This window comes from Panthera uncia, chromosome F2 (assembly GCF_023721935.1).
Source record: "Panthera uncia isolate 11264 chromosome F2, Puncia_PCG_1.0, whole genome shotgun sequence".
Taxonomy (NCBI): domain Eukaryota; kingdom Metazoa; phylum Chordata; class Mammalia; order Carnivora; family Felidae; genus Panthera; species Panthera uncia.
In genome coordinates, this window is record NC_064812.1 from 68275556 (window position 1) to 68347644 (window position 72089).

Consider the following 72089-nt stretch of genomic DNA (forward strand, 5'->3'; position numbering starts at 1 on the left):
CAAAGAACCATTTGAGGGGTACCTAGTCAGCACATAAATTTGCTGGTTTTATATCTTACCAATAGAAACCAATCCAGGCAAATATATTACTAAGCCTCTTCTGGAGAACAGCTGCTTCCTCCAAATAAATGGTAGGCTTCCAGCCAATTATTTGGATCATGTTCCTTAAGAAAAACAAAATTCTCTCACCTTCTCCTCCAGACTGAGCCTCCTTGTTATGACTTACAAATATGGCTGCACATCCAAATGGCCTGTCCCACCAAAATGTACTAAATAATATTAATAATAAAGCTGAGTGTGGCTTCTGGGAATCTGTATAATTGAAAATTTCTTTTTGTAAGTGTATCATTCAATAAATAGAATTTGGGTAACTGAGAAACTCCGAGGGAAAAAAAGTGAGTTGAGTCCATACCTGACATATTGAAACAGGATGAAGTCAAATGGTCTTCATATAACCACAAATGAACAAGAGATGAACTTTGCGCTAATTCCTCTACCATCTAAGAATTGAAACAGCTGTAACCTATGAAAAGATTGATTCAGCAATGTAAAATATTCTAAACATTGTTATAAAAACTGTTGAGATAGATGATAGATATATAGATAGAGAGAATAAGAAAGTCAAAGGATAACAAACTGACAAACTGAGGGGGAAAGGTTAATTTATATGACACCTAAAAATCTGGTCTCCCAACTGTAAAGTATTCCAACAAATTAATAAGAATATATGTGGGCGCTTGGGTGGGTCAGTCAGTTAAGCACCTGACTTCCGCTCAAGTCTTGCTCTCGGGGTTCGTGAGTTCGGACCCCATGTCCAGAGGGAGCCTGCCTCAGATTCTGTCTCCCTCTCTCTCTGCTCCTCCCCCACTTGCATCCTGTGTATCTTTCTCTCAAAAATAAATAAACATTAAAAAAAATAATACATAGCTTACAAGACAAGACTAGGAAATGGCTCATAAACAAAACATATGAATATTTTTATTTTTCAGAAAAAAACCCATAAATTAAAACTACACTGAAATGTCTTTTCACAGTTCAGAATGGAAAAAATCCCTAAGTTTGATAATGCACTCTTATTCAACAAGGTGTGGAGAACCACCTTGTTTACTCATGGAGAGTGTAAATTACATGTCTGTGGAGGACAAAGTAGCAATGTCATCAAAATTGCAAGCAGTCCTGTCATTTGACCTAACTGCTCTCTTCTTTTTTATAGACACACTCATATGTTCAATTATAGACACACTTTCATGCATATGAAGAGACATATGTTCAATTATTTTGCAACATTGTTTGTTATAGTAAAACACTTAAAAATAACCCAAATGTCTATCAAAAGGGGTCTGTTTTATTAAATTATGGATTATCCACTCATTGGAGTGCTTGGTTGCCATAAAATAAGACCTAGAAGTTTCTTTCAGTACTGACATTTGTAGGTATCTGAGGAAACAAATGAAAGTACAGCACTGTCTGAGCATAATTGTACGATTTGATTTTTTTTTTTTTAATCAAAGGGTGGGGACCACTGGTTTTTCTAGCTAGCTGATCTCCCAGTCTCATAAGTCACTATAATGCCTGCCAAAAATGTTTATCCAATATTCCCTATCTAAACTGAAACCCCTTGGGGTTCCTGGGTCATTCAGTCGGTTGAGCATCTGACTTTGGCTCAGGTCATGATCTCACAGTTCATGAGTTCGAGCTCCACGTCAGGCTCACTACTGTCATGAAGCCTGCTTTGGGTCCTCTGTCCTCTTCTCTCTCTGTCCCTCCCCCTCTTGTACTCTCTCTCTCTAAAAAATACATAAAACATTTTTAAAATTTTTAAAAAAAATAAATTGAAACGCCTCTAATGAAGCCACATAAAAGCACCAACAAACAGAGTGCCTGATTCCAGACAAGACCAGAGTAAGCTTCCATCATTTCTCAGGTTTTCTCTAGATAAAACTGAGTCTCTGTTGATGTTGTCCAAAGAAGTTCTGCATTATTATCATCATCTTCCCCATACTTTAAGTGAAACTGTTTCCTAAAATTGGAAAAGGAGAAAATAGGTGAGCCTGAGAAATGCCCACACATTAGAGACTGATAAAGCAAATCGAGAGACAGGACGCTAGCAAAACAGATTCTAATTGACGAGATTTGGGTTTGGATCTGAAACGTGGCATTTCAAATAAGCTCTCAGCTGATGTTGATGCTCTACCTCATGGATCATATTTTGAGTAAGTGTTGTTATCAACACAAATATACTCTTTAATGTGTCCATTAAGCTCCTTGGTATTTTATTGTGCTATCTTTGGTGAATTAATATATAAACAACTGGAGAAATAAACTTGAGTGTCTGTTTGCCCGGGAACATATTGGTTTTTTTTTTCTTTTAAAACTAATGGATTATAAATTCCAACTATCCAAAACTTTTTATTCCCACAGGTTTTCAGGAATTCATATGTGTACACATGCCTGTGTGAGTATTAGCTTCTATGTGCATAAAATCATTCTGGATGCTCTGGAAGTGTAAGAATTTTACCACTGAGTAGAATGGGGAGCATAAATAATGTTCATTAGTTCAACAGTTCAACAGTGCTCAGACTTCATTATATTTCCTTTTGTGTCTTTCGAATTTGAATCAGATAAATACATTACTTATTATTAAATAATTTTTTAATTCCCTTCCTAAAACCGGTGACCTCTTGAAGCCGAATGGAAAGAAAGGAGAATTTATGCAGGTCTAAACACACAGAAAGCTTTTCCAGGAAAGACTTGCTGCCGAACTCCCTCGACCAGCTTAGAATAGCTTAAATCTACACACAGAAGCAAATAAATGCACAATGATTGTATCATCAGTGAATGAGAGACTTCCATTCTCCTGATAGCGTTTTAAAAAATATTCATTAAGATTATACATAAACATGATTTTAAAACCACTTCATATAGTAGAGCATGATAAAAAGAAATAGTACCCAATTCACCACCTGTCCACCTAGGAGGGATCCACAGGAAAAACCATTTTTAATAATTTTCCTGTAATTATGTCTATGCTGACAAATAGCATGTTTATACACCTATTTATAAATTCAGGAGTTTTATGCATTAACCATACACTCCTTGCCATAATGGATGAAGATTAAGCTCACGGTTCACCCCCAACCTTCTCCTATCATCCACTTAAAATAGTTTTATCACGACTTTTTAGGCTTTTCATAACTGTAAATAATATGTTTTTCATTTATTTCTTATCCTATCAACTGATAGTTATCTCTTGACTTGTCACTCTGTATTATGAGAACATTCTTGTCTTTTCCCTGCATTTTAGTTCTCTCTCCACTTTTGGTCCTCTCAAACAGTCATCTGTTAAGGTGATAATATTTACATTCTATTTTTAATCACAAGTGCATACGTCACATTTTATCCTAAAAGGCTTATCCTGGGGCACCTGGGTGGCTCAGTCGGTTGAGCATGTCCAATTTGGACTCAGGTCGTGATCTCGCGGTTTGTGAGTTCTAGTCCCGTGTCAGGCTCTGTGCTGACAGCTCACAGCCTGGAGCCTGCTTCGGATTCTGTGTCTCCTGCTCTTTCAGCCCCTCCCCCGCCGTGCTCTGTCTCTGTCTCTCAAAAATGAAAAAATGTAAAAACAAATAAAAAATAAAAAAAGGCTTATCTTACATGTTGAAAACACAAGGCAATATGTATGTAATTATGACCATAAAACTATTGTTCACTATACCCAAATAGTATAATAGTATAACATGATTCTTTTATTTCTTATATAGCTTTTTACTTTTCCTAGAGGTCCTAATTATCCTTTTATTTTCTTTCCATTATTTAACTTTTTCATAATTTTAAGACTTCGGGATTTTCCCTAATATATTCATTTTTCCTCTCTAATATCAAGCCATATTTCCCCACCGTCTTTTCCTTCCCAGAGCATTCCATTTTTACTGCCATTTGTATGGCAGTCTAGGCTTGTTAACCCAATTATCTTCCTAACTTCCCCTTCTTTGCTGTCCTGGGTTGTATTCCGCCACTGTAGGGCTCCTTTGACTGGAGGAGAAGTTCTCGGCCAACATATCCCTGCAGCAACCACAATGAGACACTCTTCAGCTCAACAAGGGCATCTTGAGGAAAAGGATTAATAGCAAAAGTCTAAATACCATCCTCCACACTCCTCTTTTGCATGCCTCCAGAGTAGCAATCTGCCTTTTCGAGAAGTTCCCCAAGCTGGTGATTCAAATAAGGCAATTTGGAAGTTGATTTTAATTTAGTTTTTTTAATTCATGCCCATTATGATTCACTCCGTGTCATATTGAAATGTTGCACTTTATTTTTCTTTCAAGAACTATTTGACAGACACCAAATAGAATCTCTTTTTTTAAGAGCAAAGCATGCTTAATTGTCAAAGGAATTAAAAATATCATCCATGGACCAATGACTAAGATTTTCCTACATTTTACTAAGGTGCTCTGATTCAGTTTCCTTAATAATGACCTATTCTTTTAGAGTCTAACTCTTGTGAGCCTATGAGATAGGGTAGGGAAGGAGGTCTATGATTACTCACAACTTGATTAACGTTTTTCTTGACGAAGTATTGTGTCACGCTTATGTACAGCCCCGATTCTATTTAAATATCTGTGTGACAAATATTCTGCAGAGGAAAAAGAGTGGAACTTGAGTAATGTGACTAATTCAGCAGACATAATTTGTTAATGCCATTCGTGCTGATTCTTAATGGAAAGCGTAAAAGATGGACAGTCTAACATTTCTTATGAAGGTTCAGTTTACATCAAATCCTAACGTTTTACACAGAGGTAAGTATCTTGAAGTCATTTAATGTGCGAATGGCTTCTTTTATTCATTTCCATTTTTAAAATCTGACCTGGGAAGTTTAGTTTGTTCATGGTCCTGTGTTGTACTTTTGGTCAGTGAATATTTAATAAATGTTTAGTATTTAGAGTTCCCTCCTATTTACCTGGCACAGTGCTAGGTTCTTGAGGGAATCAGAATAAAATAATTAAAGACCAATATCTCACTCTGAGTATCTGGTAATATAGATAGAGACAGAAGAAATGTGAATATGAAACAAAAAAGTATTCAAAACAGTCAATCAAGAGCTACATTGTGTGGCACAAAGAATTGGGTGGCATTTAAAGACATCTGAAGAAAAGGGAAATAAGAATCGGAGAACCCATGGAAGGCTTAGTGAACAGAGATGGGATTGTATTGTTTACCTGTGGATTATTTTGATGCAAACATTTCAAGCCAATTTGTTGACTGTGCAACAGAAAATTTTCTACTAAATCTGGAACATTATTTAACTTCTTGGGTATGTTTTCTTTCTCTCTGTATGATGGAATAAGATAGAAAGATTAATGCTTGCTTTTGAAAGTTGACTCTGAATGTCAACATGTGTGTGTGTTTGACTTTGAATAGACCCTCTCTTTTTTTTTTAATAGAGAGTGCAAGTGAGGGAGAAGGACAGAGAGAGAGAGAGAGAGAGAGAGAGAGAGAGAATCTCTGCACTGAGCGTGGATCCCGACACAGGGCTCAATCGCACGACCCTCAGATCCTAACCTGAGCTGATATCGAGAGTTGGATGCTTAACTGATGAAGCCATCCAGGTGCCCAGATTAGAAGCTATCATTCTAACTAAAATTCATGTTGAGTAAAATCATTTATTCTTTGCAAGTAACTTCAACTCAAAGGGCATTATCATTTTAGAAGATGTGTTCATACCATTTTATGACCAACCTTAATGCAGTGGAGAAAACATCACCTCAAGTCAGTCTGGGTAAGTTTATTTTTAAACACAAATCCCATGGCCAAGAATTTATGATAGAGGAATATTTCACTTAAGGAAAGAGATATTTCCTAAAAACCTGGAAAACTGAAAAGCAGAAATATTAATTTAAACCATAAGAAACTGCCAGTTGTATAGGTCAGAATATGAGTAATTTTATATGGTTCACCATAGAGCATGAGACTCTTTTCCATCTGGTTCTTCTGGTAGCCACTACCTATAGACTTGTTCCCCCACACCCAAACTAAACTTATAAAGGAAAGGCTACTTTTCTTTCTAAAATCAAAATATTTAAAGTTAGAGGTAGATAAATCATCTCCAGGACAGTTAAAACAGATAACTGACCTTTCCTTAATTCCGTGAAGGTTCTTGGAAGATTCCTTGGTGGATCTCTTACCTCAGCTAAAAATAACTAGCATAACAATATGTGCATTTGGTTTTCAATAAACTGAATTATACTGCTTATTCTAGAACCCTTTTAGACTTTCATATAGGAAATAAGGAAAAGAGGAGAGAAATGCTTATCAGCCTTGACCCAGAGCTCGTAAGACAAAGAGAAACAATATACTGAGGTCTATTCAAGCTTTGCCCTCTCCACATATCATTGCAACCAAGATGCCAATTAACACTGAACGTGACAGTGGCTTTTGTGACGTGGACAGCTGGCCACTCAAAGATACACAAGGACCACCTGCTCATATAACATAGGCCACCAAACAGGCACAGATGGTGACAACATTTGAATGTTATTACTATAGTGGCTTTCACCTCAGATCTATTTGAACTGGACATTAGGAGGCAGGGCTGTAAAATTCACATTTGATTTGTAGAACAATGTAGTCAAAGAATCATTCCTGGGCTTTGGTGGCTCAGCAAAAGTTCTACATCATGTGGCATCTAGGAGAAATTGGCTTAACCAAGATATACTATACCTGCTGAGATGCCCTTATGGAAAGCTTGGAGAGGAAAGATGTAGAAAAATCAACTACAGGAAAAGACTCAAATGAGGTGATGGAGTTAAGGGCTGGTAAAAAAGTGAAAAATAGTCGTCAGAAGAGGAAGTGCCAAAGCAGCAAGAGGAGCCAAGACATGCACATTTTTGGCTACATATCCCAAGCCCTTGAAAATTGCTCCTGGCTCTACAGATACTTAGGGGAAAAAAAATATCTTAAAAACTTTAGAGAGGCTTATTGCACACACACACACACACACACACACACACACACACACACACAATGGTACAAATACAAATTTATCAACAACTGTGCACCAAGAGGTTGAGAGAACATTCCGGAGTTTAAATCACTTCCCCAAGCTGAGAGGAATGTTCTGTTACATTGGCTGATGCCCCAATCATGGCAGAAGAGTTATAAAGTAGCTTAGCTAACAATTCTGAAAACAGTTTCTACTTTGAACAAAGAGCCATCTATGGTTCTATTTCATGGGGAGGAATGGACCTGAGATTACACTTCCAAATCCCTGGTAAAGAAAATACATTGTCTGAGGAACTAGGGATCATATGTAAATTGCCTAGCAAATTACACAAAAATCAAAAGACCACACAGATTTCACTAATGGTATTTATTCTGCATTATAGACTGAGGTAGTGTTGACTAATCTGTAAAAAAAAATCCGATTTCCTTTCCCTAACAACTTAGATGAACCTTGTTGAAACAGCAGCCAGATGTCCAATATGATTTCCTGAATTTCAAAATGCAACCAACTTAGCAGGTGGTCCTAAGTCTCTAAATCAAACTGTTAGGGCTTTGGGGTGGGGGTGGGGAGGGGTCCTAGCTTAGGAAAATGGGATCAGTATGCAAAAGAATCTGAAAAAAAGCTAGAAAAAAAGAAAAAAAAAGAGCAAAGAAAAATATTAGTAAAATTTGACAAATGTATTTCTCAGTATTATGTCAAACATGTTTACTGAGCTGCACAATTAATAAAAAATATTCTGTACTAGAGTCCCTAATTATTATTCCACACAGGACAGAACACCTCTTCATTATCCCTTTTTGAATTGATTGTGTACATCAAACAGTCGAGATATAAATAAAATATGCCTGCATGCATAATACCCTCACATTAAAGCTGGAGGCAATTAACCTATGATTTCTCATTAATTAAATTAAAATAACCTTCTAAAAAATGTCTAAAATCAAAACAGATTTCTTTTAGTGTAGATTTTCCTGAAAATGATGCAGAGAGGTTGTTTACTAAATTTACCACACCAATAAAAAAAAAAAAAAAAAGCTATTTCTTTTTTCATCCCAAACCGGTCTTTGGTTTTTCTCCTGAGGTTCCAATCCCATTTTGCTAAATCCGATTACAATGTTTTTTGTTTTTGTTTTTGTTTTTCTGTGTCTTTAAAAATATCTGTTTAAATCAAGACTTCTTTTCCATTAAATTGTCCAAGCACTTTCTCCCTGAGCTGGATCACTATCATATAGTGGAAAGCTGCAAATTATTTGGTGAATTTGCTGAATTTAGACAGTTGAAGCACGTAAATAAGATACCACAGGGCATTATCGGCCTGAATATGGGGCTACCCTCAGCATGGATAGAAATTTCTCATTATCTCCTGTTCAAGCTCTTCCTAATTCTTCCTCTCCTTTCCTGACTCCCCATTACACCAAGTTGTTAGTTATTTCAGATTTCCACAGTCTTCCCTCTATAGAGTATTTTCATTCTAAAATAGACATAAAAGTGTACATATCACAAAGGAATATAACCTTAATGATAGACATTTTGTTTTGTTTTTCTCTAAAGTCCTTTGCAGATCCCCTAAAATCTCACTCTATTAAGAGAACACATAGTCACAGATTGCCCCCACCTAAAGTCTGCCTTCGTACACAATCAGGTGCGAAAAATTTTCTTAAATATCATGCATTGATTGATTGATCTCTTCTCCAGTGGGAAAATTAGATACGTTCACCCTTTTTTTCATATCCTGGAAATTTGTCTGCAGTGCTTTCACATGGTAAGTCCTCAATAAATGAGGCTGTATTGAATTTAGTGGTAAGCCTGGATTCACCCCTTTCCCCCAAATCCACCACCACAGGCTGTTAAGAGACAGCACTTATCTTCTAGACCCTTGGATGAGAACTTTGGGACATCTTTTGTCACCTTCTCTTAATCCTTCTATTGATTTCCTCATGAGGTGCTATCAATTCTTCCTTCAAAAGACTGGATGACTTTCTTTTTCTTGATCCCGACCACCACGGCCTAATACAGACGCTTAATACATCGCCCTTAAAAACCCAAACTTACCCTAATTCCACTCACTGCCTCTAAATTATCCCTTTACCATGTGCACACCTATACTTGTTAACAACACATCTTCCCTCGGCTTAGTTTTCGCCTTGACCTCCTCACATACCTGTCTCAGCTGCACAGCACACACTGTCCATGGCCTATCCAACAAATTTCATCACCTTTCCATCTCTTTCCTGCTAGTAGAGCCCTGGATTTTGGGGTCTCTTCTGCTCCAGGATTGGTCTATACCAGCCAATGGTCTAAGGGTAGGCATTTGGCCCTGTTCTGACCAATGAGGTCTAAGAGAAAGTCATGAAAAGGGCAAAGGGATGGCTGTGCGAGGCGGTGGGAGACTTCCATTCTTGAATAAAATGGCAAAGTTTCATAAGGACAAAACATTTTACCCCTGTCGCTTTACTGCTCAGTATACTGATACGAGGTTGTGATGCTTAGAGCTATACCAACCGGAGGTAACAGGGGATCAAAAGAAGAGAAAAATGTCAGGTCTTTGATGGTATCACTGAGCTGCTGAACCAACACTTTAAGACTTTTTGTTAAAGAATAAGAAATTTAGTATATTTAATTGAATTGAAAAAGATCAAAAGAAATTCTTTTACTTATACCAGATGAATCTTCAAACGCACTATGTAAAGCATTGTTCCTCAGTTTGGGAACTCACAGGCTCAGAAGACCATGAATACCCCGAATATCATGTAACTTCATGATAAATTCTTGTAGGAGATTGATAACATATTACACAGGATTTAATGTCAAGGTACACACAATCTCCATCCAACAAAGGCATCTGAGAAATTCACTAAGCACGTATTTAAACAATTGAATCTGTCATGTGCATTCGGAGAAGTCCCTGAAGAAGAATTTGCCTGACAGGATACAATGGCATTGGAGAAGCTATTATAGTCAATTCTATGAATCAGGTACCCTGATTCCCCAAGGCAATTTTTACAAGAGCAGGTCAATGGCTTATGTTTAAAGCTTTGTTTTAAAATGGTAAGAGGGATTTGAGAAAGGGTTTCCTTTTAGTTACAATGCCTTTTAATACTACATTAAAATAAGATAGGTGCTATTTATACAAAGGTACCTTTTGACAAAAGAGGATTTTATGACAAATAAATCTTAAAATGATGTATTAATCCAATTTTTACTGCAGACCATTATAAATAGAATACAGTATACTATGCATAAAGGAATGATAAAGCATAAAAAGATATAAAGTATTAAAGTAATATGGCTGAATTTGACAAATCATATATATGATTTTTAGCCACTTCAAAGGAGTCACCTTGTAAAGCTATGCCCTTATTGTAATAATGCTCAAAATGTACTCTGCATATACGTCCTTGATAATGACAAATCCTTAACCTTTGAAAATAGAATTTGTGCTTTGGAAACAAGACAAAGTCATTAAGTTGAATGAAATTAAACTCAACTTGCCAAAAGCCTTGTGCTTCTCAAAGACCAATGGAACTCAAATCTTTCTCATGCCCTGGGTCTGCAAACCAGGACTCGCCAAAGTCACACAAGTGTAGGGATACAGGTTCCCCTCCCATGGCTTTTGCATGTCAAAGGCTTCATTCCTTCAAAATAGCCTCCCAGAGCCCGGGAACCTAATTCCCCCAAAGACTAAATTGAAGATCATCCCCTACTATGTGATTTAATTTGTTGCCCTAAATCCCCCTCAAATCCATGAGAAGAGCTCTGTCCTCTTCCTCCCTTTGGCTCATCTAATCCTAATTCTATCTAGCAAGCATATCCCGACCGCTCATTACACTTCAGTGCTTTTACCTCACAATCTGTAGGGGTCGTGACTACACCTCACCAGTGTCTTTGAGAACTCAGATCCATTATCCTCATTATACTATATTCACATAGTCTTTTCTTTTGTATACCATCTCACCAAGAGGGTGTTAATTCAAACTCTTTCAGCATCTAGTTTACAGGAACCATGTCAGAAAGTATGCCTTTCTGCCAGTCCTCAAAGTCATTTTACCACCTTAATCTCAAAACTCCATAGTCTTTGGGGCACCTAGGTGGCTCAGCGGGTTGAGCACCTGACTTTGCCTCAGGTCATGATCTCGCAGTTTGTGGATTCAAGCCCCACGTTGGGCTCAGTGCTGACAGCTCAGAGCCTGGAGCCTGCTTCGGATTCTGTGTCTCCCTCTCTCTCTCTGCGCTCTCCCCGGATCGTACTCTATCTCTATCTCTCTCTCAAAAATAGAAAATAAACACAAAAATTTTTGAAATAAAAACCCTCCTAGCTTTCTCTACGAATGACCCTCAGAAACCATACCAAACTTTAATCATACCATTACCAACATACCATCAACTGAAGCTTCTACTGATACTACTTAAGGCTATAAGAGCTTGAAAATAAGGGAATTAGGATTATTCTTTGATACTAAACTGAAAGATAAACATGCCACCTCTCTCTTTTTAAACATGTACTATCTTGAATACACCAGATAAAATTTTTGAGTGAAAGCTGGCACCTTCCCTAAGTTCTCATTACTACTGCTCATTATCCAAATTCTCTATTGAGAATACAATAGATTCAGACTAGCTATGAGACTTCACTGAGTTCTTACCATACAAAACCTAGGAACCGAATAAATTAGGAGGCAAGGGACATTTATTGGACCAAAATTGTAGAGCAGCATGGAAAGAACAAAATGGGTCACAGGGCCTGCAAGAGTCAATTAAAATCTGATTTACCATATGAACATATTTTAAGAATCTTAAGATGAAAAGATGCTTGGTCACCTATGAAAGCATACAGTGATATACAGAGCAAACAGCATACACAACAGGAGGGAGGAAGTTTTAGCCAAAGTTTTAAGTACTTCAATTCTATACAAACAGAAATTGTGCTTAAATGGAAAGCACACATGTCTACATAGAGCACATTCTTCCACGTTTTCAGATTCTAGCCATTCGCTTTCTTTGGGCTGCTTTGCAACTCTTTGTATATTGATAAACATTCCAATTCTGTCTTGTCCAGTAGAGTTTCCATTGATTTCATCTCCCTCCCACCCCTTTCACTCTTCCCCCCACTGTGAGAAAATGTTTTGCCTCCATTTGCAATTCAATACCTTTATTCCAAATACATTGGTACCTTCTTACTTTCCTTATAAACCAGTTATAACACTGGCTGGGCTGTTTCATTGTATAAGTACAATAAATTCTTTAATATATCTTCATTTGATATGTGTATGACAGAATTTTACCTTTAAAAATTATCTTTATCCCTAGTTAACAAAGGCATCTTACATTTTTAATGTATATTTTTGAGAGAGAGAGAGAGAGAGAGACAGAACATGAGCAGGGGAGGGACAGAGAGAGAGAGACACAGAATCTGAAGCAGGCTCCAGACTCTGAGCTGTCAGCACAGAGCCCAACACGGGGCTTGAACTCACAAACCATGAGATCATGACCTGAGCTGAAGTCAGAGGCTTAACTAACTGAACCACCCAGTCGCCCCTTACATTTATAGATAGATGCAAAACATTAGATATCAATTGACTTTCAGTATTTCCAATTCTAAAGGCCAGTCTGTCTCCCATTATTAAAGGAATATGTCAAGCTATCTTAACCTCATAGAAATGAATATTTATTTTACCTAATTTCTTTTATTATGACTTTATGTTTACCAATTGCCCATTTGATTTTTTTCCAGCTTTGAGATATTGACATATAACATTGTTTAAGGTGTACAACATGTTTATATATTGTGAAATAATTACTAACATCTCCATAGTATTAGCTAACATCTCCATATCTTCCCATAATTTTCATCTATTTATTCTATTCCATTTATAGTAATAATAACATTTAAGGTCAACTTCCTTAGCAACTTCCAAGTATCAAACACAGTTTTATTGACTATAATCACCACGCTGTCTTTTAGGTCCTCAGGACTTATCCATCTTATATCTGGACATTCATACGTTTTAACCAGCATCTCACCGTTTCCCCTATTCGCTAGCCCCTCAAAGTCCATCCATGTTGTCGCAAATGGTAGGATTTCCTTTTTCTAATGGCTGCATAATATTTCATTTTATATCTATAACATGTCTTGTTTATATAGTTATCTGTTGAAGAACTTAGGTTGTTTCCATATCTTGGCTATTGTGGAAAATGCTGTAATGAACATGAGGGTGCAGTTTCTTTAGGAGATCCCCATTTTCATTTCCTTTAAATACCTACACAGAAGTAGGATTACTGGGTCATATGGTAGTTCTGTTTTTAATTTTTGAAGAATCTCCATGATGGCTGCACCAGTTTACATTTCCACCAACAGTCCACAAGGGTTTCCTTTCCTCCACATCCTCACCAACACTTGCTATCTCTTGTCTTCTTGATTTTAGCCATTCTAACAAATATGAGGTGATATTTCATTGTGGTTTTCATTTGCATTTCCCTGATGATTACTGATGTCAAGCAACCTTTCACGTACCTGTTGGTGATTTTTATGTCTTCTTTGGGAAAATGTCTATTCAGTTCCTCTACCCATTTTTTTAAATCAGATTGCTTTGTTGTTGTTGTTGTTGTTGTTGTTGTTGACTTGTATGAGTTCTTTATATATTTTGGATATTAATCACTTATTAGTTATGTGATTTGCAAATATTTTCTCCCATCCTGTGGATTGCCCCTTCATTTGTTGACTCTTTCTTTTGCTGTGCAAAAGATGTACTCACACTAATTTAGTTTGATGTAGTCTTACTGATTAATTTTGCTTTTATTGTTTGTGCTTTTGGTGTCATATACAGTAAAAGTTGTCATAAAGACCAATATCAAGAAGCTTTTTCCCTATGTCTTCTAGGAGTTTTATACTTTCAAGTCTTATGATTAAGTCTTTAATCCATTTTGAGTTAATTTTTTTGAGTGCTGTGAGTCCAATTTTATTCTTATGTTTATTCAGTTTTCCCAACACCACTTACTGAGGAAACTAGCATTTCCCCATTGAGCATCCTTGGTTCCTTTCTCAAATATGAATTGACCATATATGTAAAGGATCATTTCTGGGCTCCTGAATCTATTTAATTGGTCTCTGTGTCTATTTTTACAACAGTACTGTACTCTGACTAGTCGAGCTGTTTTGTTTCGGTCTCAGCCTATCCATAGTGATGCTATCAGTTGGGAATGCCTGGTATGTTCTGCTGGGCCCGTACTACTTGTAGAGAAGCCCCACAGATATTTCCCTGACCACAACTAGTGTTGTGGCTGATCCACGCCTACAGTTCTTACCATAATCACAAGATGTACCTCAGCGACAACCAGCAGGGAATTTTGAAAAAACGAGATTTATTTCTCACAAGTCCCGGAGGGTACAGGGCACACTTGGAACCACACAACCAAGTTATGAGGAGAGAGAGACAGATAGACAAAGAGCGATCATAGACCTGGGGTTCTCCTCCTTGGATAAATTTATTTCTGAATATTTTATTGTTTTGGTGCTATTGTAAATGGGAATGATATTCTTTATTTCTTTTTCAGAATTTTCCTTGTTAGTGTATAGAAATGCAACAGATTTTTGTATATTGATTTTGTATCCTCCAACTTTACTGAATTCATTTATTAGTTCTAAGTTTTTTGGTGGAGTCTTTAGGGTTTTCCATATATGACATCATATCATCTGCAAATCATGACAGTTTTACCTCTTCTTTTCCCATTTGGATGCCTTTATTTCTTTTTCCTGCTGAATTGTTCTAGCTAAGATTTCCAATACTATGTTGAATAAAAATGGTGAAAGTTGGCATCCTTGTTCCTGATCTTAGAGGAACCTTTTTGCTTCCCACCACTGAGTATGATGTTAGCTGTGGGCTAACGTGTCATATATGGCCTCTATTATGTTGTAGTATGTTCCTTCTACACTCAATTTGTTGAGTGTTTTTTATTGTGAAAGGGCATATTCTGTCAAATGCCTTTTTTTTGCATCTATTGAGATGATCGTATGATTTTTATCATTAGTTCTTTTAATATGATACATCACATGTATTCATTTGCATAAGTGAAATATCCTTGCATCCTAGGGATGAATCTCACTAGATTTTGGTGTATGATCCTTTTAATATGCTTTAACTTTAGTTTCCTAATATTTTATTGCATCTATATTCATCGTCATATTGCATCTATTTTCTTATAGTGTCCTTATCTGACTTTGGTATCAAAGTAATGCTGGCCTTATAAAATGGGAGTTTGGGAGTTTGGGAGTATTCATTTGGGAGTTTGGGAGTATTCATTCCTCTTCAACTTTTTGAGAGAGTTTGAAAAAATGGGAATTAATTCTTCTTTAAATATTTGATAAAATACACCAGTGAACTCTAATCCTGGGCTTTTCTTTTGGGGAGATTTTTGATTGCCAATTCACTCTCTTTACTCATTATTAGTCTGTTCAAATTTTCTACTTCTTCATGATTCAGTCATGGTAAGTTGTGTGTTCCTCGAAAAGTATCCATTTCTTCTGTTATACAATTTGTTGGTGTATAATTGTTTATAGTAGTCTCTCAAGATCTTTTGTATTTCTGTGTCATGATTTCTGATTTTATTCGAGTCTCCTCTCTTTTTTTTTCTTAATCTTACTAACGGTTTGTCAATTTTATTTATCATTTTAAAAAATCTCTTAGTTTTATCAATTATTTCTATTGTTTTCCTGGTGTCTATTTCATTTTTTCTGCTATGATCTTTATTTCTATCTGCTAACTTTGAGTTCAATTTGTTCTTCTTTTTCTAATTTCTCAAGGCGTTGCTAGGCTATTTGTCTGAAATCTTTCTTTTTTCTTAATACAGGCATTGATCACTACAAACTTCCCTCTTAAAACTGCTTTTCCACAAAAATGAACTACTGGGACCTCATCAAGATAAAAAGCTTTTGCACTGCAAAGGAAACAATCAACAAAACTAAAAGGCAACTGATGGAATAAAAAAAGATATCCGCAAATGACATATCAGATAAAGGGCTAGTATCCAAAATCTATAAAGAACTCACCAAACTCCACACCGGAAAAACAAATAATCCAATGAAGAAATGGGCAGAAGACATGAATAGACACTTTTCTAAAGAAGACATCCAGATGGCCAACAGACACATGAAAATATGCTCAATGTCACTCCTTATAAGGGAAATACAAATCAAAACCACACTCAGATATCACCTCACACCAGTCAGAGTGGCCAAAATGAACACATCAGGAGACTATAGATGCTGGAGAGGATGTGGAGAAACGGGAACCCTCTTGCACTGTTGGTGGGAATGCAAACTGGTGCAGCCACTCTGGAAAACAGTATGGAGGTTCCTCAAAAAATTACAAATAGATCTACCCTATGACCCAGCAATAACACTGCTATTTTACCCAAGGGATACAGAAGTGCTGATGCATAGGGGCACTTGTACCCCAATGTTTATAGCAACACTTTCAACAATAGCCAAATTATGGAAAGAGCCTAAGTGTCCATCAACTGATGAATGGATAAAGAAACTGTGGTTTGTATACACAATGGAATACTACATGACAATGAGAAAGAATGAAATATGGCCTTTTGTAGCAATGTGGATGGAACTGGAGAGTGTTACGCTAAGTGAAATAAGTCATACAGAGAAAGACAGACACCATATGTTTTCACTCTTATGTGGATCCTGAGAAACTTAACAGAGGACCATGAGGGAGGGGAAGGGGGAAAAAAAAGTTACAGAGAGGGAGGGAGCCAAACCATAAGAGACTCTTAAAAACTGAGAACAAACTGAGGGTTGATGGAGGGTGGGAGGGAGGGGAGGGTGGGTGATGGGTGTTGAAGAGGGCACTTGTTGAGATGAGCACTGGGTGTTGTATGGAAATCAATTTGACAATAAATTTCATATTTAAAAAAAAGGAGATGTTGTTTATATATACAATGGAATACTACTTGGCAATGAGAAAGAATGAAATCTGGCCATTTGCAGCAGCATGGGTGGAACTGGAGGGTATTATGCTAAGTGAAATAAGTCAGGCAGAGAAAGACGATACCATATGTTTTCACACATATGTGGATCCTGAGAAACTTAACAGAAGAGCATGGGGGAGCAGAAGGGGAAAAAAAAAAGCTCCAGAGAGGGAGGGATGCAAACCATAAGAGACTCTTAAATACTGAGAACAAACTGAGGGATATGGGGGGTGGGGGAGAGGGAAAAGTGGGTGATGGGCATTAAGGATGGCACCTGTTGGGATGAGCACTGGGTGTTATATGGAAACCAATTTGACAAGAAATTATATTTAATATTAAAAAAAACTGCTTTTGCAGCATCCCATCGGTTTTGTTATATTTAATTTCCATTTTCATTTGTTTCCAGATATTTTTTTTATTTTTTTATTTCTTTTTTAGCTCATTACTTGTTCAAAAGTGTGTTGCTTAATTTTTCATATATTTGTCAATTTTTCAACTTTTATCCTGTAATTGATTTCTAGGTTCATACCATTGTGATCAGAAAAAATACTTGGTATTATTTCAATCTTTTCAAATTTGCTATGGCTTGTCTTATGGCCTGACATATGACCTATCTTGGAGAATATTCTGTGTGTGCATGTGAAGAATGTGTATTTACCTGCTTTTAGATGGAAGCTTCACTGTATATACATTTGATAGTTCCATTTGGTCTAAAGTAGGTTCAAGTTCAATGTTTCCTTGTTAGTTTAATGTCTGGATGATCTGTCTATTGTTGGAAGTGGGTTATTAAAGTCTCCTTCTACTATTGTATTGATGTTTATTTCTCTCCCACCTAACCTGTTAGTACTTGCATACTATATTTAAGTGTTCTGATGTTGGCTTCATATATATTTACAACTCTTATATCGTCTTGAAGATTTAACCCTTTTATCATTATAAAATGATAAAAAAGTCTCTTGTTACCACTTTTAGCTTAAAGTCTATTTTATTTGGTCTAAATACAACTACTCCTATTCTCTTTTTGTTTCCCCTTGAATGGAATATCTTCCATTTCTTCACTTTAAGACTGTGTCTGTCCTGAAAGCTAAAACAAGTCTCTTGGAGGTAACATATAGTTGGATCTTTTTTATTCATCTAGCCACACTGTCTTTTGATTGGAGATTTCAATCCATTTACACTTAGAGTAAATATTAATAGGTAAGGACTTACTAATGTCATCCTATTGTTTTCTGGTTGTTTTGTAGGTTCCTTGTTTCTTCATGTCTTGCTGCTTTCCTTTGTGAATTAATGAATTTCCATAGTGGTATGCTTTGATTCCCTACTCTTTGTCTCTTGAGAATCTACTGTAGGTTTTTGCTCTGTGATGACCATAAGGCTTACATAAAACATCTTGGAGATATAGTAGTCTATTTTACACTGATAACAGTTTAACAATGATCCCATACAAAACCTTTGCCTTTCTATCTTTCCCTTTAATTTAATGTTTTGATGTCACTATTTACCTCTTTCTATATTGTGAATTTATTAACAAGTTATTGTAGCTCTAGTTATTTTTAATACTCTCGTCCTTTCATCTTTATACTAAAGTGGTTAACATTTCGTAGTATTACAGAATCAAAGAATTCTGAATTTGCCTATATACTTACCTTCACCAGTATGTTTCATATGTTCTATGTTTTCATGTTACTAATTAATATCCTTTCATTTCAGCTTGACTCCTGTCAGCATTTCTTGTAAGGCAGGTTTAATGGTAACCAATTTCTTCAGCTTTTGTTTGCCTGGGAAAGTCTTCATATCTCCTTCATTTCTGAAGAACAACTTTGTTGGGTAAAGTATTCTTGATTGGCAATTATTTTCTTTCAGCACTTTAAATATATTATTCCACATGTCCTGTTCTATAGATTTCTGTTGAGAAATCCACTGATAGCCATATGGGGGGTTGCTTATAACATACAAGTGTTTTTTGTTCGGGGGGGGGGGTTGATTTTGGTTTTGGTTTTGGTTTTCTTGGGGGTTTTTTGTTTTGCTTTTTGCTGCTTTTCAGATTCTCACTGCGTCTTTGATTTTCATCAGTTTTATTATAACGTGTCTTAGAGAGAACCTCTTCAAGTTGATTTTGTTTGATGACTTCTAAGCTTCATTAACTTGGATATCCAAATCACTTCCCAGATTGGAGAATTCTAAGCCATTATTTTTCTTTTCTTTTTCTTTCTTTTTTTTGTAGCTGGCATATAATATTATATTAATTTCAGGTGTACAACAATTATTTCTTTAAATAAGGTTTCTATCTCCTTTCTCTTTCTCTTCTCCTTCTGGAGCTCTAATTATTCATAAATTGGTCCTTTCAATGGTATCCCATAGGTCACCTGGACTTTCTACACTCTTTTTCATTTTTTCTTTCTTTCTACTCTTCTGACTGATCACAGGGTGGAGAGGAGGTTGAGGGGTGGATGAGGCACACAGGGCACTAGGTGTGCCTATGGGCCAGTTGGGAGGATCTGTAGTGAGGCATTCTCAGTGGCACATGGACAAGTTTCTCTAACGAGAACCGTAATGCAGTTAGGATGTGTGTCCCTTTAGTGTCCTCTGAGCGTTCTATTTGCCACTCCCTTTGCCTCTTGTTGCCTTCTAATCATGTAGCTCATGATCCAGCACTCTGGATGGGATGACAGAGAAATGAGCCCCTTTGGCAGGCTCCATACAGCTGGAAAGCTTGGTGCTCACCCACTCTTTCTCTTTCCCATGGGATATATCATCTGCCTTAGCTGTGTCATCTTGGGAGAGGGATACACAGATAACATCAAACTGTTCTTCTTACCCACTCCAATGCTTCCAATCTTTTTTTTTTTCCAGTAGGGTGCTGGAATCTCTCTGGAAACTGGGACTTACACAAAGGTTCTCTCATCTGTGAGTGACTGTCTAAGAGTATTCTCTAGGGGATCCCAGACCATGGTCAATAGGGGTTAGAGCAGTTTATAGGCCACTGCACATTCCACATCTGGGACTGAAATCTGTTTACCTATTACCCAATACATGACTCATCTTAGATCTCTTAGCATATGGTGCTGCATCCCACAGCTCTCTGAAAGATATTTTTGTCCATAGATAGATCATGAATTTTTATTAAGGGGATGGCGGAGACAAAAAAGTGAGACATTTTAGGTTACCATGATGCTAAAGTCACTCCTGACCACTAGATTTTTAATTGGCTTTCTGTATTGATCCTCTTTTAGGAAGGGAAGGTACTGACCATGCAAATATAAATGTTTTAGTTCAGTGGCATTATGTATCTTATAACAAATAGCAAATAATTCTTAGGTCAAATCTAAATAGTGAGTACACAAAACAGTTGTGAACAAAAGTGAAATAAAGGCAAGTAGTGTAGTACAAAGGAAAATCAGGGCATAGGCTTCAAAATAAGAACTGAGGTTAAATTCTACCTGTTTCAATTTATAAACTGTGTGACCTTGGGCAGGTATCTTGATCCCTCAGAGTCCTAGCTTCCTCATCAGCAAATATGGATAGTAACACAGGATTATTGAGAAGGCTAACAATGATATATTTCTAATCTAGCTGTCAGTCAACGTTATGTTTCCTTTTTATGCTTTGACCTCTGGAAACTCAAGTCTCCAAGTTGCTCTGAGTCTCACTGAGGTTGAAATTCCATGGTCATCTCTCCTAAATTCTTGTTTCTACTAAACATTTTATCTCTTTCACATCCTGCCTCCTGTACCATTGTCTTTTCTCTAACGATGCCACCCCATAGGAAGCACGGCCCCTTTCCTCTGATTTCTCCAGAACACCACACTTCACACAAGGCATTTGTGCCTAGGAGACATTAACAGAATAATAACAGACTTAAAAACAAATATTAAAAATATCGTGAGCTATTTTCTGTTCCCAACCAACTTTTCTATTAAAATTTCTTCCACTTATTCCCAACATTTTCCTCATACCTCCTTCTCTACTCACAACCACAAAAGTTACTGCTATATTTCTTTTGAAAATCAGTGTAATTACCTTTTCTTTTCACTCCCAGGGACATTCTTGTTATGTCCACAGAGGCCAATTCTGAGAAGAATTTGGTGGTCAGCAGTTAAAGTAATGTTTTCTCTTAGCTACATTCCTAAAATTCCTGGAAAAGCAGATATTCAATTAGTGGTAGTTATTATCATTATGTGCATAGATCCCCAAGGTAATGACCTTGAAATACTATTCTCACTTGAATATATAAATTGTTTTACGTTTCGTAAAAAGTCAGTCCCCTTACTTTATGGTTGCGACTTACAAACTACCATTCCTGAGACCATAGAGAATAATTGAATGCTTTTGTTCTTTAGAGTATTGAAAAATAGCTCACTAACATTGCATTTTACTTGTATGCCAACAAATGACACTTTTTTCCGTGTTTTGTTTTAAAAATCACTTATTTTCCTGTGTTAGATATAGTCCACTTTGGATTTCAGAGAATCAGCCTTAGGCACTCTCAACCTATATGCCTCCATTTGAATTGCTGATACTATCCCAATGGCCAGGATATATTATGCGGTCTAGGCCTAGGAAATAGTCCATTTTATTTTGTAGCCACACCACCAAAATCAAGTGAATCAGACCAAATGAAACTTAATTCTAGACGCTTTCAGGAAAGCCATCTGTGACTTATTACCCTAGCTTCAGGAAAAGTTCTTGGCTAACAGTTCCTAGATGTCAGCCTACACTGGAGAACTATCTCAATCAAAAGACACACATGCCTTAGGGCTTCCCAGGGTAGCCAGCATTCGATAACTCATTGATATTGGTGGTATAAAGACCCAGCCACTTTGCTTCAACTTGGGACAATCCCGAAGGTCATCTCAGATCCTCCTTTTTGTTCTTTTTTGGTGATTGGTACCAAGACATAAAACTGAAAGTCATCTTCTAGGTCTTCCTGTCCCTAACTCACAGCATCCAATGAGTGCTTCCCATGCACCAAACCCTGTACCAGATGTTTTGTTTGTGTTGCCTCCTTTACACCTCACCACTGACCCCTAAGACAATGACCATTCTTACCTTCACTTTACAAATAAGAAAAATCCAATTTAGAGATAGGAAGTACATTTTCAAGGTCACACAGTGAGTAACTGAAGAAAACACATTGAGATTGACTTCTATCTGCTCTAAGACCCACACCCTGAACCAATTCTTTATATTGATTTTGCATCAGAAAAGCCAATGCATTCTTTTTTTCTTTTATTAACACATTCTTATTTTTAACTTTACAACTTTACCCAGTCACTTTTGGAAAGGAATATTAATTATGCAGAAGCAATTTTTAAGAAAATGTTTTTGTTTGCCACAGCAACGGGGTTCATTCAAGTTAACTCATGCATAGTTAACATGATACATATGCTAACTAATAATGGAGACAGTGTCTCTTAGAATCTAGAAACAGACATACAGTCAGGCCTCTTGGAAAGACAAAATGGATATTTAGCAACCAAGAAACTCCAAAGCCCAACTTATCTCATTGCTTTTCAGCTAGAGTTTGTTGATGTTCTCTCTGGCTCTCATCGATTGACATGGCTCAGTTCTTTGTCATTTCTTTTTCTGGGTATATCTTTCCATTTATACTTCTACTACTAACTCTTGTATTCTCTCCCCATATTCCTGAAGGATAAAATTCCTAGGTCAAATTCCTGAAGGATAAAAATCATATTTGAGTAAAGCCTTTGAACCAGACCTTCTCAAATGCTGTTGACTGCCTATGATTGTTGCCCTTGGAGAAGTTCCCGTCCAATAAACTGTGACTAAGAATAAGAGGATAAGAAAGATTGGACACTGTAGGTACAGGAAATGGCCACCTATGCCTAGAGACATCCCGAGAAAGATGCGCTCCGTCAGCAATGGACAATATAGAAGTTTTCCATTGAAGGAGACTGAGAACAGGCAGGTTTGACCCCCGGCTTTGACCTGCCCAGTATATTGTGGAACACTTAACAGGAATAGAGTGCATATTTTTTTACCACTAGGGTAGGACTTCTCACTCATTAGAATTGATCTAGTTCTCTTTTTTGTTGCTGCAGTTTCAAAGTGTGATATAGGTCAGGACTTTAAATGTGTTTCTTGTGTGGGCTTATAGAATATGACCACTGAAAGAGACCTGAAAGTCATCTACTCCAGGATTTCTCTCTGTGGGAAATATGACATTATGAAATAACCTGTGTTGTTTGCAAATTGTACTAAATGTGATCAGTGTCAGAGGAATAATATGATCAGATCATTGTTTTCGAAAGATATTCTGGACAAGGGACTTAATAGGATATTGAAGGAAAAGGGACTAAAAGAGACAGTTCAGGTGCTTTGCAATAGTTTGGATGAAAGATATTGAGAGTCTTACTAAGAAAGAGGCGATGGGAATGGAAAGAAGCACAATCCACAGGTATTTGTAGGAGGTAAAAATTAAGGTGCTGATGACAATGAGATGATGCAGTGGAGTGGAATGAGTGACAGAAGTGTTGGAGGCTATGACATGAAGTGGTCATTTTAGGGACTATGGTGTCTGTAGTTAAGGCAAGAAGTACAGGTGGAACAGAGGATTTTTCTGTAGGGAAAGGATGGCATCTGACACGTGTGATTTTGAACATGTGCATTTGAGTTTTCTTCAAGTGATCCATGTGGAACTTTCCAGAAGGAAGTATAAATCTGGGTTTAGAGCTCAGAATAGAGATTGGAACTGGTCATATACATTTGGCAGCATATGGTCTATTCTAGCCTTTTCACTTTGAATATTACTTCCAATAAAGGAAACATGCCAAGAATAATGTGCCTTTATTTCTTTCTCTGATCTCCCAAATACAGGTTATCTCTTTTTTTAATTCCTTACAATATACCAAATTGCTAAGAATGAAAAAAGTCCCAAAAGATTACCTACTAAACGATTTCATCTTTATCACATTTTTGAAAAAAAAAAAGAAACGATAAAATTTTAGAGAAGGAGAACAGATAAATTGTTGCCAAGGGTTGGGCAGGGGGTACTGGAGGGCAGGGGGTGTGACTATAAAAAGGCAACATGAGAGAGTTCCATGGTGATGGAACTATTGTGTATCTTGCAATAAAATTATATATAACCAAACATATACACATGTCAGTACACACAAAATTGGAGAAATTAGAAGGGCACCTGAGTGGGTCAGTTGGTTGAGTGTCCCACTCTTGATTTCAGATCAGATCATGATCCCATTGTTCATGGGAATGAGCTCTGTGTATCGGGCTCTGCACTGATGGTGCAGCATCTGCTTGGGATTCTCTCCCTCCCTTTCTCTCTGCCCCTCCACCCCCTTCCCCTCAAAATAAGTAAATAAACTTCTTTAAAATGGGGGAAATTAGAATTAAGACTGCTGGATTGACCAATGTCAATATCGTGCTTGTGATATTGTACTACAGTTTTCAAGATGTTACCATTGCAGGAAACTTGATAAAGCGTATATGGGATCTCTGTATCATTTCTTGTCATTGCATGTGAATCTGCAATTATCTCAAAATAAAAAGGTTAATTTTTTTAAGGTTTACTTATTTTTGAGAGAGAGAAAGAGTGGGGGAGGGGTAGAGAGAGAGGGAGACGTAGAATCTGAAGCAGGCTCCAGGCTCTGAGCTGTCAGCACAGAGCCCAAATTGGGGCTAAAACTCACAAGCTGTGAGATCATGACCTGAGCTGAAGTTGAACGCTTAACCGACTGAGCCACCCAGGCATCCCTAAAAAGTTAATTTTTTAAAATATTAAGGCAAAATAACTTTAGGAAAAAAATTCTTATCTTTCCTCCATTTGCTTCTTTGATTCAAGAAAAGTTTATGTCAAGCTCCTGGAAATAATCAGGTTTAAGGAGAAAGGAGTGCCCCCCAAGTCTAAGAATAATTTGACCACATTGAGATAGAGTAGGATGAGGAAATTTGGGGAACAAAGAAAAGAAAAGAAAGCAAAGGAGAAATCAAAAAGTCCTTAGACAGCACCAGACAATTGGGACAGGAATAAGAGATATTTCAACAAAGGTCTTTCTTAGAAGGAAAGATATTGCTTGAGGAACCAAAAGTTAGATGGCAAGTAAACCATGGTCCACAGACTACTTAACCTTCTTTAAGGTGTTCACAACCCATCTGTAGCCTATACTAGCTGTCACAACCACCAGTGGCCTATGAGGGCACCCCTTGGTTTGCAGCCGGCATGTTATTCAGTGAATGTACAATGTAATATTTATCCATAATCGGATTTTTTTTACCTCACCCAAATTACCCCCCCCAACAATGTTCCAACATATTGGTAAACCCAAATAAAAGAGGGTGGAACCTTGACGTCTAGTGAATAGTGGTATCCAAAGGACATGTTCTTCCATCTATATTTAGGGAGTAATGTTAAACAGGGCCAACTTGAGACCACCACCTTCCACCCCCAGAAAGACTCAACCCAGTTAGGGTACTTTCTGTCTCTATAGCGTTCATCTGAAGCCTCTGAAAGTCTGGATTTTAGTTTTCTCTTATCCTTTATGTCTTTTATTATGTAAGCCTCCCTTCAACATTAGTGAATTGCTTATAAAATTGGGGCCCAGCAAAGAGATTATTATGCAGCCACACTAGTCTATTTATATACTGCTACCTTTTATAGTGTGTTAAGACTGTATTTTGTTTTCTGAATTTCCATTTTGGGGGACTTCTGCCTATCTTAAGTCACATTGTTCTTTATAATACCTGCCAATGAACTACACTTTCCTCTGATTTTTTTAAATTTGATTTCCTCAATGCTAATCTATTTGTAAGATTATTCTAGGAATTATCTTATTTTTTCTTATTATGAAATCTGGTATGTCTTCTACTACTTCTGCATCACAGTGAGTTCTTCCGTCCTGTTAAGAATTAGTTCCAAAGTTCTACATGTTACAACTTCCATCTTCTTGGAGAACAAAGTCTCATCAAGGCAATTGAAGAGTTTATCAAAGCCCTGCTTTCAGCAGAATAAGGCTTTCAGCAGATGTCTGGGTAGTTCAAGTTTCTTATCACAACCAGATCATATTCCTGCACCTGCTTTATAATTTGTATGAGGAATGCGTCATTCCCTTCCTCTAACTGCCCAGCCATCCACAGTAGTGATATCACATCTGTTTCCTTCCAGTTTACCGTTAACCAGATGTTCTCAGCTGTGTTCCCAAAATCAGGTTTATTAACTTTCTTCGTAAGAAACTTCTTGAGAGACAATGATATTCTCCAGCCATTTCTATTAGGCATTTCTCTTGTAAATGTTTAATTTCACTTTCATTGCTGCTTATGGTATTGTTGATTCTTATGGGCACACGTGTATCAATTTGTGGTGAAATCTTTAGTTATGTTATTACTCTATGCAATAGTATGTAGCTACTCATAATCATAAGTGCCAATCATGACTTTCTTATTTACTTTTCTCTCTGACAGCTAACAAATCCTCCCTCTTCTAAGGAGAAAGCTATGCCACAACAGTAATTCTTGATCATATCAAAATTTTACAGAGTTATTTGGGGACATTTCTTTTCTTTCCCCTCAATTTTCACTTTTTAGGGGCCTTTTCTAACAGGTTGCTGAGACTTCTGTTTAAATGTGTTCTTTTCAGGCAATTGCTCAATGAGTCAGAATGAATGGAGTTTATAAAATGCTAAGAAAAATCATTCTCATCTAAATCATTGTTCAACTTGTTTGACAGAGAGCATACAAATTTAAATGAGGGAGAAAACAATCAATTCTCCTCATGGCTCGAAGTAACTATTTCTGAGAGGACAAATTGCATTACACAGATGAAGCAGGAATTTTTAAATAACTTATAAATAAAAAATAGAAAATATATAAATAAAATATAATATAAAAATATAAATAAAGTATACAAATAAATATATAAACAAAAATAAAAGTATATAAATTTATAAAAAATAAGATATATAAATAAAAATATAAATAAAAATATAAATTTTTAAATAAAAAATATTTTCATTGTTTTTAGCTATCCCTCCTTTTTGTCTTACCATTTTGATATATGCTTTATGAGTGACAACATCATTGCACAAGCTCCTCGCAGATGTTAATGATCCAGAATGATGTTTTTATTATAATCTCTTGCCATAACTTCTTCATATCTTTCCAAAAGTTACCTCGAAATGTTCTATCTCAATAATTGCTTATATAACACAAAGTGATTTGTAGAGTCCTACAAATGTTTGGGTTATTTGTATACTTGTCTTCAACAATGTTCAAAAGAAAAAGACAAAACAACTTTTCTGTTATACTCCCAATCCCGTGACAAGTGTTTCCTTTAATCCTGTGATGTAGCAGTGACAGTGGATGTTTCAAACGGAGAACAATAGTGATATCCAGATAAAGGGGATTGTTCATTTTCAAAGAAGACAATCCCCTTGGTGGTCAATTTCTCCCCCAAAAAAGTCATAGTGACAAGTAGATGACAGGGAAATAATGAGTCCCAGTAATTAGGTGTCTCGTGTAGAACACCTTAGTCATCCAAGTTACCTGACCTCACAGGTGGCCAAAGCACAAACAGAGAGCGAGAGAAAATAGCAAAGTGCAAAGAACAGAAATAATGTAAACACAACTAACTCACAATGAATAAATTCCAGGAAAAGCATCAAAAGCAACAGTGCAGTGAAAGGTAAGAAATGTAACCACAGAAGACAGAAAGGTTGCAAGAGAAGAAAAAGAAAAAGAAATGTAAGAGTACAAAAATATCAAGGAGGGACAACAAACCATAGTAACTTAAAACTGAAAACATAATACTTTTTCAATCTTAATGGTCCCTTAATAGCCCAGGATAGTAAGAAATAGACCAAATCAAGACATGCAGTGCCAGTGAGGGAGAGGCAAATATCCAGTGTTCCAAGCCCCAGTGTCCCAAGAGGTATAGTACACTTTAGCTTGGTTCAGAAGAGCTCCAATGACTCTAGAAATTCATTCTCTGAGGCAACGCCACACAATAGCAGGTTCCAAGCAGAAGCAACGTCTGGTTGCAAGAATTCAGTTCACTTACTGCGTGACCCCAAGTAGCAAGCGAGAGTTGAAGGGACAGGGTGTAATCCTGTCTAAAGAGGGCTACTCAAGAGCTTCCTGTTTTCAAAGCAGGAAAACAGCTTCAAAAGGGAGTATAAGACAGGAGTCAAGGAATGGGCAACTAGATGTCAGCATTAGACAAACACCCAGATAAAGAATACATTCTTAGAGCTCTTCTTCCATGATCACTAGCAACAAGATAATCTGAAAAGTGACTGTTTGCAAACTCTACCTATAGGTGATACAACAGTTGCTTCAGACTTGGTCAGTATAAACTGAGAATGTAAAATGAAAGTGAATGAAAACAAGTTAGGATGAATCACCTGAGTCTGAAGATAATTTTAAAAAAGCAGAAAAGGAACAAATTGGGTCAAAGAAAAACAGTAAATTAGGACCTAAGACTAAGCCAGTGACCAAATTCTGTAACTAGTGAAGATTTATCATAAGGTTTTTCTTACATGAGTTTTTTTTTTTCTGGTTACTTCAATTCATCATTCATATGATTTAATTAAAAGAAATATGAAAACTGATAAAATTTGTAATAATTACTCATAGGTAATTTATCTATAAACAAGTCACTATCTGTTTAAAGTTCCAGTTAAGAAGGCAACTAAGATATAGTTTATATCAAAAAATGGGTAAATAAAGTACTTTTGTTTTTAGTAATGGACTGGGTGACATGGACAACTCCTCCCTACAACAAAATACAAAAATCTTCCAAAAGCTAACATAATATTAAGCAGTTATCAGTTGGTGACCCAGAATATTGAGAACAGTAAGGTGAGAAAAGTGCTCAAGGCTCCTTTTGCTAATTAAATCTCTTAGTCAAGAGATTAAAATGAATTTTGGGTGGACTTGCAGGGTTAGAGGGAAAAACCCAAGATTTTAGTCTTCCAGGATGGAAAGACTTGGTAAATAATCCCAACCCATTGTGAGCCAAGTCCCTTCAAGACTGTATCCAAATAGTGAATGCTAACCGTATTAAAACCAGCATTGGAAAAGTCTTCAGGAAGTCTTTTTTCATCTGCATATCTCAGGATATTTTATTCCATAGCTTGGGTTAAAATTATCTTGAAAGGCCATCACACACAGGCACCTGACAAGCAAATAAAATCACCTGTTAACCAAGATAATGTCATCTTAATCCTCAAATTATTTCTACAAGTAATTTTTCAAACACAATGTCCAGCACAAAAAAGCAACTAAACAGACAACATAAATAAAAAGATACAGGACAAACTACAAAATACCAACAGAAACAAAAAGAAAACAAAAAGGCAGAAAATAAATTGAGATATTGGAAATAACAGGCACATACTATAAAATAAATAGGTTTTCTATTATAAAAAGAAATGTTAGAGACAAGCTTGAAATTTTTGGCAGGAAAAGGGAAACCATAAAAAGTGACAGAATATTTTCATCAAAAGATATATTTAATAGCAGACTAGACATAGTTGAAAAGAGAATTAATACATTTAAAGATATATCAGGAAAAAATCTATAATTTAATATCAAAACAACAGGATAAAAACTATAAAAGAGATGGCAAAAGACATTGAATACAGTGAAAGTTGCCTAATAAATGTTTAATTGGAGTCTCCGGGGATTAGTTTTATGTGTCAACCTGTCTAGGCTACCATATCCAGTTATTCAATCAAGCACTAATGTAGGTATTGCCATGAATGTCTTTTGTAAACATGGTAGACCTCTCAATCCGTTGACAGAAGATAAAAAAGAGTATTGTCAATAATGTGGGTGGACATCAACCAATCATTTGAGAGGCCTTAAATCAAAACTAAGCCTTCCCTGAAGAAGAAATTGTCTCAAGACTGCATTATCCATTCTTACCTTAGAGTTGCCAGCCTGCCAGACTGCCCTATGGTCTTCAGACATGACAACTCCCATAACCGCATAAGCCAATTTCTTGAAATAAGTCTTTCCTTCTGTCTGTCTCACTCTCTTTCTCTCTCTCTCTCTCTCTGTGTGTGTGTGTGTGTGTACACCTACATACATATGTGGATATTTAATTAGCATTAATTTTGACTATGTAAAACAATAATAGTAACACACAGTGTTAGTAGAATTTAAAGTATATTTTGAAGGAGAATGAAGTATACAAAAAATATGACAAAGGTCACATACATGATAAATGGAGTGTAAGTGATCTAAGATTCTTGTATTTTCTAGGAGAAGAGTCAGTTTTGACTAACATTGGACTTTGGTAAGTCAATAAGACTTGTAATTTCTAGGAGTAATTACTAAAAGAATAGAAAACAAGTATAGACTTCCAAATTTATAAGGCAAAGGTGAGAAACTGAATTATGTTTTTAAAAATATTCAATTCAAGTGAAAGAAAAAGAATAAAATGAGAGAACAGGCAGGATTAAAAAAGCTGCATAGGCAGATGGTATTTAAACTCAAATATATAAGTAAGTGCATTAAATGTAACTGGATTAAAAAGCTTTTATTGAAAGACAACACCTGTTAGTTTAGATTAAGGAAAATATAAAATTACACTTTTTAAAAGAGATATCTAAAGCATAAAGATACAGAAATGCTTAAAGTAAAAGATGTAACAAGAGATACCACGCAAACATGAACCAAAAGAAAGCTTGTGTAGCATGTAAGTACCACACAAAGTAAAACTTAAGGGAAAAGACACTGCTAGAGACAAGGAAGTTTCTTTGTAATGATAAAATGTTCAATTCAGCAGGAAGGTAGAACAATTCTAAATCATACACATCTAATAACGTAACCCCAAAATAAAACAAAAGGCAGCAGAAATGCAAGTATATTGGTTAATTCACAATCATATTAGTGAATCTTAATATACCTAACTCAGTATTTGAAAGAAGCAGCAGACAAAAATCAGTAAGAATATAGCAAATTTGAAGAACAGATGATCATACTTGAATTAGTGGATACTATAGAACAACCCAAACTCAGTAACTGCAGAATGCACTTCCTTTTCAAAAAATGTATGAAACAGCTTTGGAATATACTCGACCAGAAAGACCATCTCAACAAATTTAAAAGAATCAAAATCTTAAAGTACATTCTCTGAGCACACTGTAATTATGTTAGAAATTAATAAGAAAAAGATACTCCAAAAATCCTTCCATAAGGTTTAATAAAGAAATACACTTTTAATTAATCAATGAATCAAAGAAGAATTCAAAAGATAATTGGAAAATCTTTGAATTCATGGATAACACAATTAGTTTATATCCAAACTCATGGAACTCAGAAATGACAGGATTCAGAAGGAAAATACATATGCTTAAATGCTTATATTAGAGAAGCCTGAAAATTAATGAGCTAAGGTTTCAGATCCATAGGTAGAAAAAGAAGAGTAAATTAAACCCAAAAAAAAGTAAAAAGAAAGAAATAATGAAGGGAGGACCATAAATGATTGTAACAGAAAGCAAAGTAATAAATGAGAAGGACCAAAAAAAAAGCCCAATTTATAAACACATTGAGAACCTGACTGATCATGAGGGAAAAGGGGAAAACACAAAAGATATCAGGAAAGAAGATGATGAAGCTATAGACACTAAAAATGATAATAGGAAAAAACAAACTTACACCAAAAATTTTGAAAATTTAGGTGAAATTGACCAATTATCAGAAAAACACAACTTAGAAAGCTGACATAAAAATAAATAGAATTTAAAACATTCCCATAAAGAAAACTTCAAGCCTAGGTGGTTTCACCAGCAAGCTATTCTAAATATTTAGGAAAGAAATAACTCTAATCTTACAAGAAATCTTCTAGAGATCAGAAAAAGAGGATACACTTTTCAAATGACTTTAGGAGGTCAAGATAACCTTGGTCTCAAAACTGGACAAGAAAGAAAAATTGCAGGCCAATCTCGCTTATGAACAGGGATTCAAATATTCTAAATAAAATATTGGCAAATTGAATCCAATCCGGCTATACATAGAAATAATACAATATGGCCAACTTTGATTTGCCCCAGGAATCCAAAGTTGTTTTAACATTAGAAAATCAATGTAATCCAGTGTATTTACTGAATATTAGGATGATTTGCAGAGAGGCAGAAAAGGTACCTGTTAAAATTCAACATCTTGTCAAGGTAAATATTAGCAAGTGACAAAAAAATCAAGCCTTATACGCAATGGTGAAACATTACACATTTTGTTCTGAGATTGGGGAAGGATTCGGATGCTGTTGTCACCTCTATCAGCATTATGCTAGAGATTTTAGCCAGTGCAGGATGGCAAAGACAGAATAAAAGGCAAAAGGATTAGAAAGAAACCAAACTTTCATTATTCATGGATGATGTAAGTGTGTACAGAAAATTCCAAAAGTTTCCACCAATTATTAGGACTCATAAAGATATAGCAAGTTTAACCAATTCAGAATCCATACGCAAAAATCAGCTGTGCTGGCAGTGTTCTATTTCTTTACCTGGGTAGTTGCTACATGTTCATTTGCTTTGTAATAATTTGTCAAGCTGCACATTCAAGTTTTGTTCACCTTTTTATTAACCCTTGCCCATTACTAGGACCTTAAAGATGTTATACTCTTCCCAATAGGATCTATCCACTTAGTAGAGAGGGAAAATGTATATAACACTTGTACTCTGAAATGTAGCAGGTACACATACAGGAAAACATTTAAGACCTTCCTTAATGGATACCCTTGATGCTCACAGTTCGGATTAATCCCATTCTTTTTTAATGTTTAAGTTTTCTTTTAACGCAACAATTTCCTTTATATCAGTTACAATAGACCCTGTAAAAGTATGACAGAAGCTATTTATCCGTCAAAGCATACTACTTTCCCTTAGATATTTTCCCTTAAAATGGACTTTTACTTAACAATTCTATGTACCTAGCTTTTAACCAAAATGATCGGTATATTTTACCTGGCACTTCATGCACTAATCCAGACATTAGCCTTTCCCCAAAGGAAAGGGTCACTCAGAAGGAAAGAACGATTTCATAAACCTATGTAGCTAGTCATTGTCAATAGAACTGAGATGTTCTCTTAAAGACAAAGTATAACAATTTCTTTTCATTCACGGATCAATAGATAAAAATAAGTTGGATATTTATGGCACAAACAAGCACTATTTGATTCACTTATTGCTAGTTGCATTGAACATTGTTAAAATCCATTGGAGGCTCAAAGAGCCATTAGCCGAGGGTGGCAGTCACAGCATTCCCGTCATTGGGCCTAAAAGCAGAACAGAAAAGCCATATCAGACCTCATGTAGGGATACAGTTTAGAACTCTGGCAAAACTCCCATGCTCCTAGGGTACCTGCTTCCTTTTACAAAAACATCATGTGCTTTAAATGCCCGAACCGCTTTTCATCTAAAAAATACCATCCACTACTGCACGGTTATTGTAATAACCTGTATTACATGTTCATTAGACATTAAAAATACAAACACTGACATTCTTTGCCTTACCTGTTATGGCACAAGAAAGCATAAACGAGTCTGTCAAGTGACAAAAGGATTTTGTTAAACATCCCCAAACTAATCTGTTATTATTCTGCCTGTCAGGGAAAAAAAAAAATCAGAAAACACAAATTCATATCATTTTCTATTAACCAACTAAAAATAGAGGATAAAATGTAATTCCACTAGAAAAATGAATAAGTACTGGAAAACCATCACATTCTATAAAGGTCTAGCTTTTGGAAACTGTAACCCTGTCATTAAATTATTTCCCCAAATCCATTCACACAGTCATGTGCTGAGTCTAAGAGGAGGAGGAAAGATCATTTTTTTCCCCAAATTTGGTATCCAGCTTTCTAAAAAAAGACAAAGGCACATTTTATCATCCTGGAAAAAGTGACTTCAGTGAAGCAGATAAAGTGTCTAATAAGGCCTAATTATCTCATGTTGTGATTCTTTTTAAATCACTTTTAACCTCAGGAAGAATTTTAATTATCTTGTATAATAAAGTCTTTCCTTATTTCACCCCCTCTAGGAGAAAAGGCACATTAAACCTTATTTTTGTCAAAAGATAAGAGCAGTATTAAGTTTAAATTGATGTCATTATGAAATATTCGATATCAGGATTACAAATTTCAACTTTAGTAATTATTCGATTGGTCACAAAAAGAGTATCATTTCACCACTAACTCCTAGAAAGAGGCCATCATTGCTCTCAGCATGCATGTGATACACCAGGGACCGCGGGGAGAGAGAAAAATGTATTCTTTCTATTCCAGTAGAGTCTTGTGATTCCAAGGTTAAATTATTGAAGCAGTTTGGGAGGTACTTTTTAATATGATTTTCAAAAAGTTTTCTCCTCATTATCAACTCTTTAATAAACACTTCAAAGTTTCTGTGAGCTTCTCTATTGGGAAAAATATTAATTCATGAGTCTTCTTCCCAAACACACGCTCAGTTCTCTCGTTGGGATTCAAGAACTCAAGAAGGAAATATTATGCAAGTGTCTGCATATGGAAAGACAAAGTTTCCCTTCGTCTTTTTCTATTTCTCCTACAAACGCACTCCCTTCATGCTTGGCACATAACCTCTATCCTGCAAGATGATTCTGGCACGAGGCACAGACTCTCCAACTTGGGGATGGGAGTGGGGGAAGGCACTTCTGAAATAGGATGTTAATCTTTTTCCCCCCTCTTCATTCCAAATCTATTTAGAGTAACAGCAATAGCGTTGACTACATGCTAGGCATTGTGGTAAGCACTTTCCAACACATTTATCTCATTTATCTCCACAACGACTCTATCCCCATTTCCTAATGAAGAAATGTTCCGTGGCTTTGCTGAGGTAATGCAACTAGTAAATGGTGGAATTTGTATGCATCTCTGTTCAAATACAGAATCCATCCATTTAACCGCTACACCAGTTGTAACAGAGAGAAGTAGCTGCAGTGGGGATATTCATGATGCCCTGGAAAAGCACGGAATTTTTCAGCTACTTACATGTTACCTTTGACCCTTGCCACAGAAATGTCTTTGGGTGAAACTTTAAAGCAGCCCACTCTCGTGTTAACACTCATGCTGGAGATTTAAACAGATGCAGAATTCAATCACGTGGTAAAGGAACTCAAGTTCTCTTTGGCTTACTCCGGCAGAAATCCATGTCTTATTCTGGTCAACTCCCACCGGCAGTGGGCAGGGGACGGGCGAGAAGAAGGTCACCCTCACGCGTGTAGGGTGCTGCAAATTGTCAGGGGTGCTGACATCCCGCAGAGTCACCTTAGGTGCCAACCTCTAGCCTGGGGCATTGGAAAGAAAGAGTAGACGGTTTTCTGAACCAGGCATTATCCTGTGTCAGGCACTATTCTAAGGATTTTACACATATTAACCCATTTAATAAAACCACTTACGATCAGTCATTTGTTATGATTAGGTAAATAATGTTGCTTTAACCTGTGTTATTCAGTTTTGTACCGGGAAGCTTAAACCACTGCCTCCTAATCTTTTTTGAACTACTAATTTGATTAGGAAGCCCATTTTTTTATTTCAGTCAACACAAAGGTAAACTTCAGACAAGTTGACCTAGCTAATCTGTTAAAATACAGACCGCAGGCCCCACTCCCACACTATGATTCAGTAGGTCTGGGATGGTATCCAAGAATTTTCACTTCACCTAGGTGACACTGAGGCTGTTGGTATAGATAAACCAAAAGGGCTTAGCTTGCAAAGAGGTGGTAAAACTCCACCTAAAGGATACGGACCCTTGGAATCACTAGGGAGTACAAGACAGTGGCTTAAGAGAATGGGTACAACTTTGATTTTGATTAGAATCATAGAAAACAGTATCCCCAGATATTTATCATAATAGGATTTCTGAAAGTCACGTAAGCAGACAAAGCTTCAGCTGAAATTATGTCATACTGAGTTTGTGCGTCTCCGCGGAGGAAGGAGATGCTGTGTTCTGCTGTGCTCTCTGTGCTTGGCAAGACTTCCCAAAACAAACCCCTTCTGAAAAGAAAACTTTAGAGACTTTAGGGCAACCTGATATTTAGAGCCACCGTGATACAGAGAAATGAGAAGGCATCCAGGAAAAGATCTCACGGGCATCCATCTTTCTGGCCAGGAGTAGGGATACTGAGATAATCATGAGAGATGGGCTGTCTGAAAACAAGCCCTAAGAAGACACCGCCTAGCCGACCCTTCTAACCCGTGCAGGGTGGATAGAAGCAGAATAAGGGCACCATTCCTCAACTCTGGACTGCTTCCAACTTTGTAATTTGAGAAGGAGGTGGAACATGACACTGTGATCGATACCCCATTCCTCTTCCTCCATGGGTAATATTGCTTAGAATCCCTTCAGTGCCAGAGTCAATTTCAAGGGCCTCTACAGAACGTGATTATATCTGGGGCCTTTCGAGTTTCGACTGTGAGATTGCTTTGTAGGACATTTTTCTAAAATAAATTGTTACATGTTTTGGTTTCTGCCTCTGATTCTCACTGCCTTTGCTAGATTGGTTATTTTACAAGTCCTGTTTTAACCACAAATGAGTAACTCAATTCTATCTTCCATGCAGGGAAAGAGATTGTTATTGTTATACTAAAAGCTGATCTTTTCCTATGCTTCTAAGATTATGTTGGATTGGGCAGGGTGATCAATTACTCCCTCCTCTCCATTCCTTTCATCAGAGAAGGACCTAGCACAGACAGAGAGAGCCAGAGTATTGCCAGCAGCCACAGGGCCTTATCACTAAGCTCAAATATGTAACAAGGCTCTTTAAGACAAGGAATTGTTCCCTGAGAGCCTCTCGGAGTGGGTGTCCTTACATCACCAAGCATTTCTATATGAAAAAGGGACAGCAGGGTTCAAGCTGTGAGCTGGCAGGGTGGAAGTGGTCCATGCTAGTAATTCTGCCATTATTATTTCATTTACTCATTCAGCAAACGGTTATCAAAGGCCACTGTTTGCATCAATGTATATACCGGTATACCAGCGCAGTGCCGAACTCTGGAAGTACATGAGGGAAAAGGGACACACAGATGGCCCCCTCCTATACTTCCTATTCCGACAGGAAACCAGATGCTAAACAACTACATGCATTATTAACTAATTGTGGTTGTAATAAGGTTTGTGTCTACAGTCTGAAGGGCTGAGCTGATCCTGGGATCAGGAAAAGCTTCTCTAAGGAACTGACATCTACACTAAGTCCTAAAAGAGGAGTGGAGTTCTCTGATAAGAAGGATACAAGCAGGGAACAGACCTTTTTGAGGCCCAAGTGTGGGAGCATTTTGGGGTATTTGAGGAATTAGCAGAGGGCTGTGTAAATGGGGTAAAGCCAGCAAGACGTCCAACAGGAAATGGGATTCCTGGGAGTTTAGGTAGGGGCAATCATGGGCCCAGCGTTGAATATAATGCCTCTCCAAGCATCAAGGACTTTGTCCAGAATAATCAAAGTGCTATCCTCTGATCCACTTTTTTAATCCAAAGCATCTAGTGTAGTGCTTGGCAGAAGAAGATGTTCAATGAATGTCAGTTGAATAATGAATAAATTAATCAGAAATGTAAGCATGTGTGTAAAATCTATCTTTCACATATTGGAATCTGTGCTCTGGTCCATTTGCTGCAATATTGCAAAATCATATAAGTGTCTGGGTTTCTTGAAGTTGAAAAGGCAGCCTAAAATAATTATTGAATTCTGAGCCACTATTCTCTCCAGTTAATTCCCAATGTAGCATATGCCCTCTTATCCAGCATTTCAGGTTCTCTGTCCAAATGAAATAAGAATATTTTCAAAAGACATATTGGAGCCTTTATGCCATATCAGGCACCAGAAAATTCTAAAATTTTTATTTCCAAGAGCCAGAAGAATAATAGTAGCAGAAGCAGCTGAAAACAATATGGACGATGCAATGAAAGACCTCCTCCCTACAAAATTTTTCCACTGTTTACTCACATTTTTTTCTTATCTGTCCCCATCTCGGAATGCATTCAGCCAAAGCCTTTAAAATTTAAAAGCAAGATAGACTTTTTAGACAATTGATGTTTACTCATTCACTCTATTCATGCTTTTATTCATCCGTTTATAATTAATCAGCTATTACCATGTTATCAGACACCATGCTAAACACAACAAAAAGTAAAAGTGGATGTAACATTGTTCTTTACGGTCAGCAATGTTAGAAGGAGTCAACAGACAAGTATTGAAGTGTCTCAAATAGAAAATTAGGGTCTGGGGGCAGTGGAGACCCCAAAGAAGGAATAGTCCATTCTATCTGTGGTAAGGTAGAAAGGGAACCTGTTACACGAGAGATCCAGACAGGAAAGTCTCATAGGGGAACTGACATTTTCCTAAGTGTTGAAAATCTTCACCATACAACCAAGGGGCATAGAGGGGTAGCATTCAGGGCAGAAGGAACAACCAGAGAAAACGCATGAGGATATGAAATCATTTGGAACACTCCAAGGATGCATATAGCTTGGTGCACAAGAGTACAGGGTTTAAGGTAGGAACACCTCCTCCTATCTCATCATGAACATCTTGTATTGGGAAGAGGGAAGCTACTAAAGATTTTTAAGCAGGGGAATGATAAGGCCAAGTATTTTATTTCCAAAAAGCCTCTCTGGGGACAATGTAAAAAGTGGGTTCAGGGGAAATTAAAACTAAAGAAGACTGTCTAGGCAAGACACATTACAGAGCTAGAACTGACAGAATTAAGATGGCTTCCTGAAAACTTCAGTCTAAAATAAAAGGAGAGTTAATACAACTTTTGTTCTTCTATTAACACACTGGTACCTTTGTATAGAGTCATTCAAGGCTATAGTTGGCCAGACTTAGAGGTCATCCAACCTGGTGCCCTAATTTGCTGAAGAATCTGATATCCAAGGCAGTAAAGGTCACAGAGCTAAGCAAAGCAGAGCAGGCGTAGCTGGCCTCGGTTTGGGCCAGCTCCCCTGAAGGCCCCTGTCTCTTCATCTCTCCCTACTTTATTAATCAATTAGTGACCAGCAGTCAAATAGTACTACTAGGATTCTATTCTAAGGAACTGTGCAAACCATCATTTCATTTTATGTTTTATACACTCATGTGTTTACATTACTTTGCGCATGCCTAAAATTATTTTTAAATTGTTGACAGTGCTCCTTTCTGTGAGACCCAGTGAACAAGGACCATAGAAAAGGCAGTGATCATTAACATTTATAAACTCTCCTTCATACTCTTATTTAGCTTCTTGGGTTGTGGTGATCTAAGGGAGTCTTCTGCTCTACAAAAATTATAGGTCAGTGTTTGAAATCCACTTGCTAGCTATGTTATCTTTGGTTAGTCACTTGATCTCTCTATGCTTCAATAAAATAGGCATAATAATAGAACCTTTCTGATAGGACTGTAGAAGTCTTAAATGAGTTAATGTACTAAGAGAATGCTTGACATATGGCAAATACGATGTAAGTGTTAGCATGTATCAACATGGACAAACAGTTCACTAGCCGTGAAGTAGTCCAAAATGGGACCCTAAAAAAGACAAGGCCTATCTTTGATTATATTCACCAGAGGTTTATCTCTAGTTGCTTTTAACCTTTCATGAATCTATTAGGACGCTTCATACATCAAGTTAAATTTAGATGAAGTGATTCTCCCACTCTCTTTGTTCGTGATTATTTTCTTCTGACTTCCTAACTCTTCAAGTGTTCTCTTTCCTCATTAAAGAAATAGTGTTGCACTATTTTGCCAGAGTCGTACTAAACTTACCTGAAAATATCACAAGCTCTGCTGAATGTTTGCTGACGATACAATTGAATTTCTTCAAATAATGAGAAATCCATTCTTATGTTTCATGAATCTAGAGCCAAACGCTAACTTTTATTATTCTGATAAGAGATATCCATTTGTTTAACAATTAACAGGTACTGAGGACATAGTATGTGGTGTAGATGCAGCCAGGAATGCAGGGAGACTGCCTCCACTCAAGGGAATCACCGCTTTACAGGGGATTTGTTCATGGCGCTCCTATCCAGAGAGTATACCTGCTGGGACCCAGACCCTGCTCTTAAGAATGGTGTAGAGTTCTGAATGGGATCAACATAGCCTGTGCCTTCATGGAGCATCAGGTCTAAAGAGGGATAAGGATAACAAATAGGGAAACAAAAAGGCACATAATTACAAACTGAGGAAAGGCATATGTGGGCAAAGAATAGGTTAAAATTACAACCCCTCTGTTCCTCCAAAGGAGCAGTTCTGTGTAAACAAGGTGAGAAGAGAAAGCCACTATGAAAAAGTAATGACTAAGAGGAGACCAGCCCAGGAGGCTGCTGTAAACGGAACAGAGGAAACGATGGTCAAAGTAGAGGGAACGGTATAAGTGAAGACCCCATGATGGAAACAATTTAACTCTGTTCAAGCCACAGAAGCAGCCCAGTGTGGCTGGAGTGAAGGCAACATGGTACCAGATGAGACTGCAGAGGTACACAGGGTCACAACCTGCAGAACATTGCCAGCCATGGCCAAGAGAGTGCATGTTATTCTTAATGCAGCGCGAAGTCATTAAAAGGTTTCAAGAAGCGATGTGCAATTTACATGTGTTAAGGTTCCACTGGAGGCTGTTTTAGGAATGGAGGGTTGAACAGCAGCACAGATGGAGCCAGGGTGTGCGCTGAGATCATCAGGCAACCCATCCCACTGCCCATGCCACAGAGCTAATACGAGGAAGGTAGAACGCAGTTGAAAAGAAGTGGAGGAATTCTGCTTCATTTGCAAATAGAATGTGTGATCTCACTGATGAATTAGAACTGCAGGATGAGGAATGGGGGAGAATCAAGGCTGATGGCCATGTCTGTGGCTCAGGCATATAAGTGGACAGGAATGAGAAAGATTGAGAAGGAACTGGTTTCGTGAGAAAAAAAAAAACTGTCCTTTTTTTTTTTTTAATTTGGCCTTGCACAGGGAGACTCTTTTGTAAATAATTACCTTGTAGTAGTTAGGTCCTAATAGAGTTTCATATGAATAATCCAGAATTCTGCTTTATGTTCTCTGACTCACACCAAATTAAATGTAAGGGAGGATTGCTATCATCCCTGGATCACTTGCTTCTCTGGATAGTGGGCATCCCTTACTAAATGTGTCTGGCAAAGTAACCCTAAGAGTTGATAGTATCCCAAAGAAGTTCCATCTCCCCTCCTACCAGCCTGAACTTTGCTTGGTATTAGTGTGAGGTGCCTAATAATGCCATCAGATCTTTAACCAACCTGACATTAGAGCATGAAATGAAATGAATCTTAGAACACCATGTGACACTGAAATTTGGGTGTGTCTTCAGAGGTACGCGGCCACCCCAAATGATTAGCCTGACTAAGGATAAGTGAAATGAGGAATCTGGAAGCAGGGTCAGGGTCCCCAAAACGATTAGCCTTACTCAATCACGCCACACAAATTCCCTTTACCAATCACTGGGTCAGGGATGGTCATGTGATCCTGCCCTAGTCAATTCCAGTGAAAGAAAAACTGAGGGCTTTTGGGAAAGTGCTTCTTGGTCCTAAGAAGGAGGCACAAGGAGAGACAGCCCTTTCTTGGTCCCCTGGACACTGCCATATCGGGAGCTGCTGCAGGCATCTTGCTCACAACCTAAGAATGTTTTCAATTAGCAATAATCGCGCCTAGGATAAACCTCATTGGCTACAATACTGCCACTGCGCAAAGCTTCACAATCTAAGAATGAAGCCAACACAGATGAAGGCAGATCCAGTAGAAAGCACACAAGGTAAGCAGGAGCCCCTCATCCTTCCCTGGATCCTGTGCTAGTCCTCAGCTTCCTGTTACATGGAACAATGAAGTTCCTCATTGTTAAGCCAGTTGGAGAAGGGCTTTCTCTTGCTGATGCTAAATCTGTCTTTACTAATATATATGTCCCATGACTTGGGGAAATGATCAAATCATTGTACACTCAAGTCCATGAAAAAATAAAACTTCTTGTGGGTTCCACTGTGTTTTTTAATGCTGAATACACCTATTTTTTGAGAAACATGTATATTCTCTCAAGAGTTTATAAATCAAGGTGACTAAGTTTAATGAGAGAAGGAAGCCATCAAAGAATTAAAATACCTTTCAATAATGTTTTCTATGGAATTATAGATTCACTTTCAAAATAGAAATAAGTGATGAAAGAAATTCACAAAATGTAAAAAAAATATGAAAATATGAAAGTAAGAACATATTGAAGACCATATTTTAGCAAATAACCCCTGAAAAACAAAAAATATAATAAAATAAGAGACAGAAAGGAGGTTTTTTTTCTCTCTCCCTCTCTCTCTCTCTCTCCTGTCCCAATTTATTAGCTACCAAGTCAGATGAAAAGTAGAAATGGTACTATTGAAGTTAAGAGGGGAAAATTATTTGGAGGACACCTCTGATGTTGTAAACAGCAGGGAATTGTCTGAGCATCAAAAATGTCTTTGGATGGCAGGTTATAAAGGGAAAGAACTTACTGGCCTGTGTGGTCCCCAAATCCTGTAAGAGGTAAGTCACTAGAGCATGGAGAGATTAGTATGGATCACAAGATAAACAGAGCATATAAAAAACTGTATTTTGTGTGCAGCTGAGCACTGAGGGCCCTGAGGACATAAAGATCTAGACCAGAAACATCAATGCCCTCGATGGGAGAAGGCTGCCCTACCTCCTTCCATGGTGCCATGTCATAATACGGGCCTGGCCTCATTCCTCGCCGGCTACCTCCCTGGGAGGAAATTTCAGTTTGTACTGCGTAAGTCTGTGCATTTTACATTTTGGCCACTATAGAACTAGTCTGTTTTCCTGATTATTTTCGAAAATGTCACCTTAGGTATAAAGATTATAGTGGTTAGAATATTTTTGAAATATTTAACCTTTCAAAAACATAAAGTCTCAAACTTATCTTCTAGAAAGTGAATGAAACGGGCTCCTATTTTTTTTCTCTTTAGTTGAAAAACATTTCAATTCATTCCCCTATTTCATACTATTTGAGGTAACTACAGTTTATTCTTTACAAGTTTCCCACTAAGCTTAGTCAAATGCACCCACATAAGTGCTCAGGTGCGCAGAAATATACATGAAAGATGTGACTTATTGTAAGCAAAAATAGGAAAAGAACAGATTCACTTAGCAAATAAATTGAGCGGTGTCTAATCATTTCATAAAGTTAGCCATTATGGGAGCTCCTCAAATACTGAGTTTTTCTGATGCATTTTTATAAAATTATTAATTCATAAACATCGATTTACATAACACGTCACTGCTCTTTCGACTGCATCCACTTCACAGCACCAAGCGTTTTATGATGTGGAATATACAATGAAGCCTCAATTACCTATGTAACTGATCGTCCTTTTTTAAAAATAGCTGAACAAGTTTGATTCCCCCCCACCCCCGCCAAGAGGTGAAAAAGTAACTGTGAATATGACCAAATCACCTAGACTTTGAGAAATGATCTGATGTCAGACTGTCTTGATTTTTTTTTCCTTTGGAGTCATAATAAAACCACAGCCTGTTTCCTCCTGGAAAAAGTGATGACAATCAATATGCCAAGTGGTTGTTCCCAGAGTGGAAATGAGATGAAACTTGGCTGGGCGCTTCTCTTCTCTCTGGAAAGATAGTTTGTTTCCTTTGATGGGCACCACCTGCCCTAACTTCCATTGGCTGGGGGTGGGGGGGGGGGAGTTGGAGGGGGGATGGGAGTTTCTACTGTTTTCCAGAGTTAGAGATGGCACTGTCAGCAGTGCAGAGAAATGGGCACCAATGGGGAGGCCACCACCGGATGGCGGTTATCAGGTCCTGGAGTTTGCACAGGAGCAGGGCAAGAGCAAGGGCACTGACCCTTTGGACCTAAGATGGGAAGTGTCCCCTCCCAGCGGGCCAGCGGGACATCTGATACCACCACAGGAAAGCCAGCTGTGCCCAACAGAACACAGACCACCTGGGTCCTCTGCAGCAGAGGGTGTTGCAGCAGGATGTGAAGGCCAGAGCAGAAGCAGGTGCAGATTCCTCAGGGAACTCGTGAAGATACCTGCGAGGACTTCCGTAAGGACACCTGTGTGGCCTCCCCTGAGAGGAAACCATAGAAATACTGGGAAACACTCTGAAGGAGACCTATTTATATGAAGGGGGTTACTGGGAGATCCTACAGCAATTACATGGATTGGGGGCCTTTTCACTCAACTGTTCTCCTTTTCCGAAATATTCTTCAAGATAGACACATCTCAACTCATCTCAACGGCTTTGGGTCTCTGTTTAAATATCACCTTATCAAGAAGTATTTCCCTGACCACACAGTACCCATCCTGTGCCATTACTTTAATTTTTCCAGTGCACCCTTACAATCTGACATATCAAACATATATATATTGATTGATTGACTGTTTCAGCTGAAAGCTCTGCAGGGCAGAAATTTGTGTTTATTTTGTCCACTCTTTTATTCTCAGAACTTAGAGTAGTTCCAGGCACAGAATAGGCACTCGGTTATTATTTGTTAAATAAGCAAACAAATCCACTCCACACCGTGGTGTAATAGTCTCTCGGTTCTTTGTCTCAGTCTAGCTACTCCAATAGTCACATCTGGAACCTTGTCATCACCCATAATCCACTGTCCCGCCCTCACATCTCTCTCCTCTACTGGCTTATTCAACATTTTCCACCACAAACATTCTTCAAACTCAGTAAGGCTCTTTTACTTTCTTCAAACCACCAACTCTATCCTTCAAACCCACCTCTTCGCTTCTGTCAGCTCAGCTTCCATAGAAGATTGGTCAATAACATTTCTTGCTGTTCTATATTTCGGTTGTCCTGTCCTGCTGGGCCCCATCCCTGGGTGGCCCAGCTCTCCACTTCTCTGCGCAGCTGAGCATTGCTGAAGAGAGCCACACAACCGAGCCAATTAGCTAATATGATTAAATTCCATCACCAACTTCACATGGGTCCTCGAACCTCCCATTTTATTCCTCTACCTTCACTATATTATATCTCCTCCTAGTGTGCAGAGACAATAGAGGCCAGCATATGGGAAACTCATCATCTTTCCAATAGCAAACACACAGGCCTGCCCTCACCTCATACAACTATCATTTTCACTTACTTTCTGAGGAACTTACACTATCGACTATCCTTTGTATATTCATCTGCTTTCCATGATCTTATATGAGCTTTCTAAAGCCACCATAATAAAGTCCTACCGACTGGTGACTTCAACAACTGAAACTTGTTGTCTCACAGTCTGGAGGCTAGAAGTCTGAGGTCAAGGTGTCAGCAGGGTTGGTTCCTTCTTAGGACTGTAGATTATGTTCCATGTCTCTCTCCTAGCTTCTGGTGGTTTGCTGGCAATCTCTGGCACTCCTTGGCATGTTGAGGCATCACCCCAATTTCTGTCTTCATCTTCATAGCATTCTCCTATGTGTGTCTCTGTATCCAAAATTTCCACTTTTAACAAGGACACCAGTCATATCGGATTAGGACCCACCCTCCTCCAGTATGACCTCAGCTTAACTAATTACATTTGCAATGAAGCTATTTCCAAATAAGGTCACATTCTGAGATACTGGGGGTTATAAATTAAATATATGAAATGTCCGGGGGCCAATTCAACCCATAACAGATTTGCATCCTGCCCACTGGCTTTCAAATATGCTTAAATTTCTCCTCTTAAAAAAAATTCAACACAGCTTATATTTCATTCTATATTCTGCCCCGTATCTGTTCTTGTCTTAACAGTCACTTTAAAAAAAAATGTTTTCTTTACCTGATGTCTCTATTTCTCTATTTCCCATTCTACCCTTGATCCACTCCAAAACCCTCCAACAGCTCCCACAAAGGTCAGTAACGGCCTCCTGTGGGTACCACAGTGGTTATTTCAGTCGTCAGCTTATTTGGCCCCCCAGAAGCATTTGTCAACACCAAACATGCCTGCCTTCTTGAAATATTCTCCTCCAATGGAAACTTAGCACTACCATTGTTTTGTTTTGTTTTGTTTTGTCTTTGTACTCACTTTTCCATTTGCTTTGCAAACTAATCGTCTTCTATGCAGCCTCCAAGCAAGCCTGTAATCCTTGATCATGAATCCTCTTTATTTCACACTCTGTACCCTTTTCCTAGGTGATTCCATACATACTCCTGGCTTCAATTACCTCCCAGACTCAGTGTGAATCCCACTGTCCACTTGCTTCTCCCTGAATGCCCTAAACTTTTGTCAACTTCACATTGCTGAACCTGAACACAAAATCCTCACTCCCATCACCACCATTAACGGAAGTCTTTCTCTTGTGTTCACTGTGGCAATGACTCAAAGCATCACACAGACTTGACTAAAGAACCATATACCAAAGCTGTGATTTCTTCCTTTAACTTCATGGTGTCCTCCAATTATATCAGGTTTAAAACACTTAAGCATCTAAGATTTTGATTTTTCAAAATGAAACATTTTACATGCAAAAGTTCATTAATTCACATAACAATTCTATGGCGTAGTTTCATCTATTCACATTTTGTAGATGAGGAAACTGGGCTTGTGGAAGTTAATAATTCCTTCAAGATCACCTAGATTGCAAATGAGGAAGCCTTGTGTTGACCTAAGCCTGGCCTGAGAATCTGAACCCTTAGCCACAATAGTAAACTATGGTCACAGTCATAGTATACATTGAAGTCATCAGGAGAAAGCAGAAAGCCACATTTAACCCTGGTTTTGAGGAATTAGAGAAAATATGGATAAAGAGAAAAGTAAGAGTATCACACTGTTTAAGCAGAATGAAGATTAAAGTGACCTTGACATATGAGAGGAACAGCAGAATCCATTCCATGGACCAGAGTCCCTATCGAGGGCTATTCTATAAAGGTAAAAGTATAAATGAGCGTCATAAAATGGAATTTCTTGAATACCAGGCTGAGAAGTTAAAACCTGAACCTCTAAGCAATAGGAAAGCAAGAGCAAAAGCGATTTTGAAAAGCATGGGATAATACCCTCTGTTTTTCTTTCTGCTGTCCTTTCTGACAGCACCCAAGTCTCTCATAGCCACTTTGGGTAGAGAGGGACAGTGAGGACACAAACTCCTCCTTTCTGAGTTGTAACTGATAACTCAGACCGGCACAGTCATGTGATTCCAACAAAAAAAACATGCATCGAATGTGGTTAGGTTTTCAAGACTATATACTTGATAAGAATATACAAATTATTTAGAAAATGTACTTTCCTTGACCCTGTTAACTCCTCTTTTGTATAGTAATTCATCTTTTTCTCCATCAAAGATCTATGCCAGAAATCTATCTAAAGAATGGAAGATAGGATGGGCACCGTTTTTCTGGGACATGGTAATGCATTTCTCATGATGACTACTGACACTCAGCTTCCAAAATGCCTTGTTCTTGCAGCAAAGTTGATGTATCAGGAGATGAACTTGTCGACCCACCAGAAGACTGAGATCATTTATAGATTGGTATACCTAAATTGGACCAGGGAATTTGTTAGGGACTGCAGATAGAAGGAACAAAATGGTTCCTATCATCATAGAGCTTACACTCTTTGGGGGAAGACAAACACTAATATAAACACAAACCTACCCACTGATATTGATGAAGACTCATATTACATAATTCATTTCAATGTGACAGATTAAAAAAAATTTTTTTAATATTTTAAAGCTTATTTATTTTGAGAGGGAGAGTGAGAGAGTGGTGGAGGGAGAGAGAGAATCCCAAGCAGTCTCTGCACTGGCAGCACAGAGCCTGACACGGGGCTCAAACTCACAAACCACGAGATCATGACCTGAGCCAAAATCAAGTCGTATGCTTAACCGACAGAGCCACCCAGGTGGCCCTGTTTTGTGTTTTGTATGCAATAGTCCCTGATATGCAATCTTGGAATTCCTGTAGTATGTGATCCATTTACATAAGCCCTCAAGCAAGTTATTTAATTTCACTAAGGTTCAGTTTTCTCATATGTAAAATGGGACCAATAATAACAATTGGGGAGTTGCATGAGGATAAGTGAGATAATTTACGTAAAAATGCTTACCATGGTACCTAATATAGACTAAATATTGGATTATGTTAGCATTGTTACTCTCAGAGCAGTGCTTCTTAGGAGTCTGCACCTTTCATTCTACAGGATACAGAATCTGATCAGTCATATAGTTCTTAACTGCCACATCAACAATGTTTTATGCTACCAATAAATGTTGACTAAAAATCTCTTATAGGTAAACCATTATGTAACATTTTGGAGGTAGGGAAAAAAGGTGGTAGCTTATTATCTAGTAAAGGAAGCAGATATGGATGTAGATGGATAGAGACACAAATGTATATACATACCATGTGGGAGCTGGAGATGGAAAAAGCCAGACTGGAGATGATTCAAATTGGAACACTGGAGTGATCAACACTACATATCAACAGTAGCAAGTCTTGCCTGGATCTGGAGGCGGGACAGAAGCCCAGATGGAGGCAAAAGAAAAGAGTGATCAAAGGGAAACATTTCAATTTCACCCCAGTCCCCTGGTGGGGAGAGCGGGCTTGATCAATGTCGGGGGTTGGGGGGGGGGGGGGGAGAGGAGGGCATACATTTCAGGGAATGTTTCTATTAGAAGCACTATGACCATGATCATTCTAAGTGCCTGATACCAGCATCCATACAGGATGCAGGTAAGAGATACAAAACAGTCCTAGTCTCAAGTGGTTAAGATTTCTTTACATCTCAGAGTTGCTGCTTTAAAAGTTTGCAGCCTGGAAACTTATGTCCATGCAAAAACACACACTTGAATGTTTATAACAGCTTTATATGCAGTTGCCCAAACCTGGAAGCAGCCAAGATGTCCTTCGAGAGACAACTACCAATAGATGAAGATGAATATCAAGGTGAGTGGATGAAGACACTTAGATGCCTATAACTAAGAGGAAGAAGCCAGAATATTTTTAAATGTGTATTTATTTTTGGGAGAGAGAGAGAGTGCGAGCAGGGGAGGGGCAGAGAGAGAGAGGGAGACACAGAATCCGAAGCAGGCTCCAGGCTCCGAGCTGTCAGCACAGAGCCTGATGCGGGGCTCGAACTCACGAATGGTGAGATCATGACCCGAACCTAAGTGGGACACTCAGTCGACTGGGCCACCCAGATGCCTCTGGAAGACGCCAGAGTCTGAGAAGGCTACATCCTGTATGACTGCAAGAAGATGACATTCTAGGAAGGGCAAAACTATGAAGACAATAAAAAGTGGTTGCCAGGGGTTTGATGGAAGGCAGAGATGGACAGATTGGAGCTTACACAATTTTTAAGGCGGTGAAACTATTCTGGATGTTATTGTAATGATGTATACTTGCCTTTACATATTTGTTGTACCTCGAAGAACTTATAATGCCAGCGGTGGACCTTGACGTCCACTGTGGACTTTGGATGATAACGATGTGTCTGTGCTGGTTCGTGGATTGTAACAAAAGGTAAAGGATGAAGGATGAAGGATGTTGACCGTGGGGAGACAGTGCTTGTTTGGAGGAAGGGGCATATGGGTGCATATCAGCTTTGCTGTGAAACCAAAACTCAAGAAAATAGTCTCTTGATTTTAAAAAATCCCGGTGGATGGACACTGTGTAGATAGGTGACAGGTATGGGAGGGAGGCTTATCTTTCCTTGCTCATCCTTTTCAGCCTTTCGAATTTTGCATCATGACAATGTATTACATAGTCAGTGAGCAATTTCTTTCAATAACGAGGTAAAAATAAATATCCACACCAATGATATTAATTTGAAGTTCACAAGAAACTGCACAGGACTTACTCATATATCATATATGGACATATGTGGACAACATGGTTGGGGATCCTGAGGCAGCTTTGAATCACTACACCCATAGTGAACAGTGTGTTCCATAGAGAACAGATACAGGCACATGAGGTACTTTGCCCTAAATCACACAGCAGTGTTCCAGGAACACTTTTATCTGACCAGGAAGATGCTTCCTCTTTCTCTTCCTGCTGTTTCGCTGCTTCTTCATATTGCAAGGCACAAAAAATGGCCATTCCACTGGAAGTTCTAATTTATCACAAAGGCAATCGAGTTAGCGCAGCACATCATTCAAAATTGATAAACCTGAAACCAGTCATATGCTTTGGATACCTTTCCCACTTAGAAATTCTAATTGACCTTCATACCTGACCTCTGGCCTCCGCCTTCTGGCTAAGCCATGTCATTCAGCCAGGTGAGAGGTTTAAAGTTAACATCACTGGCGTGCCTGGGTGGCTCAGTCGGTTGCCCGTCCGACTTTGGCTCAGGTCATGATCTCGCGGTCTGTGAATTCGAGCCCCGTGTCTGGCTCTGTGCTGACAGCTCGGAGCCTGGAGCCTGCTTCTGATTCTGTGTCTCCCTCTCTCTCTGTCCCTCCCCTGCTCATGCTCTGTCTCTGTCTCAAAAATAAATAAAACATTTAAAAAAAATTTTTTAAGTTAACGTCATAAATCTTCTGGCCTCCCAATAACACAGCCAGGGGGCACACTCCCAGGACCTGGGGGGCTTCTTAGTTCAGCTCTCCATATAAGGAAATGGACACTAAAACAAAGATGAGGGTTGATGACGTGGCTGATTTTCACTGAGGATAACGTGTGAGTCATCGTTCTAAGCACTGATCAGATATTAACTCACTTAACCCATACAGCCACCCGGTCAAGTGGGCACAGCTATTGTTCCCACTTCATAGATGAGAAAATGAATGTATTCAGAGGGTGGGCAACTGGTTGAGGTGACTCAGACATGGAGTCAATCTATAAACTCTGGTAAACCATGTCTACTCAGTACCGTACTTTCGCCATGTGTTAGGATCTGACAGTAGAGACCGGCCACAGCTATCGGCGGGACTGTGGAATTTGTTCCAGGTCAGAGGTCTGAGGTACTCTGGGTAAGAGGGGAAGCAACCTGAATCGACCCTTCATTCTTTGCAGAAGAGTAGACTTCCAGGACCTGGAGTCTGCAGGGAGGTCAGTGTGGGGAATAGTTTCAGGACCTTAGTAACCAGGCTGGGAATCTCAGGCACTAACCCCACCCATTTACTGGGACTAGTGTGCTGCAGATGCCCAGACCCAAGCTCAGGAATAATCGAGACATCTTCGGAATCTGAGAAAACACCCCAAAGCAGCGATTTGCAGGGTGTGGTCCCCAACCAGCGTCAGCATCACCAGAGAATTTGTTAGAAATGCAAATTCTCTGGCCCCATCTAGGACGACTTAAGTCAGAAAGAATCTCATAGTGGGGCCCCAAAGTCTGTGTTTGAACAAATATTCTGGGTGATTATGATGTATGCCAAAGTTTGGGAACCTCTACCCTATGGGACCCCCATATCCGATGCCTGCCCTTTCTCCCCAGAGCACCTTATCTGACAGCTATTTTCTGGGTATCCCTGGAAGCAATGAGAGCTCTCCTAACTCTGTGGGACACTCACCTGGGACAGTAACACAGAAACCGAGTGGGCTGGGTGGGGGCGAGTCCTGGGATTCTGACTTCCTATTCTTTTTTCTTACTATTTTAAAGAAGAGAGAATGATGATTTCTCTTCTTCTGAAAATGCCAAAGGCAAACGAAATCCTCAAGTTGGGTTGTTTTTGGTTTGTTTGTTTTGACAGAAATGAATCACTGTAGGAAAATCTTTCAAGCTTGGAGTGATTTATACTACTCAAACCCTAAGTCATCCCAGTGGCCTTGGCCATTTCTGCCATGTGGAAAGTTCCAACTAAATCAAATGGAGTACAATGCCTGCGGGAGCGATTTTGCTGATCCCCTTCCAGATTGTTTGGAAACCCAGGACTGAATATCTCACACCGCCATCAGAATCTTCCCTTTCTCCCCCTTCTGTGTAGACAGCATGTTAAAAAGATGAGTAAGTGACTGTTCTAAGGATATGTTCCACCTGCTCGGAATACGGGAAACTACAGACGCTGGGGCTGCCTAATCAAGGAAATGGCTTCTGCAATCTCAGTTCCAGAGGACTGTGTTCTTCACACGCCCTCTTGTGGCTACTCTGAGATAATGCAATCCCGTAAGGTCTTGGACTGCTCCTGCACTAAAGACACACTTAGAGACAGAAATCTAGGAATTCAGGATTTGGGAAGCTTGTCTTACCCTAAATTATGCTTGTTTGGGGCTTGGTGGAAATCTATGGAGCTAGTCTTCCTGAAAGGATTGTGATACTATGTCCCAAACTAAAGCCGTTTTGCAGAGAATAGCTAACGAATACTAGCTCTTCTATTTAAAGAGTTTATAACAGTTAAGGAAGGAGGCTGCAAGTACAGAGAGGATAACTGTGCAGCTTGTCGCTGTGTTTACATGGGCAAAGCCAAGTACAAGAGAGAGTTTCTATCCTTTGCAGGATTATTCACCAGTTAAGCCAAAAACAAACTATAAAAGAAATAGGTATGTGTGTAGGTACATGGGTATTGACACACAGAGGTAGTGTGCGTCCTGCACAAGCCCCAGAGCAAATTCCTTCCTCCAGTTGGTAGGCTTCTGAAGTCCAGCATCCTCCACATGGCTCTGCTGCCTTGAGCAGGGAGGAGGTGATAGCTTTCCTCAACTCCCCCGGGGAAATAGGGCACCGCCCTTCCCTTAGCCCTCCTTCGCCTGAAAAACATCTTTCTGCCCCATTAACCTCTGAGAATGTAAAGCCTTTCCTGCATGTAGGTTTAGCAGTAGTATATTCCTGCTGTTCCCCTTCTAGATTTAAGAAAGAAAAATCTGCTAAAGGTTATAAGCTCCCAATAGAAAAACAAGATCTAACGCACTCTGCGATGTCTAGCTAATCACCTCCACAAATAGATATTAATGAAAGTTTGATCATGGGGAGATTACATTAATTATTCAGTTTTTCTAATTGTCTAGAAATAAAAATGGGTTTTCAGAAGCTAGACAAAAATTTCCAGAACATAGAAACATAGGGGTGAGTGAGAGGATCAGGAAGCACATAAGATTTAAGACAGGGCTTCACGACCTTGGTTATTGACTCCTGGTGGCGGGGGAGGGGCATCCTGCGCACTGTGGAATGCACAACAGCATTCCTGGAGTTTATCCACTAGATGCCAGTAGCACATCCCCCAATTTATGACAACAAAAAAGTGTCCCCAGGCATTGCCGAATGTCCTCCGATGGCAAAACCACCCCCACTTGAGAACCATTGGCTTATGAAGATGATGTTCATACGAAATTGTTAAATATGGCAATGGGTGATCAAAGATGAGACAGAATATGTCCGACTGTAGGGCGCTGTGGGGTAGAGCCTCACATAGAGGCCAATAGAGACAATGTTTGGAGTTAGTGAGACTAAGTCTCAGATCAAATGATGTGAATTTAGGCCTCTTTTCGCCCCCTAAGCCTCAGTTTTTACATATGTAAAATTAACGACAATATTCATATAATGACAGTAATAATAATACAAAAGATTGTTGAGAGGTTAAATGAAATAAAGTAAATAAAGGCTCTCATATATTGTCTAGTATCTAACAATGTCAGCAGGTAGTGTTCTATCCTCATCTCCAGAAGTTTCTAGAAATAAAAGATAGCTTTTGGGGCAGTAGTTTAAAAGAGTCCTGGGAGACTGGTCTGGGTGGGGTGGAAAGAGCCCTATAGTTGGGATTCTCTGTGAATAATGTCACCCTGGCTTCCTTCTGAAGAATTATTCCTGCAACGGAGGCTATGCCAGTTCAGAACAAAGTGCAGTGAGATGTGTTAGCTCTCTAGATAAATAATCACTCTAGGGCAGCAAAGCACATAAAATCATTCCAGAAACAGAAATATTTATAGTCCTTAAATGTCCACTCTGGTCTCTATTTTTCAATCAGCAAAGTGCAAAATCACCCTTTTAACATGCGGAGGAAAATCCTTACACGTTTGTATCCAGGGAACATTCTTGGAAAATTGAAGCAGAAGGAATGTTTGCAATGTTATTTGTGTCTGATATGCGCCCCTTCTTGAAATAATGAAAGCAGTGTTTCCAGATGAGTCCTCTAATGTTTCATGGAAACCTTAAGCGACTCAATGAAAGTATCTTCATTGCCCTTCTTGTTCCCTACAGCTTTAATTACATCATTTGCTTTTATCCTGTAGAAATTGCCTAAAAATAAAAAAGATGTTCAAAATGATTTAAAATTCCCACACATTAACAATCGTGGGATCAGTAGCTTATTCATGAACTTCATCCCATTGAAGATTACTTCTCCTTTTTCCAGAATCCCTGTACACGAATCTGTACACATTTTTTACTTTCTCCTTTCTCTCTGACATTCAGGACTCCTCACTGGAAAACTGGGAGAGGATTAAAATTGTCCATATTTTAAATTTTGCCCACACCATTACCACTGTCACAAATTGTTCCAGGTTGAACTGTATGAAAATAACAATATTGACTTTTTTACCTACAGAAATGGTGAGTTCTTACCGGTTTAAATTAGACCTCTGTCCCTATTTCTCTCTCTTAAAATTCAGCTCATCCTATGTCATTTTCCTTCTGGAATTTTCCACAATTACCCCAGCCCTGAAATGCTCTCCCCTGTCTCAAGATACATGCTCTGCAGTGCCTAGTACTCTTGTTGTGCACTCGTTACATCACTTTGGGAGGCGTTTCCTTACGAGAGAGCATAAATCACAGAAATGAGCCGGGAGCTCTGCGTCTGAAGCCTCTAAGTGCCGGCTGGGTGACCTTGGGTAAGTTACATAGCCTCCCTAAGTCTCAATTTCCAGACTTTTATAAAAGAGTTAAGTATTCACAAAATGGATTCAATACTTTCCATAACGTCTATTAGGTAAGTGCTCAGTAAATGGTCCTTTATAAAAATGATTGGGAATTGTTATCCATGAAGTCCTGTAGCAAGGCCTTATTTATTGCAGCCTCCCCATAGCTCCTAGCACACCATGGGTATTCAAGAAATAACAATAACAACAGCAATATGATAACTTAATTTTATCAGGCACTCACTCCACGTGGTACCAAGCTTAGTATTTTCCTTGCATTATCTCATGTAATCCTCACCCCAGTCCTGTGAGGGAGATACTTGCTGTTACCACCCTTTTGGAGAAGAGGAATTTGAGGCAAAGAGAGGTCAAATAAACGGAACATGGCCACACACGTGGAGGAGCCAGAGCTGGAACCAAGGTCATCTGGTGTCAGAGTCCATAATCTGCTTGAACCTTCCCATTGATGCCTGAGATGTATTGGAAAGGCCTTAAAGGCCTCTTTTCTACTTTGAAGAGTCCAGGACTCAAATATAATATTCTTTCATCACTGAATGATATTTGCATTCACTTAACTAATCGATTGTCTCATTTTTTCCTTTGTCCCATTAACTGTTTGGTATTTCACGTGGGTTACAAGTAGCTATAGATTTTGCCAACATAGCTGGGCAGTTCTAAATCATGGTTAACATTAAGAGTCCAGCTCATCTCTACCATTTACCTTCTGGGTGCGGTGTACGGTGTGAGGCATGGGACAAATGTATATAAGGACCCTACAGCCCTCAGCTAAAAGTATTCATAGTTGGTCGTGTTAAAAGACTAAACTTGGCATCTTTAAAGGTGGCACCACTGAAGTCTCAAACATAACTGAACTTTAAGAATCATTTCAGGGGCGCTTGGGTGGCTCAGTCGGTTAAGCATCCGACTTCGGCTCAGGTCATGATCTCACGGTCTGTGAGTTGGAGCCCCGCGTAGGGCTCTGTGCTGACCGCTCTGAGCCTGGAGCCTGTTTCAGATTCTGTGTCTCCCTCTCTCTCTGCCCCTCCCCCGTTCATGCTCTGTGTCTCTCTGTCTCAAAAATAAATAAACATAAAAAAAAAAGAATAATTTCAAACAAAGTGCTGTGTGCCCGGCCAGCACTTTGTGAAATACTGCGGGGCCTAAACAAGAATACAGCGTGACCCCTGACTGCAAGGAACTTACCACGCTCTGAAGATACTCATTCTCGTATGCAATCAGATGATAACGCAAATCAACACATTCATTCCATCAACAAATACGGATTAAGCACCAAATGTCTGCCAAACCTGTGCTCGTTGCCGGGAAAATGATAAACAGGTTGGGCCCGGCCCTGTCCCCGTGAACCATACTATCTGGGAGAATACGTGACCGAATTGGTGAGAAAGGTAAAAAAAATAATATCAGAGTTTAGAGAGCTCATTGAGGACCAGCATGATTGGAAAAGTCTTCTACAATGAGAGCAAGATTTGCGTTTGGTCCTCAACCAAGTTTGGTAAAATGCCACTTGGTGACTTAATTCCCATACACAGCAACCAATAACAAATGTACAGCACAGTATCATCAATTTCACATTGCGGGTAGAAGACATCCGATGAAAATTCTTACGCTTCCAAAATCTGCATCCCTGTTCACATCAAACCTAATGGCATTTGAAGCTTTGTATTCTTATTTCATTTACTGACGTAACTAAGGCAAAAATAACCTCAAATTTGAAAACGTTCCCTGCAAAGATTCTGATAAAATTATGTTAAAAAGCCAAAGTCCTGCACTATGGTTAAAATTGAGGTGTTTTCCTTTCAGTTCAAAACCTCAATTTTCAGACCTTAATATCTTAGGCTTTTCAATCCCAAGAAGTTGGTTACAGAGAGTAGTTACGGTGAAGAAGGAGACCACTGATAGCATGCTCCGGCAGTACAACCCCTGCCTTTCGTCTTTAAAATGGTTAAGTAAGCAATCCAAGGAAAAAGAGGTTGGGGGTTAAAATGCCGACTCAATCGAGAGGAAAGACCCGGGCAGGTCAAACTGTATTTTTTTTTTCCATTTCCTTTAATACTAGCCGATAGTGTGAGTAAGAAGCCAAGCTATTTCCTTCCCCATATTATGGCTTAGAGGAGTTTTCTCCAGTGTAATTCACATGGTATCAGGGATTATCTTTTTATCTGCAAACTAAACAAGATGAAATTATGTCAGCACAAGTCTCGGCAGACAAGATATGTCAAAAAGATAAATTACGTAATTTATATTTGCATGCCTTTGCATTTCTAATTATATTTGCATTTTAAGTATTGAATTCATTTTTAATTGCAGGGCTAAAATGATATGATATAATTAGGCATGGACGGACATGGGACAGTTTCAGACCCTTTTCTTTGTCACAACCACAATCAAAGGCTTTTTTCCTTCCCATGATACCCCCAGAGACGCCAAAGAGCAGTATGATAAAACTAAGGGCTAACTGATTATTAACATGGTGCTTCCTACTATTGTCCAAATTATTCTTTCCCTGCCATATTAACAGAATATACACTTCTGCCCTTGTGATGACTCCTGGCAGGAGGTAGAATGCGTCTCTGCCCTAGCAGTAGACCTGTGTATGTCAGTGGGTGAGCAAGTTTTCAGTATGCCATCACAGCCTCTGTGCCCTTGCCCTCTGCCACAAGAACACCGCGTCCCAGACAGGGGTTGCTCCTTCAGCCCGGATCCAGGAATGAGGAGACACTGGGAGTGGAATTACAGATGGCCTACAACGCTGAGCAGAAAGGCAGCCAGCTCTCAGCCTTTATGTAATGAGGGAGAGATGAACGCTTATTTTGGAGACCACTAAGAGTCTGAAATCATTACACAGAAAACCTGACGGGTACAATAAGCAGCGGTTATTATTCTATCATACTGTCATAGTATTTGTATACAGCAAAAGAAACAGTGAGCAAAATGAGAATGCAGCTTGCAAACAGAAGGCAGTGGAAATGTACAAAATGCAACCTATGGAGAAAATGTTTGCAAACCATCTATCTGTTCAAGGGTTAATATCCAAAATATATAAGGAACTCGTACAATTCAATAGCAACACAAACAAACAATCCACTTACAAAATGGGCAGAGGGCTTCAATAGACCTTTTTTAAAAAGAAGACAGCCAAATGGTACATGAAAAGATTCTCGACATCACTAATCATCAGGGAAATGCACATCAAAACCACAATGAGCTATCACCTCACACTTGTTAAAGTGGCTGTCATCAGGAAGACAAAAGATAACAAGTGTTGGTGAGGATGTGGAGAAAAGGGAACCCCTGTGCATTGTTGGCGGGAACGTAAGTTGATGCAGCCACTGTGGAAAATAGTATGGAGGTTTCTCAAAAAAATACAAATAGAACAACTGTATGATCCCGCAATCCTATTTCTGGGTATCTCTCCAAAGGAAACCAAAGCAGGATATCGAAGAGATATCTGCACCCCTATGTTCATTGCAGCATTATAGCCAAGACATGGAAACAACCTAAGTGTCCATTACCGGATGAATGAATAAAGGACATGTGTTATATATAGGGAGAGAGATACACACAATATTATTCAGCCATCAAGAAGGAAATTCCAGGGGCACCTGGGTGGCTCAGTCGGTTAAGCATCTGACTTCAGCTCAGGTCATGATCTCACAGTTTGTGAGTTCGAGCCCTGTGTCGGGCTCTGTGCTGACAGCTCAGAGCCTGGAGCCTGCCTTGGATTCTGTGTCTCCCTCTCTCTCTGCCCCTTCCCTGCTCATGCTCTGTCTCTCTTTCTCTCTCTCTCAAAAATAAATGTTTTTAAAAAATTAAAAAGAAATTCTAAATAGCATACATTTCACATATACTGCCTAATTGTTAGGACAGACTGCATTTTAAAATCTTAAGCTCCTTTCCTCTGGTTTCAATTGACTTTATTTTGCCCCATGGTAGTGTTCTCTCCTATCAACCTTCCCCTTCATGAGGCCGTTTTTATTCCTGCCTCTCTCCATATGGGTGCTCTCAGCTCTTCTCAGTCAGTTCCTTCCCCTCTATGATGTCTATTTCAAGACTCCTGAGAGATTGACAACTTCTAGAAATACCACTCACCCATCTGCTTTCCTTCCCGTCTTTCATAGTGGGAACTAAATTTTGCAGTCTTGAACACAGCTTCCAAAAGCCTGCATGACTATGACAAACCTGACATGCTGACCACTGACTGACTCTCGTCTAAGTTATGCACACTTGTCAATTTCGGGAAAAGTGCTGAAGTCGCTATGCGTGTGTGTATTTGTGTGTCTGTGCTTACACCGAAATGTTAGCCACACTTCTCTCTGGACGCTGAGATGAGTAATCGTGTCTCCCTCCTTCCCCGCTTCTTCTCCCTCTTTTACGAATTCCAACCTCACCTCTCGTTTCAATTTTACCGACAACACTTCGAATGATGCTTTCATCTTCTCTGGTGGGAGGGGTTCATTCTTTATTACGATCCCAAGTTCTAGGAAACCCATCACAGTCAACACGTGAAAGTTTTTTATTTTCATTTTTATTTTTATTTTTTTCCCAGCTTTACTGAGGCAAACTTGACAAATAAAACTATATACGTTTAAGATACACAACATGATGTTTTGATATGTGTGAACCTTGTGAAGTGATTGCCACAATCAAGCTACTTAACACATCCATCACCTCACATAGTTATGTCTTGTGGTGTAAGTGGTGAGAACACTTAAGATCAACTCTCTTAAACAATTTCAAGTATATAATACAATGTTATTAACAACAGTCACCATGCTGCACTTTAAATCTCTAGAACTTATTCATCCCACATCACTGATCTGTTGTACCCGTTGATCAATATCTCCTCATTGACCCCTCTCCTTAGCACCATTCTACTCTTTCTTTATAGGAGTTAAAAATTTTGATTTTGGATCCAACCTGTAAGTAAGATCATCAAATATTTGTCTTTCTGTGTCTGGCTTATTTCACTTAGTACAACGTTCTTCAGGTTCATCCATGCTGTCACAAATGGCAAGATTTCCTTCTTTTATAAGGTTGAATCATATTGCATTGTTTGTGTGCGTGTATATATGTGTGTGTATATGTGTGTATATGTGTGTGTGCGTATATATGTGTGTATGTGTGTGTGTGTGTATATATATATATATATATACACACATATTTCATTCATTCATCAACAAACACTTAGGTTGTTCCCATATCTTGGCTATCGTAAATAGTCCTGCAATGAACAGGGCTGGGGACCGGGGTGGGGGGGGGTGGCGGGGGCAGATATCTCTTTGAGACAGTGATTTCGTTTCCTTTGGATTTATATCCAGAAATAGGATAGCTGTATTGTATGGCAGTTCATTTGTAATATTTGAGGAATTTGCATGCTGTTTTCCATAATCGATATACCAAATTTATATTCCCTCTAACAGGGTGCAAGTGTTCTCTGTCTCTGTAACCTCACAAACATTTGTTATCCATTGTTTTTTTTTCATATGCATTTTAACAGATGTGATATCTTATGGTGGTTTTGATTTGCATTTCCTTGATTAGTGATACTGAGCACTTTTTCATATTGGCCATTTGTATAACGTCTTTTGAGAAATGTCTACTCAGGTTTAGTCCATTTTAAAATCAGGTTATTTGTCTTCTGTTATTGAGTTATAGGATCTCCTTATATATTTTGGATATTATCTCCTTATCAGATGGATGGTTTGCAAATATCTCTCCCATTTCGTAAACCGCCTTTTCAGTTGTTGATTTTTCCTTTGCTGTGCAGAAGCTTTCACTATGATGCAATCCTACTTCGTTTTGCCTTTCTTGCCTGTGCTTTTGGTGCCTTTTCCAAATTCTTGGTACCCAGAACAATGTCGAGAAGATTTTACCCTATGTTTTCTTCTAGTAGGTTCACAGTATCAGCACATTTAAGTCTCTAATCCATTTTGAGTTGATTTTTGCATATGGTGCATGTAAGATAAGGATCCAATTTCATGCTGTTGCAAGTGATATCAAGATTTCTGAACACCATTGATTGACAAGAATCTCCTTTCCTCATTGTGTGTTCTCGGCACACAATCCGTTGAAGATCAGTTGACCAGATATTTATTTCTGGGCTGTGGACTAGAGAGCTCAGAAACACCAGAAAGTTTGACCTAGCAGCTCTGCTACTCTCTTTGGCCTTCCATGTCATCATGATACAGTGTTTACCATGGGGTTAAAAATCCCAAAGTTTTAATCTTGTGTTTGTCTTTCTGGAGACCAGCCCCCATCTAGGAGCCCACTCAGAGTCACTTCATTGGAACAAAGGAAGCTCCTAGTGCTCTTCTCACTTGACAATTTACAAGGATTTTAGGAGCTTTTGGCAGAGACATATACATTTATACATCTATACATCTATATCTCCCTCATACAACTTAAGCTTCTTGTGTATGAATTTCTGCATTCGTACCTAGACCAGCCCTCCATTAAGTGAATATAGTGTTGGAGACTATAATACATGTGTATCTCCAAACATAAAAAACAGTTATAAAAATATATGAACAACTGATGTCATTAAACCTTTCAGATGATGAGATGGGTGTGATAACTGGCATCCCGCTAAAAGGGATGCGTGAAAGTTCGTCAGTTTACTCCTTGTGGTCATTCATTCGATATATTTGTTGAACACCTAACCACATGCGAGGTAGGTTATGAAACTGTTTTGTTTTGTTTTCTTTCCTTTTAGATATAATCAATCCCTTTTATTTACTTTTAGTCTTTCTCCTACATACTTATTTTTTTAACATTATTGAGGTTTAACTGACATACAAAAATTGGAGATATTTAAAGTTTTCCTTGTAATATTAAAAAAAAAAATTTTTAAGGGTGCCTGGGTGGCTCAGTCAGTTAAGCATCCGACTTCGGCCCAGGTCGTGATCTCACGGTTTGTGGATTCGAGCCCCGTGTCGGGCTCTGTGCTGACAGCCCAGTGCCTGGAGCCTGCTTAGGATTCTGAGTCTCCCTCTCTCTCTCCCCCTCCCCCACTCACACTCTGTCTCTCTCTCTCTCTCAAAAATAAACATTAAAAAACTAAGAATGGGGGCGCCTGGGTGGCTTGGTCGGTTAAGCGTCTGACTTCGGCTCAGGTCATGATCTCACGGTCCGTGAGTTCGAGCCCCGAGTCGGGCTCTGGGCTGACAGCTCAGAGCCTGGAGCCTGTTTCAGATTCTGTGTCTCCCTCTCTGTCTGCTCCTCCCCTGTTCATGCTCTGTCTCTCTCTGTCTCAAAAATAAAAATAAAACGTTAAAAAAAATTTTTTTTAAATAAATAAATAAAAAACTAAGAATGACAATACAAGAGGTGAATATAGCAATAAAAAAGTGAAGCATTATGACCATTTTCAGAATGGAAACAGAAGACACTTCTCATCTCTCTTATTTATAAGAAACTCATGTTTTCACAAACTTTACAATTCTTGTGGAGAGGGTTTGGTTTACTGATTGGTTTGTACTTTAAAATAGTACCTGAAATGCTTTTTTTTTTTTCTGCATTGAACCTATTTTTCATACTAAAGAAAAAGTAGCTGTCTTTTTAAGCTTGATTTAATCAATCTTAAATCATAAAACGTCAAATAATTGGCTGATTTTCCTATAATTTTTCCAAATTTATGGTCTCCCAAAATTATTTGAACATGTAATACGATAGTTAAGATAACAGGTTATGGAATCAGAGCAACTCTATTAAATCCCGGTCCTGCCAATTAATATAAACAATTAAATCATGCTTCTTGTGCCTCGGGTGTTTTTTAACCTACTATATTGATATAGAATAGTACATATTCCATAAAATTGTCAAGAGGATTAAGTGAGATATTATCTGTGAAATGCTTAGAATAATGCCTAATTCAATAAGCTAAAGATTCTTGAATTTTGTGGAAATGTCTATTGGGTAAAAATTGATGTACTTCAACTACTGGCAGAGTGTTTAAACACAGCATTGGACACACAATAAATTCTGTTGATGGAAGGATAAGCAAACACCTGCATTGTTAAAGAAATGAAATGTTACATAGTGGTGTTCTTTTCCTACTTCCCCAGGCAAGGTTAGAGCTCCCTCCCCAGGATTCCCTCGGCATTACAAACATGCTTTTATAGAACTTTTAATCATGGAGTCCTCTGGGGCAAGGACTGTCTTGTTTAGCTCTATAACCTCAGAGCCTGGCGCAGTACTCTCTGAGATTTAATAGCCTCTCAATAAATGTTCTTTGACTGACTGAATTGCAATGACTTAAACAAAGGTTAAGACACACTTGTAAGAACATTTGTGAGAGCAATCCCCTGGCCAAACTTTGACTCTTTCTGAGAGGAAGAGGGATGGCTCTGAGGAATGCTACAATGGGAATATTTAAAATAAGGAAGGTTCATGAGCTCTGGCCTCAGTTATTTACTCAAGAGTCATTTAATAAGTACCTATTGTGTGAAGGCATTGTACAAAATACAAAAATAAAAGAACATTTCCCTGTCCTAAGAGAGCTTATTTTTGATTGGAGAGAATAACATTTTTACTTAATCACTAGAAGCAGCATATGATAAATTCTGTATAAGGAAAGGATGGATTTCCAACTAGCATGATAAGATTGTACATCTGAATAAAAGAGATATGTAGGCTGGTTGTTGAAGGTAGGTAAGCACTCACTGATGGAGGTAGATGGATAAGAACAAAGGTGGAAAAATAGCATTGGCAGAAGAAGCAGCAAAGGGGGAAACTGCAGATAGATGAGAATGTAAGGTGTGTTTAGAAAAGTTCTAGCTTCTCAACTCTACTTGTAATGTTTGTAGAATGAATGAGGGAATACAGCCAGGTTCAATGTATATTGTTGAGGAAATTGAATGCCAGACTGGACCATGTCCAATGATTTAAGAAGATACATGTGGTGTAGTGTGTAATGGGTTGGAAGGTAGGAAGAAATCTAATGAAAGCTCAGGTTGAGATAATTAGTGCCAGACCAAGGAACTGAGAGGAAGAAGGAGAGATGAAAATCATCTGTGAGGTCAAATTGCTAAAGCTTGGCAATTGACTGAATATGAGAAATCAGTGGAGAGGAGACAAAGATGACTTTTCATCATTAGGCAGTCAACCTTTGGCCAGAAGATGAAGTATTCCTTCCCTGTGACTCACACATTACCAGAAGCTTTTGATTTCCTGGAATTCTTGATGAGATTTCTAAGTCTCTCAAGAATAAGTTTTTAAACCACAGTTTTTACCATTTTGTTCATGTCATAGTATCTCTATGATAGCTTTTGAAGCAGAGACTTCCTTTTCCAACTCCTGATGTGAAATGGACCCAGTGTGACCACTTGTAACTAATTAGTCTGCAAGTCGATTACCTCAGGACAATCTGTTGCCAATCGTTGTGTCCTATACGGCAATGAATGAATGGTTGGATGAGTGGTTTTCTGATAAGTAAGAAAACTTCTGGATATATTCATATTAATAAAAAGGCAAGATATGCCACCTCATCCTGTCAATTGCGGGTTTTCCAATGCTCAATCCATGTACATACCTCTTACTGTAGCTTCTGGGAGTAGATTCTGACATATAGCCACTGAGAGGTTACTTAGCTAATTCATACAGCCTAAAGCCATGTCTCTGGGTTAGACTTCTCTCCTTCGCTATTCTCTTCAAGATCCAAATATTTAAAGGGGCGCCTGGGTGACTTAGTTAAACGTCTGACACTTAATTTGGGCTCAGGTCACGATCTCATGGTTTGTGAGATCAAGCCCCACGTCAGGGTCCTCGCTGGTGGCACAGACTTCTCTCTCTCTGCCACAGATTCTCTCTCTCTGCCCCTCCCCAGCTCATGCACACACATTCTCTCTGTCTTCCCTGTGACTCACACATTACCAGAAACTTTTGATTTCTTGGAATTCTTGATGAGATTTTGCTCTCAAAAGAAATAAACATTAAAAAAAGACCCAAATATTTTAAAATCTCCACCTAGATGTCCCACAGCCATCTCAAATTCAGCATGTCCAAAAGATAGTTGATTATCCTTTACCCCAACATACTTATTTTCTCCTTTAGCACTTAAGACTCAGGGCCATGCTTCAGCTCTCTTCCTCTCCTTTTCTACATTCAGTACATCAGGAAGCCAAAAAGTCTACACCTGGACCCTCCTCTTTAGTCCTTTCTTACTGTCTTTGTTCCTCAATGCTTACCTAAGACTTCTGCAGTAACAGAAGAGAACAAGTCTCTTGCCCTCCAATCCACTTCCTTGAATCCACCCATTATATTACAACCAGAGTTATTTCTCTAAAATGGACATTGGAAAGCATAAGACTTTGCTTGAAACTTGTCAATGGCTTCTCATTCCCAAACAAAAAAGTAAAGTCCAAACTTTTAAATCTTGTCTTCTTTGCAACACTTACTACAGCATTGTCACTGGAAGCTCCTTTATCTGAATCCTCTAACATGTTAAAAGCTTCTAAATGTTTGTGGGATGAAAAAATGAAACAGTACTTTGTACAGTTTTATGATATTATTTAATTCTGTCAAGAACCCTGTCAGGTAAATTGTTCTTCCTATTCCATGGAGGAAAAAAGTAAGACTCACAGAGGTTATTTACCCTGTAGAGGTAACAGACATAATTGACAGAGACTGGCTTGAAAAGCAAGTCTGTCCAACCCCAAAACACTACAGCTCACCATGTCTCCATTTTGCACTTTATTTGTATTTGTTGTCTTTTGATTTTCGTAGCTGCCCAAAGTAAACCTAAAATACACCTTTCATTACCATTTGTATGAGTGCATATATACGTGTATCATTAGATTATGAACTCCTGATATTCAAGAGCCATTTTCACTTCCACATTCCCAGGACCTAGAATTGTACCTCTTAAATATGCCTTTAGTTGGTTCTTAATGACTGATTTATTAAATTTAATTCAATGGTGAAGATGATTTTGTTATTTTAAGAAATAATAAAACTTAAACCAATTATAAAACATAAAGTAATTTTAAAGTACCATGTAAGTACCATTATAGATGAGATAAACAGTATACAAAGACAAAATATTTCCTGTATGCATTTACTATTTGTAGCTCATGAATTTTAACTACTAAAGGAGACAATATGTCTCTAAAAGCCTGGTATAAGTAATAGGCCAATGTTCTCAGGGCAAAATTTTCCAGTTATATTATTAATAGGATTTCACTTTGCTTTGGATTCAGATCGTCCTTGGCCAATGTCATTACTCAGTCTTTCATTCTGAATTCACTATACAGAAAAACTTCTTTGGGGTCACAACTGCTACCAATAATGGAAACTTCCAGGTCAGGTTAAGTAGTAAATTCTAAGGGAATATATCTCTTAGGAGGCCTCCAACTTTTGATGAGGTGACTTTACTTCTATACTGATCAAATATATCTGTTATAATGAGTTCTAGCAGCCATATTTTCGTGATAAAATTTTTAAGAGTAAAGAAAACCAGATGAAGAAGGTATCTTCATGGAAACCGAGTTTTATGAGAAAAGATTGGAGAAATTAGAGGTATACAGTCTGGCGATAAGAATTAGAAATATTTGCAAATATGTAGTGTTCATAGAATGCACAGAATTACCTACCCCATGTTCTTTTTCTAGAAATGGGTCCTATTCTTCTCCTTTTTTCTACAAGGTTGCAGCAGGAGAGGCCATGTTCCTATGTGACACAACCCTCAAAACACAGTAGATTTGTTCAGGGGTGGAACTTGATCCAACATAGCAATTACTGTCCTCTCCAGGAATTGTGGGAGAGAGAGAGCAAGGACAAGAGGGGCACAGGTTAAGGCATAGATGAGAGCATGGAAAGAATCTTGATGTTTTTGAGTCTCTGATTCCAGATCATTTTTGAAGCCTAGTGCATTTATGCATTTCTGTTCTTAGTTCCCATAGGTAAACTCTGCATCCTACTTACATTCCCTTTTTTGCTTAAGGTTTTTGGTTATCCACAAATAAAAAGTCCACGTTAATACAGTGTGACATGGAGAAGAAATGAGATTCTTCCTGTTTCCATATGGAGATAAAACAAGGATCAATGTGTTGATGTCATGAAAAGGCAGATATCAGTGAAAATACATGGAAGAACTTTATAATAGAGGAATCCATAAGTGTATTGCTGAATAAACTTTCTGTCCCTGGAAGCATTAAAGAAGAGACTGGACCTTGATCTGATGCAGATGTAGTAGAGATTTCTGATTCTCAGGAAATTGGATGAAATAACCTGTTAAGCTCTTCCCAACTGTGGTATTCCATGAGGTTTTATGGGAATAAGTCATCAGTCATCTTCAGGTCCCCTGACACCCACCTCAAATACGTAACTATGTTCTATCATCTGCTACTATCCCAATGTCCCTGCCCCCATCTCCAGTGGTTGAGCTCTACTCTGTCACCATTCTAAAAGTTTAGTGCTTGGTGGAATGGAATGTAGCAATAACAAATGTTAAGGTGGTTATGGGATCTATACAGGAATTGCTAACATGATACCGGGAGACTAGAATTACAGAGGATGGTACAGGAGTTGGCCAAGAACGGGGATGGTACGTGAATGAAAAGGATGGAGGAAGCACAAACTGGAGATGGCTGCAAGGAGCTGCCGGCTCCATGACAGTATACCGAATATTCCAGCATCTAGGCAGTGTCTGGCTCATAATAGAAGCTCAATCAGGTCACTGAGCAAATGGATGGATGGATGGATGGATGGATGAGTGAATGAAAGATAAAGCAGCCAAGAAATTTAGGCAAGAAAATATGAAAGGAACCTGAGTATAGACATTAGAGTTAACTTATAAAGCTCAGCATAGTCAGTTGACAAACCACCTCTCTAAAGCTGAATTGTGTGCATTGGGTCTAACCTGCAACTTCACCCAGGTTTCAGAAGTAATTGCTAAGTCTGACCCACTAGCATAGAGCTCTTACTGGCTTTCCAGATTCGAGAGGTATAAACCAGAATATTCTCATCAAAGCCACATCACAGATTCTTCACCATCACAGCTCAGACTCACTCCCTCAAAGCATCAGATTCAAGCTAACGACTGTTACTTTTCTGTCCTTCAATCTAAAGCAAATTTAATGGGGGGAGTGATCTCTGAACAAAACAAGAGGTGTGAAAACAATTCTGATGGTTGGAAATAAATTAAGGTGCTTAAAATGCCCATGAAAGTCAGTGAAGAGCTTGAGTCACGCTGGCAACAATATAGAAATCGGGCACTTTGGGATCTGAAAACTCTTGAGTTACATAAGTGACCTGAGAGCACTGGGAAGCGCAGCCTCCAAGAGCCTCGTTCAAATCCCTAACTGGAGCGCAGGTGCTCTGAAGATTAGAGGAGAACAGGCTGCTTCTTCCCCAACACCCCTTTCACCCTTCACATGATTCACATTGAATCCTTTCTCTCTTTCTACTTTCAAACCTTGGGCTTTCACCTGTTCCATGTCCTGCCTGGAAGAGTAGGCGCTGTGAATTCCATTTTAACAACGTGCATCAAGCACTGAAGGCCAAGGAAAATAGGGAGGAATAATTCCTTCCACCGTGGACAGCAGCATGCTAAGCCTAGGGGCCAAGCCTTCCATGTGCTAATTATGCTTCCTACTTATGTCTTCCTTAATTTTTTTCCTGATAGTCCATTCATGGGATTTTTAGATATTATGCCAAATCTTCGGCTATTCAGGAAAACTATTAGCTCCAGCGTTGTGAAAGGGGTTGGGGGGGAAGGGCTTTATTTTGTTTTGCTAGATCCAGTTTCCAAGAGGAGTTATATTCAGAAGTCATAAAAAAGGGAACCCACATCTTCCACTTTTGCTCCTGGTGCCAGTAAAATATTAACTCACACACTCCTTTAGAGCATTGACTGCATGACAACTGTTTGTACCACCAACATGAACCAGTTTGACCCACTGGAGGACTAATTTCTTTTTAAAACTCTTAATGTAGCTACGTAAGTGTCTCCGTCTTAGTCCTAGATTAGTTCCGATTCTGGGTATTTCCAGCTGATACTACATCATTTTTCTCCCATCCACTTTACCATGTGGTAATTTATTTAATGCCTAACTAATTTTGTGCCAAAATTAAAGTGAGAACTTTTTCACATATGGATTTTCAGATTATTACCACATGCTCCAACAGGTAGGTGAGATTCTGTGTCATAAGGTGAAACCCACTAATACTGAGTTACTAATACAGTAACTCAAAACTCTCAATGGCTTCACAAAGTCAAATTTATTTCTAACTCCAGTCCAACTGATGACAGAGGTAGAGAGGAAGGGTGCTCGTCTCCACACAGTCATCCAGGGGCTCAGGCTCCTTCCTACTTCTTGCCCCACCATCCTCTGATGCCTTGAGGTCCTCTGCTGTGTCTTTCAGTCCACCTGATAGAAAAAGAGAGAGAACACGGGGGTTGCACATGAGGCTTCTGTGGGACAGAAATGGAAGCAGTGTACTCTTGCCCACATGCCATTTCCTACTGCCCAATGAATGGACTCAGCTAATGTAATGAAGGCTGGGACACGTAGTAGCTGTGTGCCCAGGAGGAAAGGAAAACGGAATTGGAAAAAAAGCAGTCAGTCTTTGGCATATCTAGTCACCAAAGGGTAATGATAACCTGATTATTATTCAATATGTATTGATCCCATACCCTGTACCAGTCACTGCACCGAGTACTTTAAATTCATTACTTCATTAATCCTCTCAAAATACCTGAGAACTAAGCTTCATTATTATTACTATCTTATAAATGAAGATTCTGGGGCTTAAGAGTCAAGTAATTTAACCAAAGTCGCACCGTTAGCCAAGATGGGATTGGAGCCCAGACAGTGTTTCTGGAGTGATGTTCTACATCCAGAGTCAAGACAGCCAGTTGTCCAGCCACCTGCGCTCCAGCCCTCCTCTACAGAGTTCCACATTTCTGTCCCATGACTACAGAGTCAGTCACTTCCTGGGCCACCTCTTTCCATCTGTTCTTGCTCTTACTGACCAATTTAGCTGAACTGACCAGACCTTGTTTCACACCAAATGACAATAACAGGTTTTTAGTATAAACAGCCCCTCACTAAATGTGCTCAGAAGCTCAGTTGGTCCTGCTTTGCTTCATGGAACAGGTATGATAGATGATAGACAGATAGATAGATAGATAGATAGATAGATAATAGATAGATAGATAGATAGCCTGTGATTTAAATTGAAGAAAAAAGTGGTTTCGGGGCAATTAGGAAAACATAGACATCATCTTCCATGGATGCTTCCATTTTCCTACCTCCTGGACCCCTCCTGCAGGGAATCCATATATCCTCTGAACATCTGGCTGCCAGAGATCAAAGTCCTCTCTATTTTCTATATTCTTTCTCTCTCCTTCTCTTCCCTCTTTCCACCTCCCAACAGACACACACACACACACACACACACACACACACACCAAATACCACAAACCAAAACAAATAAACATTCCATCTGGGGCAGAAGAGAATGTCTACGGTACTTTTTTCATCCTCCAAATTTCCAAGGCCCAAACCACATACGGGTGGACTACATAGGAGCAAACATGAAAAGTAATAGAAAAGGTGATAGAATGATATTAATTCTAACTGCTACGACCTGCGTCCTCTGGAATGGCTCTTAAAATATTGCAAATAGTGTGGAACCAAGGCTGAACAACCGAAATTAGAGAGAAAAGAGAAAAAGCGGTTGCAGCTTTTGAACTAATTCCCAGGCTTCCATCCTCCTCCAAATAAAGACAGTGGAGCCTGAGGCCATGCGATTTCAAACCAGTTAAGTGAGCCTGGGGCGTCCTCCCAGGAGCACTGAAATTCACGGCAGGCTCAAGAGAGATCTTTAATGAATTCAGTTTTTGGACTCAAATGCAAAAGGTGAACTCACATAGGCTTCTCTAAACCTTAAGCTGTTAAACAGGCAAGAACAAAAGCTCACCCAAAGCCTCTTTCAAACTGCTCTCAGCTGCAAAACATTTTTTTTTTTTTTCCCAGACAAACCTGCTTTTGGAGTAATAGCCCAAGCTTCTCTGTTTAAACTCAAGACATGATTTTTAGAAGCTGCATGTTGTTGTGAAAAAACACTAGTCTCATACGGTAGGTTTTTTGTGCATGATTCTCTTTATACCATTAAAGGGAAAATGCACAGCGTTGCTAAAGCAGAATTTTGGATGGATGAAACTATCATAACTGATTTAAGTAGACAACACTCTAATAAGGCATTAGATAACACTATTCACTGAACGGAGGGGAAAGAGAAAGCAAACCTTTGGCAGACTAGTTCTTTAGTAAAGATACACACCCTGTGTGTCTAACTTACTGGAAAAACTGAAGGACCTTTTTTTTTTTTTTTTTTTTTCATAAAGACAGTCAAAATGTAAAATAAGCCACCTCCAATGGGCGTCTTCTGTGCCTGTAAGGGTGCCGGCAGTGGCTGGTTGGGCTCTGCCCTCCCCAAGGCAAAGCCAGCTCATCCTAAGACCGCCTGGGGACCGGAGGTGCAGTGGTTAAGGACTCTGGTGGGAAGCCACAGATCTCAGCCCTGCCACTCACTTGCCGAGTGACCTGTGGCGCGTCACTTTACCTCGAGGTCCCCATCTGCCAAATGGGGATAATAATAGCACCTAAATCACAAGTCAGGTTTTGCAAACGAAATGTTTGTATGCCTTGTGTGTGCTCCACTTCTTAGCGAATGGAATTTAGCAGCAAAACCTTAAAGACAAACATCACGAGAGAGCACGGGCCAGGCTAGAACGCAGTTGCTCTATTGGAGCCAGCCTGGGGTACTGAGGAGCAGGGACTTCCAGACACACATGAGAACCGCAATTTGGTAAGGATTACGATGTGACTGCTGCCGTTGATGATTTTGGATCTTGTTTATATGCATTTCCAATATCTGGAATATGGTGGAAATCATCATTCAATGCATGAATGTGTGCATGCATGACCATTATCTTATGAAGGTTCCACTAAATTTTGCTCAGCTTGCAATCAGCCTTTCTCTGACCAGTCTGCTGATGGCCAAGACTCAGAGCGGCCATCTGCTGTAGTTATGCAGGGTCTATGGGAATGGCCAAAGTATATCTGGCATCTTGGACCTCTTCCATAAGTTCTCCAGAATACCAAAGTGTCTGACTATTTGAAGAAAATGTATTGTCTGCCAAACCCTCAGTAATTTTTTAAAATGAATAAATGAAAATAACAAACCTGATTTAATTAGTACCTGTGTATCTAACCTTCTCTTCCCCACCCGCCCCCCTCCTTTGCCCCTGAGCTAGCTGAGGACAATTTTCTCATTATATTCTGGAGCTAAGGGATCTGCTGAGTTGAGCTGAAAACAGGCTGCCTTTGCTGTGGCCCCTCCTCCGCCAGCTACAGGCCAACAGAGATTCTCTGCAAAAAGAGGAGAGCTGCAATGCAGTATTTTCCTCTGG

At 38.7% G+C, this 72089-nt stretch overlaps 1 pseudogene; it reads right to left on the reverse strand.

The window, feature by feature from the left end:
* Positions 1–41566: 41566 nt before the first annotated feature.
* On the reverse strand, positions 41567–41643 carry LOC125924998 (uncharacterized; annotated as a pseudogene).
* Between the last annotated feature and the right edge of the window lie 30446 nt (positions 41644–72089).